The sequence below is a fragment of the Asparagus officinalis genome, chromosome 7 (genome assembly GCF_001876935.1).
Source record: "Asparagus officinalis chromosome 7, Aspof.V1, whole genome shotgun sequence".
Lineage (NCBI taxonomy): Eukaryota > Viridiplantae > Streptophyta > Magnoliopsida > Asparagales > Asparagaceae > Asparagus > Asparagus officinalis.
In genome coordinates this window covers 76,648,363-76,711,435 of record NC_033800.1, presented here as the reverse complement: position 1 = coordinate 76,711,435, position 63,073 = coordinate 76,648,363, and the positions used below count along the sequence as shown (strand labels likewise).

Below are 63,073 nucleotides of genomic sequence, written 5' to 3'. Positions count from 1 at the left end.
AAGAATACAAGCCATTAAAGTCATTCATCATTATGTTAGTTGTGGCATACCTTGAGCAAAATATATTTCTTGTACAATAATCAAGATGCATAAAGCAGTATCAATATGTTTATGATCATAGTTGCATTCCACTAAATACAAGCCACTCTTGTTATTTATTTATTTTTATTTTTTTGTCTTTTTTTTGGGTAGGAATGCGGAAATCCATCAGTGAATTTGTCCATCTCACTCCTTGAAGTCTCAAAGGCCAACTTAAGGCTGACAAAAAATTGGCCCCCAACGTAGCAAGGTGTTCATGGACTAATAATATTAATTATAGCAGCTACTTTGAAAGCAACCTTATCTTAGTAATAGCTTATAACTTTAATAAGTGCACATTTAAGAATTTCTTTAATCCTGCTCCTTATAGGGAAATGCACTTTAGGATTTGCATCAGTTATTTATATGAAAATTGCTATCAAGACTATAATATCTTACTACCCCTCGTGCTTATTCAATGAATAGGCTCATTTGATATTGTGTTAATCTTAAATCTCAAGCAAGTTGTCTACTAATACAGCATCCCAATTTTATTAAGGGTTTTCTAGGTATATACCCCTCAAATGGTAGGTATTTATAAACATGTCCCCCAAATTATTGTAATTCTAAATCTGTCCCTCAAATTGTTCCGTTTCCTCAAAAATACTCCCTCCGCCTCAACTTCTTTTAAAATTTAAGGACTTTGAGGCCTAAATTACCCCTTCAACTCCGTCTCATTTGTTTAAGAAAGGAAGTGCTGGCTACATCCGCCTCCGCACCCGCCTGCAGCACCCAGTTGCAAATTAAATGAACATCACAAGAGCTATGGTACATGAGAAACAAATATTTAAAGAAAATTGCCGCTGATCAAGGGTTTGCAATTGACCAGTGATAGTCGTGAAACTATCGAATGTAATTTACAAAAAAAAAAAAAAAAAAAAACCTTTCTGAGTGTAAAGCTTGATTACAAGGTACGTGTGAGAATGTAGGGAAAAAAAAATAATTTGAGGGGAAATTTTAGAATTATAATGTTCTGGGGACAAATTTAAAAATATCTATGATTTGACGGGCATATATTGGAAAAAAGAACTCTTTTATGCAGATAATCACAACTTGTCCTCTAAAAAGTGGATAACTACGGTGATTAAAAAAAAGGAAAAAGGTGTATAGGCGAAGTCTGAAATCATTGGACTTCCTTAAGTAATAAATAAAAAGTAGTAACTTGATATTGAAACCTAATAGTTCAAGAATAAGTAGGGATGGATTTCATAGTTCAGAAAGCACTGAAACGAAAAATATTTCAAGAGCTATATAGAGATAAATTTAATAGTTTTAGAGGTCAAGTAGGGTCTAAAGTCAATAAGTTCTAAATCTTAAAAAAAAAAATACATTTAGTAATTTATTATGATAATTTATGCATTTACCACTCCTAAACCAGCCAACGAACAAAGCCCCTTTAGATCTAAAATTTATAGCTCTCTTAAAAATATCTAATGGAGCCTGAACTGGATCATATCTAATGGAGCCTGAACTGGATCCCAATGGGATAGGATAAGCTCGTCCATCGCATTCATTTTTTTAAACTAACTTTATGCCATGAATAACAACAAAAGAGAAAGTATGGATAAGCCAGTTATAGTGTCCATTAACTGTGCAAATGGAAGGGTAGGGAGATGAATGAACCAAAAAAATAATGGAACATGTACCAATGAGATTATGATGTTACAGTGGATGACACTTGTTCGTTTGGGTGGATGGAGTAGGTATGGACAGCATTAACGCATGAGCTGACCAAAAGAAAAATCCCCAACGATCCAAAACATGGGATCAACAGAAGGGACAGGTGAGGTGTACCTTCTATTACATAATGAGTTGGTCATCATCAATGATGACCAGCTTATTATGTAATAGAAGGAGGACACCTCACATGTTCCCCCTATTGGTCTCATATTTTGGATCCCTGTAGTAAATCTCCTGAGCAAAATCAGTTCGCGATTACTGAAAAACCCCTTGCTTGAGGGGGGAAGAAACCGTACATTTCAGAGTCAATTGCATGTAGACTCCTTGTAATAATATCGTAGTTTGAAATTTCTTACTCCCGTTGTTTCATCTTGACAGATAGACCTCTTGAATAAAATAATTTTTTTTTCTCTTTTACCTCATATGGATTCTCACAGAGGTAAGTAATATTGTCAACATTTCACCTAGGGTTAATATCTGCCGAAATTTCATCCAAGGTTAAAGAGTCAAAAGTTTCACCTATATGTGCATCTGCCAATTAACCCTATATTGTATTACCAATTCTAAAATAATAAGCATACTATTTAATGAAAACAGAGTATTTTTGTAATTGCCAATGTCAAGATACCCCCATTCTATATCTAGATCAAATAAAACATACTTAATTACAAATATAATACTAGATAGAACCACCCGCAGTATCTAAGCACTCTCTTCATGGACAAACATGGATAAATTCAAATTCAGAGAGGCTCCACTTGGTTCAGTTTAAGTTGGGTTATATACTGTAGTCAATTCTAACCTAATCCAAATCAAATTAATTAAGTTGTTATAAAATACTTTGTAAAACTAATGACTTATTTCTTGAGATTAGAGAATTTAGAGAGCTAAAGAACTTATCTTTTTTACTTGTTCTTTTGCTTCATACATTACAACTATATATACATACATGATTTATTAGACTTTAGAAACAACTCCAAAAGTCAAATGGAGAGAAGTAAATGCATGAGTTTATGGACATCCATAAATAGGTTCATAACACTCCCCCTTGGATGTCCATTATACAATGGATATGCCTCGTTAAAACCTTACTGGGAAAAAACCAGTGGGGAAAAATATCCTAGTGAAGGAAAAAGAATACATAATTTCTTGTATAAATTCCCCCTGTTAAATATATCATTTTTGATCTCTTAATCGCCGCATCTCGATCTTATGCAATAGCTTCTCAAACGTTGAAGTCGATAATGCCTTAGTGAATAGATCCGCAAAATTATCACTTGAATGGATTTGTCGAACATCAATATCCCGTTCTTTTTAAAATCATGAGTGAAAAAGAACTTTGGTGAAATATGTTTTGTCCTATCTCTTTTAATGAATCCTCCTTTTAGCTGTGCTATGCATGCAACATTATCTTCATACAGTGTTATTGGAGTTTCTTTCTTGAAAGGCAAACCACATATCCCTTGAATGTGTTGAGTCATTGAGTTTAACCAAACACATTCTCGACTTGCCTCATGAATTGCTATTAATTCTGCATGATTTGAAGTAGCAGCAATAGTCTGTCTTGTAGATCACCGTGATATAGTTGTATCACCATACGTAAATAAATATCCTATTGGGATCGAGCTTTATGTGGATTGGATAAATACCATGCATTTGCATAACCAATTAGTTGTGCTCCAGATCCTTTTGAATAAAACAATCCCATTTCAATTGTTCCTCGAAGATATCGAAATATGTGCTTAACTCCGTTCCAATGTCTTGGAGTTGGATAAGAACTATACCTTGCTAACAAATTTATAGAGAATGCTATATCTAGCCGTATATCACTAGCAAGATATATTAGTGCACCAATTGCACTAGGATATGGTACTTCTGGACCGAGAAGTTCTTCGTTATCCTCTAGAGGTCGGAAATGGTCTTTATTCACATCAAGTGACCAGACAACCATTGGGGTACTCAATGGATGTGCTTTATCCATAAAAATCACTTCAGGACCCTTTGTATATAATTTGATTGATGAATAAGAATTCCATTTACTAAATGCTCGATATGCATGCCAAGACAAAACTTTTTTTTCCAAGATCTTTCATCTCAAATTCTTTCTTTAAATATTCTATTGCTTTTGGAAATTCTTTTGGAGTTACAATAATATTCAAGTCGCCAACATGTACTGCAATCTGACAAATACAGATCTAAATTCCTTTATGAAAGCATATGGGCAGATTACTTATACCATTTTTTTAGCAAATATTCACTACGACGGTTATACCACATGCATCTAGATTGCTTTAATCCTTATAAAGATCTTTGTATTTTGAATGAATAATTTTCCTAGGAATTTGAATTACATGCTTTTGGCATCTCAGATCCTTCAGGGATTTTCATACAGTTAACTTTATCAAGAAAGTCATATAAATAGGCTGTAACAACATCCATTAGACGCGTATTAAGTCTTTTATTTATTGTCAGACTAATCAGATATCGAAATGTAATTGCATCCACCACGGGAGAATATATCTCCTCATAATCGACTCTAGGTCTTTGGGAAAATCCTTGTGTGACAAGTCATTCTTTATACCTCACGACTTCATTTTTCTCATTTCTTTTTTGCACAAGTACCCATTTGTACCCAATTGGTTTTAAATCTTCAGGTGTTAGGACTATTGGTCGGAAAACCTCGCGTTTTGAAAGTGAGTCTAATTTTGTTTGAATTGCTTCTTTCCATTTTGGCCAATTATTCCTACATTGACATTCTTTGATAGATTTTGGTTCAATATCCTCGCTATCTTTCATAATATTGAGCACTAAGTTATATGCAAATGTGTTGTCAATAACTATTTCTTTTTTGTTTCATTTTACTCCAGTTGGGACATAACTTATCGAGATCTCTTCATCTTCACTAATTTTAGGTACCTGTACTTTTTCTAGAGTTTAATGATTAGTTATGTCATGGTTCTCTTCTCTAGTTTCATTTATGTATTGTTTCTCTTCTGGAGTTCTTTCTTCTTTAATGGGGTTATCTTGATTATTTGCTCATTTTCTTTTTCGAGAATTTGATCTTTAGAACCGATTGGTCTACCACGCTTCAGACGTGCTTTAGACTCATTGCTTATAAATTAATAGATTGTTCTACTGGGATATCAATCCGGATTGGAGCATTTGTAGTGACTTTGTCACTCTCTTTGGGTTAGTAAATGCGTCTCGCATTTGATTTGCTATATTTTACAAATAAATCATCTTTTGAACTTCTGGCTCACATTGTTTTGTGTAATGATCAAGATTTGATTTAATGATGGTGTATTCCATGTAATTTCTTTCGCTTATTTTCCCCTCCTAATGTTGGAAATTTTGTCTCATCAAAATGACAATCGGCAGACCGTGTCATAAAAACATCGCCGCTCATTAGTTCAATGTATCTAATTATAGAAGGGGACTCATATCCAATATATATTCCCAACCTCCTTTGAGGTCCTATCTTAGTGCGTTGTGGTGGAGCAATTGGAACATATACCGCACATCCAAAAATTCTTAGATGAGAAATATTTAGCTCCTGACCATAAGCCAGTTGCAAGGGGGAGAACTTATGATGACTTGTAGGTCTGATGCGTACAAGTGTTGCTGCATGTAAAATAGCATGTCCCCAAACCGAAATGAGAAGTTTTGTTCTCATGAGTAATGGTCTAGTAATTAATTGCAGATATTTTATCAATGATTCTGCTAGACCATTTTGTGTAAGAACATGTGCTACAGGATGTTCAATTGTTATTCCAATTGACATACAATAGTCAATAAAAGCATGCAATATAAATTCTCTAGCATTATCAAAACGAATTGTCTTAATTATATATTCTGGAAATTGTGCTCTTAATCAAATTATTTGAGCAAGCAATCTCACAAACGCCAGACTGCGAGTTGATTATAAACAAACATGTGACCATCTTGCAGATGCATCTACAATCACTTTGAATACGTTCCAGAAATACGAGAGATTCAATGCCAACTTAGTTAGTACCTTGAGAACAAGCAACACATGAAAATTCATTAGACCAAAAAATCTTTTGGTTTTTCAAAGGATGCCCATGTGAATTCTCAATTATTTTCCGCATCATTATTGATCCAAGATGCCTCAATCGGTCATGCCAAATAATAAAAGTATTTGGATCAGTGAACTTCTGGTTCACTATGACATATATTTTAACTATACTTACAAGCCAGAAGAAAATGAGGGTAGTTTTTCTGATACATATTTCTTACCCAAAACAGATATTCGACATTATTCTCATTTACTGTCTCAATATGATATCCATATCGGCGAATATCTTTAAAACTTAATAAATTTCTTTGAAACTTGCTGGAGAATAATGTGTTATCTACAATAAACTTTGTTCCTTCAAGGAATTGTAAAATAGGTCTTCTAGAGCCTTCAATTAGTTTTGTACTTCCGGATATTGTATTAACATCCACCTCTCCCATAATGGGCAAAATATTTCTTAGTTTTGTTACACCTTGAATTCCACCTTTTTCGGATATTGTATTAACATCCACCTCTCCCATTATCAAATGACCAAAATAGATTAATATTTCCACAATCATTAATAATTCAATTATGTGTTTTGTTAGACCTTGTCAAAACTCATTGAATACTTGTTTTGTCCACTTTTACCATTCTCTTCAACACTGTCTGACTTCTGATGGTAAGATTTATTATTGTGACTGGAAGAGTTGTTATTATGACCACCATGACCATGATAGTTACCTCGGCCGTTTCTATAACCATGACCACGACTTTATCCATTAGGCACATTCATTTCAAGGAATGGAATATGAATAAATAACATATCATGTACGCTTAGGTGTGTCCATCCGGATTTCCGGGCCGGGCAAAACCGGACAATAATTAATAAATCATTTACAAATTATAAGTATAAATTTATTTTGGAATTCATCGCATCACAATAGATAAGTACATCCCAACAAGGTTGGCACCTACTCACCTATATCACTATCATTTGCAACTATTTTTAAAATAATTCTTTACAAATTTTAAGCTAAGATATAAAAATTATAATTTGATGAATATTATTTATTCTTTATATCTATCTGCAAGTCCTAATTCTTCAAATTTATCTTCAATTCCAACCATCCGATCGATGTCTTGCGTTCGTTTCTCGTACCTCCACCAATCTTGTATGCACATCACCGCTTGTATAGTATACGGATCTAAGCATGTCCTGTGGTCGTCGATCAAACGTCCTGCTGTGCTGAAGGTGGATTCTGAAGCTACCGTCAAAACCTGCACTGTTAGTAAGTGACGAACCATAGTGGAAAGTATAAGATATGAAACTGATCCATATACTTTCCACCATTGCAAAATATCTAAAGCATTTTCTTGACATTTAACTAAAGAAGCAGATAAATATTCATCTATTTTAGAAACCTCCAATGATGACGATCCAAGTCCAGATCCACCAGTTAGCTCAGCTACCATTGCATACCTATCAAAACTTACACTTTTACCTCGGGATGAGCTTGAAGAAAACGAAGTTATAGACTGTTGTGTAGCTACACTATGTCTAACCGCATAATCATCATATAAGGTTTGAAAATAATTTCTAATAGCTAAATGATGAGTAGTAGAAGTAAGGGTGGATCCATCATCTAAGTCTATAATCTGATTACTATACAATGATTCTAACAAACTTCTGTAGGCGTTAAAAATTGCCTATAGGTCTCCGCACACGAATCAAGACAGAGAGAAGATGATGAACATCACTATCTGAGTCATAGGAGCTCATTTGATGATGACAAATACACGAAGTGAGTCGACGGACCATGCGAAACGATGAAACTTCAGAATGATGGAAACACGAGTTTATCGGGAACCCCACATCGCTTGCAAAAGGTGAAGTGCCTCTCATGTTTTGTCCAATTCACATATTATTCAATCATGGAATATTGTAGTTCTCCTTGTTATCTTTCCAATGCATCTTGGATCAGATCATTTGGAGGTCATATGAGCATGTTATGACCAAAATACCCGAGACACTCATTGGTGTCTCGGCCATGGCGGATGCACTCACAAGTGTCTCGGACCTTGTGGAGATGTTTTGACCATGATTAGATTCGAATCTGAAGAAACTCAAAACATAAAAGTTGTATATCTCCTTGTTATCTTTCCAATATCTTGGATCACGTCATTTGGAGGTCATATGAGGAAGTTATGATCAAAATACCCGAGATACTCATTGGTGTCTCGGCCATGGCCGAGACACTCACAAGTGTCTTGGATTTTGTGGAGCTGTTTTGACCATGATCAGATTCGAATCTAAAGAATCTTAAAAGATGAAAGTTGTAGATCTTTTCGTTATCTTTCCAACACAACTTGAATCACCTCATTCGGAGGTCGGATGAAAGAATTAGAGCGAAAATACTAAAGAGAGTACAAACTGTCTCGCACATGTGCGAGACACCCCGAACTGTCTCGCACTCGGGACGTGTGTTTGACGGTTTTCGATCAGTTTTGACGGTTCCTGAGCCTCCCTAACTGCCTTGGGGTTATCTTTAAATGTGATAAAGTGGTTATAACTGAAGATAAGAGGGTGTAGGCGTATAAAACTGCCTATAGGTCCCTTAACACAGCTCGACAACGCCGATTCGACGAACCGACCATCGGGCGACGTATGCAGACACGATTGTTAGTCCACAACGTCAAAGCCAAGCGATACGCGACGAAGCGCATTAACGAGGCTACGAAGCTAATGAACCGCACGCAAACAACGGAATAAATCCACTCGCGTGCGGAATCAAACTAACGGTTTGAAGTGTCAATGAGTCATCCAACCAAGGGCGGACTCGGACGAATCACGATCGAATCAAGATCAGTTTCGGGCTCGAACTCAAAAGTGGATTTACTGCCAAAACAGGAATCAGATCTACTGCCAAATCAGAGTCTAAGTCAACCGAAAAACGGGAACAACGACAAAACGACGGAACCCAAACACCCTGAGGGGCTCGGCCGAAACCGAACCACTTCAGGGTGGCTCGGCCCAAGCCGAGCCACCCCAGGGTGGCCGGCCACTTGTGGCCGAGCCGCCGAGCCACCCAGGGGTGGCCGGCCACTTGTGGCCGAGCCACCTCAGCACAGATCTGGGTGCCTATAAATAGGCCATGGGTTGTTCATTTTGAAAAGGTTGGATTTTTTGGAGGCGGAGCCCTGCTGGATTGAAGACTCAGATCTAAAAAAGATTCAAACTTTAGGACTTCGAGGACTTGCTCATCCAGATCTGGTGCTCGGCGATCGTCAACGCCAAATAAGGCAAGAGTTCGAGAGGAACGGATCTCAGATCTACGCAGGCATACTCCGGATCAAAGCTTGGCCTTTGATCCCGAGAATTAAAGGCTACTATTTCCTTGGCGAAATAGTACCCTCGGTTATTATTTTCTTGGTGAAATAATACCCATTGTACTGCGTAGATCCGACCGGATCTAGATCGCGCGGTGGTCCACGGATAAACCCCGGCGCAGGCGAAGAACCCACAAAGCGAGTGACCGCAAAACAGGAGCTCGCGATTTGTTCGACAAACAAGGATAAAAAGTTGTAATTTTTCTTTATTTTTCTTTGATTTTCATTGTAACCGGATCTTATAAAAAGACCGGATCTTTGTAACTCAAAAACCCAGAAGTTCTCCTCCAGGAGAAAGGTTCGTTGGTATGAAGAAGTCGAAGCTACCAACGAAGATCTCGCCCCGTTTGATGCCAAAGTCGCATCGGGTGAGATTCCTCCAATTCCCAACCAAGGCAGATCTGCTCTGACCAACCCTTCTGTCGCAGAGGGCGTTGTGACTCTCTCGAAGAGAGCCCGCCAAAGGCAACGTCAACGCCTTGCGAAACAATTCGCAAAGGCCATGGAGTCAGTTGACGGGATCCGCTACAACACGGATCTGAAGAACAAAAGAGGCAAGCAGCCTCAACAATCAATGAATGGTGGTTCCTCCAAGCCGCCAACAATGGAATGGCTCTGTGTCAAGCGGAACCGATCAACGCTGGAGGAGCGCATACGCAAACGCCGCGCACTATCAACGCAGGCACGGGCTCAAGATGAAGAAGCCCGTAGGAAGTTACAGAAAGAGGTGGCCAAGAAGCCGCCATCAACCAGCAAAGTTTGGAGGCCGAAGTCTGAAGCGGCGGTTCAGACCCAAGAGCGTCAACTGCAGCCGTCGAAAGTTCAACTTCCGGCGAATCAATCCAAACCTCCGGGAGATCCCGCAGGACTATCCCAGAAAAGGAAGTCAGTCTTGGAGCGTCTCGGTCCACTTCCCGAGGAGCAAAGCAAAGCTCCAATCCAAGGACGTTTGGGCCCACTAAGAAAACCCCGAACGAATCAACATGATGGGGGTTGCCGCAACCCTCAACATGACAAAGAAATCATAGCACCCAAGTGCACTACCTTGCGTATTGAAGTCCAGGAGCCCGTTGAGAATTCACGCCCACAAAGGCGCGTTTCGAGGCGCGTGACTCTCGAAAGTCCGAAGAAGGTAATTCGCTCTCAGAAGGAAACATTATCGTCTGGTGATGACTATGACGTTGTACCTGAGAAATCGTGCCGACACGCGATAGATTACCCAGACCTTCAAACCGATGAGTTGTACTATCGTGATGGGAGCACGAGGAAAACTAGAAAGAGGAGTCCCCGACGACCAGAAACTCAATGCCCCTGTTCCAAACTCATTCGGGCGGTATTGTCTGAGTGCAACTGCATCAAGACGGTCCCCGAAAGAGTTTCGGTTTTCGAAAGGCTCAATGCCGAAACACCAAGACCAAGGTCTAGGCGCTTTCGACAAAGAAGAAGGGTAATCGAAGATGGAGAATTTCCGAGGGTCACCACCAACATGACCAGCAGATGGACATCGGCACGGGATAATCTCGAGTCGATCTTGAAAGCGTCCCGGCGTGTAACTCGTCTGCAGTTCGGAGCCATTGCACGAGGAACTTATGGTAGGGTTCGGACAAGAACACCTTCAGAAGATGAAGAATCAGATGCCTGCTCTGCGGTCGCATCAGATAATACAGTGTCCAGCGATGGACAACCCCGCGAGTCATTCATGATAAGCGCGGAACAAGTGGCCAAGATGCTCGAAGAAGCCATGGCTAAACAGCAAGAGAGCTTCAGGTTCGAAATGCAGATGGCCATGCAGAGTATGAGAGAAATGCATGAGCAACTAATTCAAGCACTGACGAACCAGCAAGGCGAACCAAGTCGCCGTAATCAAGTTGTTCAGGAAGTTGAGCATACGGATGCGGATGAAGCTCGCAACGCCAATAACCCTCCCGTTAATGCAGGGGGTGGCAATGAGGATGCTAGTCACAACACCACGCTTCCACCTCAGAATCGTGCTGACGAAAACTCGGGTGAAAGTCTGAAAATCAAAAATCTCGAGAGCAAAATCAATACGTTGATTTCCGCTCAAGAGATAAAGAAGACTGGCATTCCTTGTCCCTACCCAAGAGAATGGGAATCAATCCCGTATCCGGAGAAGTTCAACTTAATCAACTTCACACCGTTTGATGGGAAGGGTTCGCCCACTCAGCATGTGATTTATTTCAAATCACGCCTGGGGGTAATCTCTGGCAATGAGCCTCTGATGGTGTGGTCATTCGTCGGCACTCTTCGCGGAGCCGCCTTCGATTGGTATCGCTGCCTCAAGCCAGGTAGCGTGAACAGCTGGAACGATATGGAGACCATGTTGCAATGGGAACAGCACCGTCTGACACTTGGAAGGATCTGAAGGTCCGAGGGGAGCAGGCTGAGCGATTCCTTAGAAGGAAGAAGGCCGAGAGGAACCAACCGACGGTTAATCCGCTGGACTCAAATTTCGCCTCTCGTGGTAAGGGCAAAACACCTGCAGCTACTGGTGGTGCTAATCAAGCGTCACAACAGCAATCCCGAAGGCAGCAAAAGACTTCGGGTCCGAGACTCCAAAGAGAGTATTCCTTCAAGGACGAAGACGTTCCAGCCATCTTCGAATCCCTCCTTGAAGGTAACAAGATCAAGCTACCACCTATCACAAATCAGGAGGAAGCTGACAACACTACGGACCCAAAGTACTGTGCATACCACAGGAGGGTCGTTCATCCCACCAAGGATTGCTTTGCTCTCAAGAATAGCATTCAGACCTTGGTTGAAGCTGGCGTCATAACGCTGAGGTAAGCCAATTGAGAATGGCAGACTCCGATAAGTATAAGAGTATAAACTGCTTCTCAAAACTCCAAAGAGTATACGAGTATAAACTGTTTCTCAATCCTCCGACCGGTATAAGAGGTTAAACTACTCCCTGATACTCCAATAGGTATATGAGTCTAAACTGTTTCCCCACTTTTGACGGGAAGTTCCTGGAGAATATTAAGCTAATATTCTTAAGGATAACCCGGTTAGTTAACTGATAATAATGTCCGAACCAGTTCCGCAGAGGAAACTGGGGGTGGACGATTTATGTAATGGGAAGTTCCCAAAACCACAGCAATGTAATGAATAAGAACTCCCATTCTCACCATGTCTATGCACTCAACACTCTCTCTGTTAGAGTCTGGACGTAAAGTACCCACTTGGTCAAACCTTCTTACAGTTAGGACCACAGTCAAAATCCCCTCTCGATTCCCCCAATGAACGAGAGGTCCACAAATTGAGCGATCAAACCTTCCTACAGTTAGGATTGTCTCAAAACACCCACTTGGTCAAACCTTCTTACAGTTAGGACCACAGTCAAAATCCCCTCTCGATTCCCCCAATGAACGAGAGATCCACAAATTGAGCGATCAAACCTTCCTACAGTTAGGATTGTCTCAAAACACCCACTTGGTCAAACCTTCTTATAGTTAGGACCACAGTCAAAATCCCCTCTCGATTCCTCCAATGAACGAGAGGTCCACTTTCAAATCGAGTGATCAAACCTTCCTACAGTTAGGGTCATCTCAAACTCCTGCTTGGTCAAACCTTCCTACAGTAAAGACCAAAACCACAATTCATTCTCGATAAACGAGGAATTCATCTTTAGTTCGGTAATCAAACCTTCCAACAGTTAGGATTATCTGAATCTTTTCGATTCTCGGAGTGGGGATCTCACTCTTAGTTTCACCTTTCCGGATTCGGGGGGTGGAGATCCCACCTCGAGTCTCCTTTCCAGCTGAAGATAGAATATAAAATTCTTCTTCTTCAGTGTCGGGAGATAGAATATAAAATTCTTCCTCTCCCATTTCGGGTTCGTCTTTGCCCCAAGAGAAGACACCAACCTTTTCCAAAAAATTTGTCAATGCCTCACAGGTACTAGGAAGTTTATCCCGAATCCTAAGCAGGGATAAGTCTGCGCCTAACACGCGCTGCCGGTTTAGTCTTTTTCCGTAGAAAAAGACACCAGAGTTCAATTCTGGGGTATTCTATCCTGAAACCTAAGCAAGGATAAGTCTGCGCTTAACCCGCGCTGCCGGTTAGTTCTTAACCGTAAAAAAGAACACCCGTTCACATATTCAACATTGTGGCAGGTTGTTATTAATAACACCAAAATCCATGCCTTACACGCATGGGGAATTTCATCCTGAATCCTAAGAAAGGATATGCCGACGCCTAACACGCGTCGCCGGTTTAGTCTTTCCCCGTAGAAAAAGACACCAGAGTTCGATTCTGGGGTATCTCATCCCGAAGCCTAAGTAGGGATAAGTCAACGTCTAATACACGTTGCCGGGTAGCCTATTCCCGTAACAATGGCGGGCAGCCTATTCCCATAACAATGGCGAAGTCTACGTATTCGAAGTCGTAGCATCAAGTCTAAGGGAGTTCATTCCTTTAGCACAACGTTACATGCGGAACGGATTTAGACAATTCGCATGCTAGCCCGATTCAAACGGTAGTCGGTAAAGGCTAATCAAACCCGTTGAAGGCTGGGGGTTAGCCAAAAACCCCAAAGTCGACGCCTAACACGCGTCGCCGGGTAGTCTATTCCCGTGAGAAAGACGAAGTCTACGTATTCAATATCGTAGCACTAAAAGGGTTAACTCTTTTAGCTTAACGTCACATGCGGAACGGACTTGAACAATCCGCATGCTAGCCCGACTCAAACGGTAGTCGGTAAAGGCTAATCAAACCCGTTGAAGGCTGGGGGTTAGCCAAAAACCCCAAAGTCGACGCCTAACACGCGTCGCCGGGTAGTCTATTCCCGTGAGAAAGACGAAGTCTACGTATTCAATATCGTAGCACTAAAAGGGTTAACTCTTTTAGCTTAACGTCACATGCGGAACGGACTTGAACAATCCGCATGCTAGCCCGACTCAAACGGTAGTCGGTAAAGGCTCATCAAACCCGTTGAGGGCTGCAGTCAACGCGTTGCAATCAAGCAGTCAACGTACGACGTTCAAAACCCTAAGGTTAACGCCGGACAACGCGTAACCCTAGGTCAACGCCAGTCAACGCGTTGCGACCAAACAGTCAACGTACGACATTCGAAACCCTAGGGTCAACGCCGGTCAATGCGTAACCCTAGGGTCAACGCCGATCAATGCGTTGCAATGAAAGAATCATTACTCCGAAAAGTATACGAGTATAAACTGCTTCTTAATACTCCGAAAAGTATACGAGTATAAACTGCTTCTTAATACTCCGAAAAGTATACGAGTATAAACTGCTTCTTTTTATAAATATTCTTAAGGATAACTCAACAACACTACGCCGGACAACGCGTCGCAAATAAAGACTCAACGTCAACATTCGAGAGTCAGTTCTATGTTGAACCAACAAACATGAGCTAAAGATCATAAAATCAAGAATCGACTTCAAGTTCAAAATTCCGACAACGGTCAGACAATAAATGCAGCACCGGAATCCTTACAGACATTCGACAAAGCACCGAACAGCCTGGGGGACTGAAGGAATCAAGAACAGAAGCCATTCCAAGGTCCCGTTACACCGACTGAAGGTTGGGACAATCATATCCAAAGTATTCCAGACTCTTCTATAAAAGAACGAGGCTGAAATACTTTGGAGGGGGTATCTGTAGGCATATAAAATTGCTTATAGGTCCCTTAGCACAGCTCGGCACAAACCGACGAACCATCGGGCGCGCCGAAGCCAAGCGATACGCGACGAAGTGCATTAACGAGGCTACGAAGCTAATGAACCGCACACAAACAACGGAATAAATCCACTCGCGTGCGGAATCAAACTAACGGTTTGAAGAGTCAACGAGTCATCCAACCAAGGGCGGACTCGGACGAATCACGATCGAATCAAGATCAGTTTCGGGCTCGAACTCAGAAGTGGATTTACTGCCAAATCAGGAATCCGACTTACTGCCAAATCAGATCAACGAATCAGAGTCTAAATCAACCAAATCACGGACAGAACCGAAAGACGAAAACACGACGGAACCCAACACCAAGGGGGGGTGGCCGAGCCACCTCAGCCCAGATCTGTGCCTAGGCACAGATCTGGGTGCCTATAAATAGGAGAGGTGGTTCATTTGTTCAAAGGTTGGATTTTTTGGAGGTGAAGTCCCGCTGGATTGAAGACTCAGATCTAAAAAAGATTCAAACTTTAGGACTTCGAGGACTTGCTCATCCAGATCTGGTGCTCGGCGATCGTCAACGCCAAATAAGGCAAGAGTTCGAGAGGAACGGATCTCAGATCTATGCAGGCATACTCCAGATCAAAGCTTGGCCTTTCATCCCGAGAATTAAAGGCTACTATTTCCTTGGCGAAATAGTACCCTCAGCTATTATTTCCTTGGTGAAATAATACCCGTCGTACTGCGTAGATCCGACCGGATCTAGATCGCGCGGTGATTCACGGATAAACCCCGACGCAGGCGAAGAACCCACAAAACGAGTGACCGCAAAACAGGAGCTCGCGATTTGTTCGACAAACAAGGATAAAAAGTTGTAATTTTTCTTTATTTTTCTTTGATTTTCATTGTAACCGGATCTTATAAAAAGACCGGATCTTTGTAACTCAAAAAGTTGTTATTTAAAGATAGCAATGGAATCAATAATGAAGAAAGACACTATTTTTCCCGCGAACAGAGGGAATCAACCGTTCCTATCCAAACACAAGGCTTCTGAAGCCTATAAATACAGCCCCAGTGCCTTCATTTTTTGAGATCTGGAATTCTCGAGCGTTGGCAAAGCCCTGCCGAATTGAGGAGTGAAGAGCCACGAATTTCAGAGAGGAGGAGGAGACTTTAGCGGATTCTTCGTCATAAAGAAGAGGAGTTCGTCAGATCTGCAGTCCGGTTCGTCCATTAAGATTACCCCGTTGCGGTAATCTTAAGAAGAGCAATTATCTCGCTGTTGTCGAGATAAGCGCTACGGTTTCTTGATTGCTTCGGAACTCAACGAAGTTCTGCCCAATTTTTTAGCAATCAGAGGAGTTCTTCAGATCTGCAGCCCGGTTCGTCCCTTAAGATTACCCCGTTACGGTAATCTTAAGAAGAGCAATTATCTCGCTGTTGCCGAGATAAGCGCTACGGTTTCTTGGTTCCTTCACAAATCAACGAAGCTCTGCCTAACTTTTCAGCAATCAGATCTGGTCGACGGTGGTCCACGGATATCAACATCCCCGTCACAGGCCAAGATCCCACGCAAGCAGCGGGCGATAAACACACGTTGCGTTTGTTTGAAGAGAGTTGTATTTGTTTTATATTATTTTTTCATTGTGTAAGAAAGTCTTATAAAAAGACTAATTTTACTTTGAATCTGTAATCGATAAACGTGTAATAGATTCGACAATGAAGAAATTAACTTTTACCGCAAACAAGCTGGCGACCACAGTGGGAGCCAACAGCCTCGCTGCCAAGGCTGTCGTGCCGCAGCCGACGATCAAGATCCCGGTGTTCGAAGAGGTCGAATATGGATTCGACCAGCAGAAATTCAACGAATATATTTCCTCCTCCTCCTCCAGATCTCCTTCTTACAGACGCAGGAAAACCGCTGCCGTGAAGAACGTGACTTCAGATCCAAAAACCAAGGCTGATGATCTGAACCCGAATGCAGTGGAAGATTCCTCTTCGGCTTCCAAAGAAACCAGATCCAACGTTCGTGACAACTCCTTGAAAGTTAAGGAGTTGCCCGTTGAAAGTGCATCAGTGCTGACGAAGAGAGCTCGTCAAAGGCGCCGTCAACATCTCGTGCGTCAATTTGCCAAGGCTTTGGAGCCTGTTGACGGGATCTGCTATGATGCGGATCTGAAACTCAGAAGGCGCAAAGTGTTCTAGCAACCAGCTTTGGGAACCTCCTCCCAACCACCTACTAATGAATAGGTTCGTGTCAAACGAACTCGTTCAACTCTTGAGGAGCGTATCCATAAGCGCCGTACACTGTTAGCGCAGACGAGGATCCTTGTACGGAATGTATAGGAGTTACAAAAAGGAAAGGTGGTAAAAAAGCCACAAAGATTTAAGCAAGTTTGGATGCCAAAGGCCAAATCAGCGCCTAAGGCAAAAGCATCTGAAGCTGCTCTCCGGCCTTTGTCAACTCCAGATCCCGCTCCTATTGCTCCCACACCTCCGGTAAAGCCCTATGACAGCGTGGATCTCTCCAAATCTAGAATACCATTGAAGGATCGTATTGGCTCTCTACCTGAGGATCGAGGCAAAGCACCTACTAAGGAACGCTTGAGACTGTTGAAGGAGCTTCGAGCAAACATCCGAACTGGGGGTCGTACGCGACCTCCTAACAAATTAATTTCTACAATGGCCCGCTTGGCGATGCGTGCAGAAAACCAGGAGCCCGTTAAGGTTTCACCCTCACAAAGGTGTGATTCCAAGCGTGTGACTCCTGTAGACGCCAACAAGGCAATGTTTACTCAGAGGAAAACGCGTCAGACAGAAGAATGTGTTATACCTAAGAATTTATGTAAACAGCCGATAGGTTGCTCTGACCGCAACGTTGATGAGTTGTACTATCGGGCTGGGGGTACGAATAAATCTCGAAAGAGAAGTACCCGGGAAGCGGACTCTCACTGTCTGTGTATCAAAATTATCAGGGCAGTATTATCAGCGTGTAGCTACCCCAAGACTGCTCCATAGAGGGTCTCGATATTTAAGAGGATCTCCACTGAAGCATCAAAGCCCAAATCAAGGCGTTTTCACAAAAGACGATCGGTTGTTCGAGATGACGAACTCCCAACAGTTACTATCAACGTGGTCGATAAGGGGAAGTCTCCGATTAGTTCAAATAGCTCCAACCCTAATTTTTCTTCAGAAAGAGAAGTTAGTTCAGGAATAACCCAACGAATATCTCAGCTTCAGATAGAAGCCGTTGGACATAATGATTACCAGGGAGTCCGTGAAGGAATCCGTTCCGATGACGAACTCTCAGGAAGCCGTTGGACATAATGATTACCAGGGAGTCCGTGAAGGAATCCGTTCCGATGACGAACTCTCAGATTCTTATTCCGCAATCGCCTCTGATCCGTGAAGGAATCCGTTCCGATGACGAACTCTCAGATTCTTATTCCGCAATCGCCTCTGACGATACAACCTCTAGCATAGGACAAGCTCGGAAAGTGTTCATGATCAACACCGAGCAAATAGCCAAAACCATTGAGGATGCTCTAGCCAAGCAGAAAGAAGCATTCAAAAACGAAATGGAAATGGCTATGCAGGAGATGAGACAAATGTACGACCAACAAATCCGAGCTTTGTCGAATCAGCTAGGTAAGTCTAGCCGTCGCAGCACTGCTAACCAAGCAGGTAGCGATTCAGATGTGGATGAACACAACGCTGGGGGTGGTCCCCACTAAAAATAACGACGCTGGGGGTGGACCCACCAATGATGATAACAGTGGGGGTGGCCACATTATTCCTCTCGAAAATTGTCCAAAACAGCATCTAGATGAGGACGAAAAGATGAAGGACCTTGAGAGCAAAATTAACGCTTTAATGTCTGCTCAAGAGGTAAAGAAGACCGGCATTCCGTGTCCTTACCCGAAAGAGTGGGATTCGATCCCATATCCGACGAAGTTCAACCTGATCAACTTCACGCCGTTCGACGGGAAGGGCTCGCCCACTCAGCATCTAATCTACTTCAAGTCCCACTTGGGCATGATTTCTGGCAACGAGCCCTTGATGGTGCGGTCATTCGTTGGCACCCTTCACGGGCCTGCCTTCGATTGGTACCACTATCTCAAGCCCGGAAACATCAACAGCTGGGAGGACCTGGAGAGCATGTTCCTCGCTCATTTCTTTGATGATGACGCCGAAGTGTCGATCAGGACACTCTTCGATGAGAAACAAAAAGACGGAGAGTCGGTGGATACCTTCATCAAACGCTTCCGCAATCAGGCAATGAACTGCAAGGATCTCGTCACGGAGGAATTTGTCTTGCAAACCTGTCATAACAACTTGTCCATTAACATCTTGGACGTTATGGGAGTAGAGCCGCTTAATATCTGAAAAGAGTTGAAGGTGCGCGGAGAGCAGGCCGAACGCTTTCTCAGAAGGAGGAAGGTCGAAAGAAGCCAACCGATGGCTAACCATCTGAACCCGAGTCTCATTTCCTATGATGAAGGGAATGCACCTACAATAGTTGTTGATGTTAATCAGACGTCACAACAGCAACCCCGAAGACAGCAGAAGACTTCGGATTCGAGGCTCCAAAAAGAGTACTCATTCAAGGATGAAGATGTTCCAGCCATCTTCGAGACCCTTCTTAAAAACAACAAGATCAAGCTGCCACCCATCATAAATCAGGAGGAAGCTGACAATATTACGGATCTGAAGTACTGCGCGCTGCGCGTACCACAGGAGGATCCTTCATCCCACCAAGACTTGCTTTACTTTAAAGAATAGCATCCAAACCTTGGTTGAAGCCGGCGTCATAACTCTAGGATAAGCCAAATGAGAATGGCAACACTCCAATAAGTATACGAGTATAAACTGCTCCTTCCTAGACTCCGACAAGTATAAGAGTATAAACTGCTTCTCAATCCTTCGACCGGTATAAGAGGTTAAACTACTTCCTGATACTCCAATAAGTATATGAGTCTAAACTGTTTTCTGCCGTTAAAGGGAAGTTCCTGGAGAATTTTATACGTAATATTCTTAAGGATAACCTGATCATGCAACCGAATGCAATGATAAACCCAGTTTCGCGAAGAAGCTGAGGGTGGATGATTCATGTAACGGGAAGTTCCCGGAAGAATACTATATATAATTTTCTTAGGGATAACCCGATCATTACAAACAAAGTGATAAACACTAAACCCCCACTGTGATTTTTCGAACACTTTTTTGCTGAGACGAGATTCGATCACTTCGTTAGATCAATCTTCCCTCACAAAACTCCTATTGGTGTTTGACGACTCATAGTCTTCCACCACAAAATCCCCTACTGATCAGACTAATTAACGGTGGGACCACCAAAAAATCCTTTCGGTTGAATCCACTCAAACTTCCAATGCGTCTGTGCACTCAACATTCCTATTGTTAAGTCCGGACATAGTACTTGGAATTTTAATATCCTAATCATTGATGATTGTTAAACCTCTCCGTGTTAAGTTTTGTCACTTAACATCAGGAACCCCCTCTGAGTGATTTGTACAAGTCAACACTCCTACTGTGATTTATACTCCCACTCTCACTGTCTACCTGGTCAAACCTTCCTACAGTTAGGACCACAACCAAAATCCCCTCTCGATTCCTCTAATGAACGAGAGGCCCACAAATCGAGTGATCAAACCTTCCTACAGTTAGGATCGTCTCAAACCTCTCATTTGGTCAAACCTTCCTACAGTTAGGGCCAGAATCATAATTCACCCTCGATAAATGAGAAACTCACTTTTAGTTCGATAATCAAACCTTCTGACAGCTAGGATTATCTGATTCATTTTGATTCTCGGAGTGGAGATCCCACTCTTAGTTTCACTTTTCAGATTCTCGAGGTGGAGATCCCACTTCGAGTTTTCTTTTTTGTGACTGGAGATAGAATATAAAATTCTTCCTCTTCAGTTTTGAGAGATAGAATATAAAATTCTTCCTCTTTCATTTTGGGTTCGTCTTTACCCTGAGAAAAGACACAATTCTCAACTTCAAATCCGTATATTCCACGCGCGGGGAATTTTATTCTGAATCCTAAGAAAGGATAAGTTAGCGCCTAACACGCGTTGCCGGTTAGTCCTTAACTGTAAAAAGGACAAAAGCCCACATATTCAATATTATGGCAGGTTGTTATTCATAACGCCAAAATCCGCGCCTTACACGCGCGGGGAATTTTATCCCGAATCCTAAAATCCGCGCCTTACACGCGCGGGGAATTTTATCCCGAATCCTAAGAAGGGATAAGTCAACGCCTAATATGCGTTGCCGGTTAGTCCTTAACCGTAAAAAGGACAAAAGCCCACATATTCAATATTGTGACAGGTTTTATTAATAACGCTAAAATCCGTGCTTCACAAGCACGGGGAATTTTATCCCGAAGCCTAAGCAGGGATAAGTCAACGCCTAATACGCGTTGCCGGTTTAGTCTTTTACCGATTGAAGAAGACACCAGAATCCGAGTCTGGGAATTTTTATCCTGAATCCTAAGTAAGGATAAGTCAGCACCTAACACGCGTTGTTGGGTTGCCTATTCCCGTAACAATGGTGAAGTCTACGTATTCGAAGTCGTAGCATCAAGTCTAATGGAGTTCATTCCTTTAGCACAACGTCACATTCGGAACGGATTTCAACAATCCGCTTGCTAGCCCGACTCAAACGGTAGTCGGTAAAGGCATATCAAATCCGTTGATGGCTGAGAATTTGCCAAAAATCCTAAGTCTACGTCTGATACACGTCGCTGTTTAGTCTTTTCACAGGAGAAAAACGAAGTCTACGTACTCAATATTGTAGCACTAAAAGGGTTAACTCTTTTAGGTTAACGTCATATGTGGAACGGACTTAAACAATCCGCATGCTAGCCCGACTCAAACGGTAGTTGGTAAAGGCTCATCAAACCCGTTGATGGCTAAGAATTTGCCAAAAATTCTATAAATGCGAGTCATTGACGCATCAGCTTCATTAGTTGATCTTGTGACTTGAGCATCCGACAACTTCAGGATAAGATCCATACATGCAGATGAATCAGCTTTCATGGTTGGTCCTGCAGCTCCGACATTTGGGATCGCCGTGCTCCAATACCTTAAGAGCTTAAACTGTGTATGCTCCAGCAAACGTACAAGTATAAACTATGTTAACGTCGGGCGATCCGAAACCCTAGGTCAACGCCGGTCAACGCGCAACCCTAGGTCAACGCCAATCAACGCGTTGTAATGAAAAGTCAACGTCAAGCGATCCAAAATCCTAGGTCAACGCCGGTCAACGCGTAACCCTAGGTCAACGTTAGTCAACGCGTTGTGACAAAAAGTCAACGGTAGACGATCCGAAACCCTAGGTCAATGTGTAACCCTAGGTCAACGCCAGTCAACACGTTGCAATAAAAGTCAACGCGAGTCAATATATCATGATGGAGATAGTCAGTTCAAAGTCAACTTGACGATACGAGCCAAAATCAACTCAACAGTTTTGATTCAAGATTTCGACGACGGCCAGACGATAAACGCAGTGCCGGGAGAACTTTGGCTATTCGTCAAAATATCGAATAGATCGAAAATCAAAGGAGTCAAGAATCAAAGCTAATTACAGGTCCTTTTACATCGACTGAAGGTTGGATCGATCACATCCAAAGTATTTTAGGCTCGTCTATAAAAGAAACGAGACTGAAACACTTTGGAGGGGGTATCTGTAGGCGTCAAAAATTGCCTATAGGTCTCCGCACACGGCTCAAGACAGAGAGAAGATGATGAACATTACTATCCGAGTCATAGGAGCTCATTTGATGATGACAAATACACGAAGTGAGTCGACGGACCATGCGAAACGATGAAACTTCAGAATGATGGAAACACGAGTTTATCGGGACACGAAGTGAGTCGACGGACCATGCGAAACGATGAAACTTCAGAATGATGGAAACACGAGTTTATCGGGAACCCCACATCGCTTGCAAAAGGTGAAGTGCCTCTCATGTTTTGTCCAATTCACATATTATTCAATCATGGAATATTGTAGTTCTCCTCGTTATCTTTCTAATGCATCTTGGATCAGATCATTTGGAGGTCATATGAGGAAGTTATGACCAAAATACCCGAGACACTCATTGGTGTCTCGACCATAGCGGATGCACTCACAAGTGTCTCGGACCTAGTAGAGATGTTTTGACCATGATTAGATTCGAATCTGAAGAAACTTAAAACATAAAAGTTGTATATCTCCTCGTTATCTTTCCAATATCTTGGATCAGGTCATTTGGAGGTCATATGAGGAAGTTATGATCAAAATACACGAGACACTCATTGGTGTCTCGGCCATGGCCGAGACACTCACAAGTGTCTCGGACTTTGTGGAGCTATTTTGGTGTCTCGGCCATGGCCGAGACACTCACAAGTGTCTCGGACTTTGTGGAGCTATTTTGACCATGATCAGATTAGAATCTGAAGAATCTTAAAAGATGAAAGTTGTATATCTTTTCGTTATCTTTCCAACACAACTTGAATCACCTCATTCTGAGGTCGGATGAAAGAATTAGAGCGAAAATACTGAAGAGGGTACAAACTGTCTCGCACATGTGCGAGACACCCCGAACTGTCTCGCACTCGGGACGTGTGTTTGACGGTTTTCGATCAGTTTTGACGGTTCCTGAGCCTCCCTAACTGCCTTGGGGGTTATCGTTAAATGTGATAAAGTGGTTATAACTGAAGATAAGAGGGAATCAACCGTTCCTATCCAAACACAAGGCTTCTGAAGCCTATAAATACAGCCCCAGTGCCTTCATTTTTTGAGATCTGGAATTCTCGAGCGTTGGCAAAGCCCTGCCGAATTGAGGAGTGAAGAGCCACGAATTTCTCGTCATAAAGAAGAGGAGTTCGTCAGATCTGCAGTCCGGTTCGTCCCTTAAGATTACCCCGTTGCGGTAATCTTAAGAAGAGCAATTATCTCACTGTTGTCGAGATAAGCGCTACGGTTTCTTGATTGCTTCACGAATCAATGAAGCTCTGCCCAATTTTTTTAGCAATCAGAGGAGCTCGTCAGATCTGCAGCCCGGTTCGTCCCTTAAGATTACCCCGTTGCGGTAATCTTAAGAAGAGCAATTATCTCGCTGTTGTCGAGATAAGCGCTACGGTTTCTTGATTCCTTCACAAATCAACGAAGCTCTGCCTAATTTTTCAGCAATCAGATCTGATCAACGGTGGTCCACGGATATCAACATCCCCGTCACAGGCCAAGATCCCACGCAAGCAGCGGGCGATAAACACCCGTTGCGTTTGTTTGAAGAGAGTTATATTTGTTTTATATTATTTTTTCATTGTGTAAGAAAGTCTTATAAAAAGACTAATTTTACTTTGAATCTGTAATCGATAAACGTGTAATAGATTCGACAATGAAGAAATCAACTTTCACCGCAAACAACTTCGAATGCCAATATCCTTCAAGCATAGATCAATAAGAACCCCCAAACCAAAAATATGAGGAATAGGCCTAAAGTACTTATTAAATTTGCTCTCCATTTGAAAAATCATAGGTCCAAAAATATCATCCATACGATATTTCCCAAAATTTTTTTGAATATTTAAAATTACTTATAATTGTTCATTCATCTTCAGTTATTCCATAAGTGCTACCAGAACTAGAACTAGAAGCAAAATAATTTATAAAATCAGTTATAATGTCTTTATATTCTATTGCTACACTTAACATTGTATATGTGGAATTCTACCTATGGTCAACATCTTTTGGAATTAGTCTGGACTTTATATTTTTTCTTTTACAAAATTGTTTCCATCTTTTAAGTCTTTGTTCAGAAGCATTATGTATATAAGCAACTGTTCTAACCTTTTCTATCATGGGTTTAATTTTAGTAAATGCACTTTGAACAATTAAATTTAAAATATGACAGATACACCTAATATGGAAAAGATCACCATGACATGGCAATGACAGAGTTGATCTGATAAAATCAACAGCTACATTGTTATTACTTGCATTATCTAGTGAAAGAGAAAATATTCTTTCTAAAATTTCTAATTTCATAAATTCTTCAATTATTAAATTTGCAACATTAATACCCGTATGTGACTCTTCTATTTACAATAAAAAAACAACTATTTTAAACATTTGCTAATTTTCATCAATCTAGTGTGCTGTGATACATAAATATCCAGTTTGTGTTCTAGATGTCCAAATATCAAAAGTTAAAGAAAATTTACAGTTTAAATTTTTAAAATAAGAAATTATTTTTCTTTGTTCCTCCTGATAATATTTTAAAATATCACGTTGACAGGTTTGACGAGAAATTTTTTTAAATACAGGATAAAAATCATCTCTAAAGATATCTTTAAATTCATCATCTTCTACTAATTTAAAAGGAAGGTTTTTAAGAATGATAAACCTGATTACGCATTTCCTAGCTCTGACAACGTCATAGTTCCAACTACCGAGACTACCAGAAGAGAAGGATTGAGAAATCATAGATTGTCGGATATCACCTTGAGGAGTCTGGCCTTTGTTGTGTTTATCTAAATAGCTTTTGAGGTGGTTGGTGCCGCTCTTATGATGAGCTTGAAAAATCTTGCCGTACAACGCACACTTAGCCTTCTGGGTGAGGATCCTACCGTGTTCATCCTTGGTGACGTTGATCTTCTCGTAAAAATTCTACATATCGGATCTTGACATTTTAGGAGCTCTTAGTGCAGATTTGTCGCCACCGGATTCAGGATTAACATCGGTAGGAGTAGACCCGGTAGGAGGACTCATTTCAAGATCGGGAGATAGATTTTGCTCTTCATAATCAGATCCGAAAGCCATTTGATGAAGGGATTAGAAAGTATAAGAGAATATAAGATTGTATAAGAGAATATAAGAGTATAAGAGAGTATAAGAGAGAAGTAGATGAGTTTTGGTGTGAAGAAAACAAATAAAAACCCCCCTCTATTTATAGAACTAACCCCCTAAACAAATGACAAAAATAACCTCACAAAATAGCCGTTTTTTGACCGTTTTTGGGGACAAAACGGTCAAAATGCCGTTTTTGGCCATTATCGCCGGGCCGGCCCGGCCCGGTCATTTTTGGCCACAACGGTCACGAGACGGGCCGCGGCTGCGCCCAGTCGACCGTTTTCGGCCACAACAGGTCACGGATAGTGACCGTTGCTGGCCTGGGCTGGATCGCGGTCGGCCCGGCCGCGGTCCGCGGCCTATTTTTGGCAATCTGTCACGCGTAGGTGACACGTTGCACCCATTTGGGCCGCTCCGGGCCCTGGGCTGCCCGGCATGGATTTTTTCCCGCGCCGGCAGTGTTCCGGGCCGGGCCGGGCGTCGCTGAGGCAGCCCGTACCTAGGCCCGGAACCCGGTCAGGCCCGGATTTTCGGGCCGGGCCGGGGCCAACGGGCTTTTTGGACAAGCCTATGTACGCTTAATATTTGTAATGTCTATCTAAGCTTCATCAATTGCAATAATTCATTTGACTTAATCAAATTATAAATATTATTAGTAGTAAACTATAATACTTATTTCTTAGAAGAAAATAATAAGCATTTAATTAAACAAACTCATCTTACTTCTTAAGATGTCCAAATCAATATGAAAGCATATATTACAAATTGTTGAAAATTCCCTACATATAAGGTGGAATTCAAAATGAATTCTATGACTATGGAAATAAATATCCTTGTTAAACAAGGTCTAACATGTTGGAGTTGTAACTTAAAACTTGGGTTTGTAGAGGAAAAAAGGAAACTTTAGTCCTACATTGGAAAAGAGATGGGAAGATAGGCTCTTTATAAGCCTTCCTTTTCTCTTCTATGCCTAGAAGAAAATAAAGGTTATGCTTCACACCACACACGCGCGCGCCGGCCGCGCCGAGCTCGGGGTCGGGTCGGGTGGCGCGCGCACACGACCTGCGGACACGAATGCAGCTCCGGATTGAGGAGCTCTTAACTTGCTATATTTTGTTTTTTGCTAATTAGAATAATTAAAACAAAATTAATATGATACATATTAAAAACGTGATTAATGTTTTGTAACATTTAGCATTAAACTGCGGATTAATATTTTATAACGGCTAACATTAAACTGCGGATTAATATTTTGAAACGGCTATCATTAACATGATTAATATTTTGAAACGGCTAGCGGGATTTGTGGGCTAATGGTCGCAGTTTACAACCTATATAAAGCCGTGTATCTGCGAGGGTTAATACAGTGTGAAAAACACAAAATCTCCTATTCCTTCTCCGCTCTGTTTTTCTTCTTACACTTGCTTGCTATTACAACTTGCTGGTTCCCTGAAAGTCTAGAAGAGTTCGCAAAGCCTTCTTGAAGCTCGTGCCGACGAGAAGGAGGTCGCCTGACCGAGGGTCGTTGTATCTCCAGGAACTTTTGCCGCGTAGCCCTGTACGAGAGGGGGCAATTAGATTCTTGGGACAGTGCTTGCACGCCTCGACCATCAGGCCGTATTTCTAACTTTTCTTTACTTTCATTTGAATTTCATTTCTGAGCTACTACAGTTATCTGTTTTTCAATCAGCTATTTAAAACTTAATTCGTGTTAATCTTTGTCTAAACAGCCTATTATTCCTAACAATCCAAGAATCTAATTAGTGCTGTTTAGAATAGTATCATGATTAGCATTCTGATTTTCATGTTAATGATGTCTGCAATACTGAAAAACGAAATGTTACACTGCATGATAATTCTGTTGAATGAATGCTTTATATATTTCTGTTGCATTATAATAACAAAACTATTCATTCATCATCAGATTATGGCTACAAGTGAAATTATGTCTGCTAAACCAGAGAAGTTTGATGGGAACAATTTCCGTCGTTGGCAAAACCAAATGAGATTTTGGTTAACAACTCTACATCTAATAACAGCCATAGAACTATATAACCCATCTTCATCTAGACCAGTTACTAGGCAATCTTCCTCATCTTCCTCCACAGATTCCATTCCTGTCCCAAGAACACCTCAAGAAATAGAGTATCATTGTCTACCCAGAATCTGATACGAGTTGCCGTGCGAGCACTCTTGATCGCGGAATTATCAAGAGTGGGTAAAGAAGAAAACAACTGAAGAACACAAGAGTTATAATTAGGGCGAAGGAAAATACCTTCTCTAGATTATGAGAATCAATTAGATTTACAAAATCTCTCTCTCACAATCTCTCTAGATCAAAGAACAACCTCCCTGATCTCTTTTCTGATTACAATCTGAGTTCTCCACCCTAGAAAAGTCGTGTTTATATTTATACTAAATAGAAATCTCAACTGGAGCAGGAAACAGACCCAGACCCAGAACCGCTACACGGTCGACCGCAGTGCCCAAGGCGGTCGACCGGACAGAACGACGAAAACTGGAAAAATCGATTACAGTGTTTCCGGTCGACCGCAGCGCCATCATCGGTCGACCGCTGTTTTCCGATCGACTGCAGAGCCTTCATCAGTCGACCGCTCTCAGTCCCGAGACATAGTCTGGGCCTGTGCACTAAGCGGTCGACCGCCCAGAGTCCAGCTGCAAATCCTGCAGTTTTGAGGAATCCTTCGATTTCGTCACCTCCAATGGCCTCGTCCACGACTCCTCTACTCTATTCTCAAGATACCATGAGAATCATCTATCCTCAAGCTCCCATGAGGATCGCTAAGCTCCCGAAGAGAAGATACACTCGTATCATGGGTCCCCCCTTTAGGAACTTGAAGTCCCATTCAAGTTAGAACTTCAGCTGAGGGAACTCGCGAGCCCCTCCTTCTCTGTTGAACCACTTAGCCTTGCTAGGAACCTGACCTTGACGCCCAATGAGAAACGACTCCTTTGTCCCCGCCTCGTCTTGGTCGTCTTCCGTTCCAAAATACAATCTTCTTTCAGTGACTCCTCTCTATCAAACCACAAGTCTTCAACATGCGGTAAGATCATCTTGTCATCACCTTCATCATCCAATAATGGTAAACGAAAAGCGTTGTCGCCAATCTGATCGATAATCCGAAATGGACCATAACGAATAGGCTTCAACTTCTTCCCTTCTCCTTTGAGCCTCTCCTTACTCAATTTTAGCCATACCATATCGCCTTTGCCAAAATTACAAGGAACCCGATGTTGGTCATGCTTCGCCTTGTACTTAGCTTGTGATTTCTTCAATTGAGCTTCAACTGTGGCATGGATATTTGCAATCTTCTCGAGAAATCGTTGAGCACGTTGTCTTTCACTCCCCTCTTTGCCGTCCACCGTGGCTTCACCTGAAAACACAAGATCGAACGGGCTCGGCGGTAAAAATCCATAACAAGTCTCAAATGGTGACTTTCCGGAAGATCCATGAATTGCCCGATTAAAAGCGAACTACAAATATGGTAAACTCTCATCCCAAGTCTTAGGATTCCTTGAATTATACCCCTACAACATATGTACCATAGTCCGGTTGACTACCTCCGTTTGTCCGTCTGTTTGTGGATGAAAGGCCGTGCTCTTCTTCAATTTAGTGTCCATCAAACTCCACAAAGAATCCTAAAAATGCCCGAGAAACCGGCTATCCCGATCCAAAATAATCGAGCCCGGCAACCCAAAGTGCTTCCACACATGCTCAAAGAACAATTGTGCTGCACCCGCTCCCGTCACGGTCTTCTTACAAGGAATCAATATCACCATCTTGCTGAACCAGTCCACCACAACGTACAAATAGTCATGCCCGCGCTTCGTAGTTGGCAACCCTCCTAGAAAATCCATAGAAATGCTCTCCCACGGCCTAGAAGGAACCGGTAATGGTAGGTACAATCCCCTCTTTCTGTTAGAAGGCTTCGAAATACAACATAACTTACACCCTCCAACATACTTGGTCACATCATCAAGCATCCGTGGCCAAAACACATGTCGCCGTAGATTGAGAAGCGTTTTCTGAATGCCAAAATGCCCTTGCACACGCGAGGTATGTGCTTCCCGAATCCATTGCAACCTATCACCATCTTCCGGAATACATAGTGATGTCCTACGATACAACAAGCCATCTTCTCTAAGTGCATACTCCCCCCTTCGACCAGCCTTCGCCTGCTCAAACACACTACCGAAGTCCCCACTGGATGCATACAGCTGTACATACTCCAAAGGAACCAAGGGCTGAATACGCGTCGCCACCAATAAAGACCTTATCGGCGGACGAGATAACATATCGGCCAACTTGTTCGTTGCCCCCTTCTTGTATCTAATAATGATGTTGAAAGTCATCAAATAAGACATCCACTTCATGTGTCGTGCCTACTGTAGCTTTGTCTGGGCATGTAAGAACTCCAGCGGCTTGTGATCCGAATGCACAACCACCTCCTTTCCTAACAAGTACACCCTCCAATGCTTAATTGCTTGATATAGTACATAGAACTCCTTGTCGTAGGTTGGGTAGTTCGCAATAGCACCCAAAAACTTCTCAGAATGGTATTCTACCGGTTTCCCATCCTGGATCAACACCGTGCCCATCGCATAATTAGACGCGTCGGTCTCTACCTCGAAAGTCCGCTACAAATTCGGCAATGCCAACACCGGTGCCTCCGAGATCTTCCTTTTTAGCAACTGAAAAGCCTCCTCATGCGTCCTTCCCCACTCAAACTGAACTTTAGCCTTTGTGAGGCCATGTAACGGTGCCGCATAAGTTAAAAAATGTCGAATGAACTTGCGAAAATACTGGCAAGCCCCCATGAAGCTCCTCACCTCAGTGACTGTCTTCGGTGTCGGCCACTTTGTGATCACCTCCACCTTGCCTGGATCTATCCTCCGCTGGCCCTTCCCTACGATGAAGCCGAGATACACCAACTCGTCCTTCCCGAACTCACACTTCTTCCCGTTGAGCTTCAGCTGTCCGTCCTGCAACACTTCAAATACCTTCTCAACATGAACGAGATGCTCCTCCCAAGTCCTGCTGTACACCAAGATATCATCAAGGTAAACTATCACAAAATCCTCTATAAAGGGTCGCAACAAATCATTCATAAGCCTCATAAAGGTAGCCGGAGCATTGCACAATCCAAAGGGCATCACCAACCACTCGAACAGGCCTTGCTTGGTCTTGAACGCAGTCTTCCAAGTGTCTTCCTCCCGAATCCTCACCTGATGGTAACCAGACTTCAAATCCAGCTTCGTGAAAAACCTCGCTCCCTCCAACTGGTCCATAAGATCATTGATCCGCGGTAATGGGTAGCGATTCTTGATGGTTATCTTGTTGAGTGCCCGGTAATCCACGCACATGCGCCAGCCTCCATCCTTTTTGGGCACCAACAACACTGGTGACCCGCAAGGCGAACAACTTGGTACAATCACTCCTGTCTCCAAGAGCTCCTGAACCTGCCTCTTGATCTCCTCGGACTCCAGTACTGACGTGCGGTATAGGCCTATGTTAGGCAAGGAACTCTCCCCGGTCAACATAATCTCATGCTCTACACCTCGACGTGGTGGGAGTCCCGTGATCTCCGAAAACAAGTCCACATACTTGACCTTTAACCTGTCAAGATCTTCCTCATGGAGCTTGCTCAAGGTGGACAAGCACATCCTACTCAGCTGCTCTTCATACGGCCGAATGAACAATAAAACGAACTTCCTGCCCGCATTCACCAACCTCTTAGCCTGAGTCACCGTCACCAAGCTCGTCTCCTGTGGAAGAGATGCTGAACGAAAAATGAATTGCTCACCATCCTTGTTGAACGTGTACTTTTGGGCTCGCCGATCATATACTGCGTATCTATCCCACAAATAAGGATTGCCCAAAATAACTTGCCAAACATCCAACGGAATCACGTCGCATGTGACCTCGTCAATATACGACTCATGGAGTGCAAATCTGAATGAACACTGGTTCACCACACTCAATCCCGCCTCCTTCTGAATCCACCCTAATGGATAGGGCTTCGGATGCTTCACCGTCTTCAATCCCAGCTTCTGTACTAATACCTCAGATATCAGATTTTTTTGACTCCCTGGATCTACAATAGCATCCACTAAACTGGTCTTGACCTGCAATTTCAGAACAAAGAGCTGCTCCCTCGGGTCGTCATCTTCTTTGGTGGCCTGCTTCCCCGCCATAAGGTTGAGACTGCTATTGGGTTCGGTCATCCCGGGAACCTCATTCGGACCATGTGCTATCACGTACGCCTTCTTCTCCTCCTTCTTCTTCAATCCTTTTGGCTTCAGATGAGGATACTTATCCCAGCAACGATCAGCCACATGCCCTGTCTACTTGCAGTGATTGCATGTCAATCCCGAGTCACCCTTCTTCTTCTCATCCTTAGACTGAGAGCCACCCGTCTTGCTCCCCGATGGTTTGGAATCCCCTTTTGTCTCATTGCCCTTCCTCTGCCTGCCCTCAATGGCAATGGCCTTCACGCTCGTCTCTGCGATTGTCTTTACTGAAAACAGCTTCATCTCCTTCCGGATGTAATCATCCAGACCCACCATGTACTTCATGAAGATGGGGTACTCTGATGTTGCGATGTTTAGGACCATCGTCTGTTGTTGGAACTCCGTCGTGTACTCTTGAACGGTCTGATTAAATTTTTGGCGCAAGCCATACCACTTGTACCAATGCTCCTCAAGGAACCCCACTGGATAAAACTGTTTCCGAAGTAGCTCCTTGAACTTGTTCCACGACGCCGCTTTCTTCTCCTGTTTGCAATAGGATTTCCACCACGTCAACGTGTGCCCTGAAAGCTTCAATGTCGCGAACACTATTTTCTCCTTGGACGAATATCCGTAGAGAGTGAAGTACATCTCCATACGCTCGATCCAATCATCAAGCTTCTCCACATTGATACTCCCATCATAAACAGGAATCTCAACCTTGAAGTCAATCTTCAGATTCTGGTAATGATTCTTACCCCCTTGATGTCCAACAGTCTTGACAATCTTAGTCTCCCCCTCTGAATCAGCTTTCTCGCTCTCCTCATCGGATTCGAAGAGTCCCTTCTTACCCTTCGAAGAAGATTCCTCTTTTTTGTCTCCTCCGTTGATGAGACCCACGAGTTGGGTAAGAGTCGTCCCGATCGTCTCAATCTGCTTCTCCATGGCATCAAGTCTTGCTGAATTATCTGATTCAGTCATCTTCTCCTTCCTTAATTTCTGGACCCCCTCCGAGGAATTAAGGATCTCGCCAAGCTTCTTGTACTGTGAGCGAGTAAGGACCATACACAGTTCTCCCTTTCACAGGATCTAGCGGTCTCTGATACCAACTTGATACGAGTTGCCGTGTGAGCACTCTTGATCGCGGAATTATCAAGAGTTGGTAAAGAAGAAAACAACTGAAGAACACAAGAGTTATAATTAGGGTGAAGGAAAATACCTTCTCTAGATTATGAGAATCAATTAGATTTGCAAAATCCCTCTCTCACAATCTCTCTAGATCAAAGAACAACCTCCCTGATCTCTTTTCTGATTACAATCTGAGTTCTCCACCCTAGAAAAGTCGTGTTTCTATTTATACTAAATAGAAATCCCAACTGGAGCAGGAAACAGACCCAAGCCCAGAACCGCTACGCGGTCGACCGCAGTGCCCAAGGCGGTCGACCGGACAGAACGACGAAAACTGGAAAAATCGATTACAGTGTTTCCGGTTGACCGCAGCACCATCATCGGTCGACCGCTATTTTCCGACCGACCGCAGAGCCTTCATCGGTCGACCGCTCTCAGTCCCGAGACATAGTCTGGGCCTGTGCACTAAGCGGTCGACCGCCGTGACCAAGCCGATCGACCGGCCAGAGTCCAGCTGCAAATCCTACAGTTCTGACGAATCCTTCGACTTTATCGCCTCCAATGGCCTCGTCCACGACTCCTCTACTCTATTCTCAAGATGCCATGAGAATCATCTATCCTCAAGCTTCCATGAGGATCGCTAAGCTCCCGAAGAGAAGATACACCCGTATCAGAATCTTAGGAGCTTTATCTGATAGGTTATATGATATATATTATATTATCACTAATGCTAAAGTTCTGTGGGAAACCCTAGAGAAAAAGTATGGTTTAGATGATATGAGAATTAAAAGATTTAAAGCTTCTGATTTTAACAAATTTAAAATGGTAGATTCTAAACCAATGAATGAGCAAATTCATGAATTTGAACATATAGTTCACCAATTAAAAGTGAATGGATCTATCTTAGATGAAACGTTTCAGATAGCCTGTCTTATAGACAAACTTCCCGAGTCCTGGTCAGATTTTGCCAAAAACCTTAACCATACCCAAGGAGATCTTACACTAGAACAAGTGTTGAATTCCATTAGAATTGAAGAGCAACATAGACTCAGGGAGAAAAATGTGACAAAGTCCGAACCCAAAGAACCTAAAGTAAACAATGTTGAATCCAAACCCTTTCCCCAACACAAGAAACGTCCCTTCCACCAAAATCAAAATAAAACATTTAAGAAGAAATCCTTTCATCAAAATAAGAACCCTGTCCACTTTTAAAAGAAGGAAGGAGATGAACGTCGAGCCTGTTTCGTTTGTGGACAAACCAACCACCTTGCTAAGGACTGCTTTTACAAGAAGACAGAACCACCCAAGCCTAGGAAGGGAGGACATCCACCTAATAAGTCACAAGTAAACATGGTGACCTCCAGTCCAGGTGAGACTGCTTTCAGGTCTGTTCTCTTCACTCCTGAAGTAAACATGACCTTTCAAAGCAAATGATTGGTGGATTGACACTGGAGCTAATATTCACGTTTGCTCTAATCAATCTTTGTTTTCCACCTATCAGGTCTCAAGTAGAGAAACTGTGACAATGGAAAATAATAATGTGGCTCCTATATCTGGAATAGGTCGGATCAACCTAAAGCTGACTTCGGATAAGACTTTGATCCTGCAGGATGTCCATCATGTACCAGACATTAGGAAAAATTTAATTAGCGGATCTTTATTAGTGCAACAAGGCTACAAACTTGTTTTTGAATCAAATAAAGTTGTAATAACTAAGGGTTTGAACTTCATTGGAAAAGGTTTCTTATGTGATGGTCTTTTTAAATTGAATGTTAAGAATTCTACTCTTGCATCTCCAATAGCTTTGAATATTGAACCTTCCATCACTTGGCATCAAAGATTAGGACATGTGAATTATAATTCAATTAAAAGATTGATGCATCTCAATATAATTCCAAAGCTTAATATAAAAGATGATGAAAAATGTGAAATATGTGTAGAAGCCAAACTTCCTAAGAAACCATTTAAAACTATTGATAGAATTCTGGAGATATTAGAACTCATCCATAGTGATGTTTGTGATTCAGGAAGAACAACTAGAGGGGGTAACAAATATTTTGTAACTTTTATAGACGATTGCTCTAAATATTGTTACCTCTACTTAATTAAGACCAAAGATGAAGTCATAAACAAATTCAAAATATATAAAGCAGAAGTTGAAAATCAGTTGGATAGGAAAATTAAAATACTAAGATCAGATAGAGGTGGTGAGTACACTTCTAGTGAATTAAAACAATTCTGTGAAGAGAATGGAATTATTCATGAAATAACTGCTCCATATACACCTCAATCTAATGGAGTAGCTGAGAGAAAGAATAGAACACTAATGGACATGGTAAACTCAATGTTAATTAATTCTGGTGTGCCAGAAAATTTATGGGGAGAAGCTCTCATGACTGCATGTCATATACTAAATAGAATTCCATTCAAGAAATCTGATAAAACCCCTTACACAATTTGGAAGAATAGAAACCCTAATTTAGATCACCTAAAAGTGTGGGGGTGCTTAGCAAAAGTCAAAATACCTGAGAATAAAAGAAAGAAGATTGGCCCTAAAACTGTAGATGGAATTTTTATTGGCTATGCTTCTGATAGTAATGCAAATAGATTTTTAATAATCAACTCTGACATTAATGAGATAGCCAACAACACCATAATTGAAGCTAGGGATGCACATTACTTTGAAAATATTTTTCCTTACAAGACCAGAATAAACAACACAGGCCCTAGCTCTAATAATTCAGATCCTAGTTCTAATCAAGGTGAAACTAGTTCTAAACAAATTAGACCACTAGAAAGTCCAGAGGAGCCTAGGAGAAGTAAAAGAACTAGAATAGAAAAGGTCCATGAAGATTTCTATGCATTACTTGTAGAAGATTCTCCAGTTACATTTGAAGATGCAATGAAATCAGTAGATGCTCCATTTTGGAAGGAAGCTATAAATAATGAGATACAATCTATAGTTCAAAATCATACTTGGGAACTAACTGATCTTCCTTCAGGCTGTAAAACTATAGGATGTAAATGGGTATTTAAGAAGAAACTCAGACCAGATGGAACAATAGATAAATATAAGGCCAGATTAGTAGCTAAAGAATATAAAGCCAGATTAGTAGCTAAAGGATATACCCAAAAGTCTGGTATTGATTATTTTGATGTCTATTCTCCAGTAGCTAGGATTACTACCATTAGAGTCCTCATAGCTCTAGCATCTATTCACAAATTAATAATACATCAAATGGATGTTAAAACTGCATTCTTAAATGGAGATTTAGATGAAGAAATCTATATGGATCAACCTGATGGATTTATAGCTTTTGGACAAGAAAAGAAAGTATGCAAGCTTATTAGATCACTATATGGTCTCAAACAAGCTCCAAAACAATGGCATATGAAATTTGATGAAATTATACTATCTTATGGATTTGTAATTAATCAAACAGATGAGTGTGTATATCATAAAATAGATAAAAACAACAAAATTGTGATATTATGCCTATATGTTGATGACATTCTTATTTTTGGTTCTGACATACAAATCATAAATGATATCAAACACTTTTTATCATAAAATTTTGACATGAAAGATTTAGGTCAAGCTGATTTAATTCTTAACACTAAAATCTTGAAGAATGAGAATGGATATGTGCTATCACAATCACATTATATAGAGAAAATTCTCAAGAATTTTTATGATCCAAATTGTAAACTTGTTTCTACTCCATTTGATCCTAATGTATATCTAAAGAAAAATACAGGTTATCCTCAATTACAAAGAGAATATGCACAAATAATTGGATCATTAGGATTCCTAACAAACTACACCAGACCTGACATTGCTTATGTAGTAAATAGACTTAGTAGATATACATCAAATCCTGTTAAGAGTCACTGGGATGCTTTAGAAAGAATTTTGAGATACCTAAAAGGAACAATAAATTATGGTTTACACTATAAAGGTTATCCATCTGTACTAGAAGGTTATTCAGATGCAAATTGGATTAGCGACTCAATAGATGTAAAATCCACCACAGGATTTGTGTTCCTTTTAGGAGGAGGAGCTGTGTCCTGGAAATCTACTAAACAAACTGTAATGGCTAGAAGTACAATGGAATCAGAAATGATAGCTCTTGATACTACTAGTATAGAAGCTGAATGGTTGAAAGATTTACTAACTGAAATTCCACTAATGCAAAAACCATTACCAGCTATTTCTATTCATTGTGATTGCAGGTCAGCGATTGACAAATGCCATCAAGAGAATGCAAATGTGAAGATGAATCGACACTTGAAAGTGCGACATAAATCCTTGAGATATAAGATGAAAAACCATATAATAGCCTTAGATTTTGTAAGATCAGAGAAAAATCTTGCAGATCACTTAACTAAAGGCTTATCTAGGGCAGTGGTCCTATAATCATCGAGGGGGATGGGGTTAAGCCCATAAGAAAAATCACTACAGTGGCAACCCAACCTCGCGGAGGTTCAATGGGTAGAAACAAACTAAATGAGTGATTAATTGTGAGGAGCACTGAATTTATTTGCTCCCATCCCTAGGGTGATCAGTGCTCATAAAAGGCAAGTGATAGGTTGAGTCTAACTCTTAATGAATCCAAAACCTATGAGGCAGGATGCTTACTTGCTCGTATCCTTATTAGGATTCACCTATATGTGTGTAGTTGTGAGGCCGCAACTATGGGATTAGGGCTGCTCCCTAGTAACACACATGAAAGATACCTGCGCAAGGCCGATAATAGCGCAACCCGTTTAGAATTCTTCAAAACTGTACTATGTGTGATTTCTGTAGAAATCTGATAAATGGGACTGGTTCAAGGCGAAGTCCACCAAGCTCTCACGGATCTATACAATTGTCACTAAATAAAGGTTCAAACCGAAAGGTACCTCCACCTATTACATAGTATAAGGAAAACCAGCAATCTTATTTATTTGTTTTTATTCTACTTTTATTTCTGAATTATTTTAAGTTTTAAGTTATGTTTGTTTTTATTCTACTTTTATTTCTGAATTATTTTAAGTTTTAAGTTATGTGGGGGATTGTTGGAGTTGTAACTTAAAACTCGTTTTAAGTTATGTGGGGGATTGTTGGAGTTGTAACTTAAAACTTGGGTTTGTAGAGGAAAAGAGAAAACTTTAGTCCCACATTGGAAAAGAGATAGGAAGATAGGCTCTTTATAAGCCTTCCCTTTCTCTTCTATGCCTAGAAGAAAATAAAGGTTATGCTCCACACCACACACGCGCGCGCCGGCCGGGCCGGGCTCGGGGTCGGGTCGAGTGGCGCGCGCACACGACCTGCGGACACGAATGCAGCTCCGGATTGAGGGGCTCTTAACTTGCTATATTTTGTTTTTTGCTAATTAGAATAATTAAAACAAAATTAATATGATACATATTAAAAACGTGATTAATGTTTTGTAACGTTTAGCATTAAACTGCGGATTAATATTTTATAACGGCTAACATTAAACTGCGGATTAATATTTTGAAACGGCTATCATTAACATGATTAATATTTTGAAACGGCTAGCGGGATTTGTGGGCTAATGGTCGCAGTTTACAGCCTATATAAAGCCGTGTATCTGCGATGGTTAATACAGTGTGAAAAACACAAAATCTCCTATTCCTTCTCTGCTCTGTTCTTCTTCTTACACTTGCTTGCTATTACAACTTGCTGGTTCCCTGAAAATCTAGAAGAGTTCGCAAAGCCTTCTTGAAGCTCGTGCCGACGAGAAGGAGGTCGCCTGACCGAGGGTCGTTGTATCTCCAGGAACTTTTGCCGCGTAGCGCTATACGAGAGGGGGTAATTAGATTCTTGGGACAGTGCTTGCACGCCTCGACCATCAGGCCGTATTTCTAACTTTTCTTTACTTTCATTTGAATTTCATTTCTGAGCTACTACAGTTATCTGTTTTTCAATCAGCTATTTAAAACTTAATTCGTGTTAATCTTTGTCTAAACAGCCTATTATTCCTAACATAACAAAACACATAATATTAATATATTAAAACATAATGATGGTAATAGAAGATATTGATAAAAGTATAAACAATTAAGAATAAAACTAAATATATACTATTTTGTGAGATACGAATCCTTAAAGATTTTCCAATCCGTGCATGTATATGTCATGCTTTCTACATCAAAATAGAATATGTGGAAAATAATGATCGAATTCAAATAAAGATACAAACGGTAAAATATGGACTGGTTACGAATTAGGATAAATAATATTTAAACATGTAGATAATGGATTTTCTTTAACAAAAATCGTATGCACATAAATTGAAGTCACATTACATAATAAGAGGATGTTAGCATAATAAAGTTCATTGTGTAAATACATGTCTGTGTGAACGCGGAAGTGAGTGGGAGTGGGGACCACCCACGTGAAACCGAGTGAACACCGTAGTTTTCTTTTTTTTGTTTGCGGATGCGATGGGGCCCACGTTGATGTACTAGAGATGAGAAATAAAGCCCACGACCCGATTTTTGTCAGCTATATAACCTTGTACTCGTAACCTAGGTCGGAGTGCAGGAGGGCGTGCAAAGGAGAACTTTTTCGGCTTGGTGTCTTTTGCGGCTACAGTGCAAGGGGAATTGTTTTCGGCTAAGAAAAGCAGAGGCTTTTTTTTTAGGGATTTGTGTACCTCTTTTGTAGAGAGATATTTGTGAGGGATTTGAGAGTTTGTGTGAGGGTTTAAATTGTGAGTGATTGTAAACCCTAGTTGTATCTCTCCCTCTAATAGTAGATCTCCCCCTCCTTGCCCCGTGGACGTAGGCAGTTTGCCGAACCACGTAAAAAATTGATTGTTTGAGTTTGTGGCCATTGTAATAGTTTTAGGATCCCTCGACGCGCAGTCCTAGAGCTGACGAGAGGAAGAGCAAATATCCCACTTTGATGGGATATTAGGCTTTCAGATTCTTGTTCCCTTTGAGAAACAAGAATTCTTATCGATCTTTCTCTCTTATTGTGCACCAGAAACTCTGCCGAAATTTCCGCTGCGCACAACAAGTGGTATCAGAGCCCAGATTCCAGATCTAGGGTTTGGTTGAAGGAGTAGATCAATTTGGAGGCCCGTTTAGGACTTCGTTGGTGATAAAGGTGGGATCTTTTGGTAAAGACTCTATCTTTCAGTTTTGGATCTATTCTTTGTTCGTTGGTGCGTAAGATGTCGGGGAAAGAAGGTGCTTCGGGTGTCGAGGGCGGTGCTTCTGGCGCGAAGACCATTCAAAGTCTGAATATCCATTCTATGAAGATAGATGTGGAGAAATTTAATGGCACAAACAACTTTGGATTATGGAGATGCGAGGTTTTGGATGCGCTGAACGCGCAGAATTTGGAGGATACCTTGGAGTTAGATGGCAAGCCAGATGAGATTAAAGAGAAGGTTTGGAAGAAGATGAATCGAACGGCGTGTGGTGTGATTAGGTCTTGTTTGACTCAAGATCTAAAATATGATGTGATGAATGAGACTTCTGCGAAGAAGATTTGGGAGATTCTCGAAAGCAAGTATTTGACCAAGAGTGTGGAAAATCGCTTGCATTTGAAGAGGAGACTTTATCGTTTCCAGTTGAAGAAGGGAACCTCCATTAGAGATCACATGAACCACTACACAAAGCTTCTTGCGGATTTGGCGAATGTGGATGTCAAGATTGAAGATGAGGACAAGGCGTTGCTGTTGTTGAGTTCCTTGCCCGACGAGGAATATGAGACCTTCGTTCTTACTCTGATTAATGGGAAGGCATCACTTTCGTATAGTGAGGTCACTGCTGCACTTGTGAATTATCAGCTTCGAAAGAAGGATAAGGAGGCTTCAGTTGAGCCGGTAGCAGAGGCGTTGGTCGCAAGAGGGAAGAATCCAAACCGGAAGAATTGGAAGTCACAGTCTAGAGTAGGGCATCCTACAATTGGAAAAGATCAGTGTGCTTGGTGCAAGGAGACTGGTCATTGGAAGAAAGACTGCCCAAAGCTCGACGAATGGATGAAGAATAAGCAGAAGGGAAAAGGGAAGCAACCATCATCAGAAGCAAACATCGTATCGGATGGTAATAATTCTGACTCTTCTATTTATTCGCTTTCTATCAGTCCTACAGATAGCTATTCGGAGGAATCTGAATGGATGTTGGATAGTGGTGCGACCTATCATGTGTGCCCTAGAAGGGAATGGTTCTCCAGTTTTGAGAAGCTGGTGGATAGTGGTGTGGTGTACATGGCTGATAACCGTGCATGCCAGATCCTTGGGATAGGAAGAATTCGCATAAAGATGTTTGACGGGACTGTTAGAGAGTTAAACGATGTGAGATATGTTCCTTCTTTGAGGAAGAACTTGATCTCGATTGGAGCTTTGGTTGGAGAGGGTCTGAAGGTTCGTGTTGAGGACATGGTTCTCGAGATTGCGAGAGACTCTCGTATTTTGATGAAGGGCGTCAGGAGAAATAACCTGTATTACTTGACTGGAGGTATAGTGGCAGGTGGAGAGCTGACGACTTCTGTTGATTCGACTAGACTGCGGCATTTGGGGCTTGGCCATTCCAGTATTGATTCCTCGCATAGATTGAAAGAGGGTGCAAAGACCTGCAGTTTGAAGTCCAGTGAACATGTTGATGTGAGCAAGAAGACCGAGGTGAAGTGTGGCACCTCTATTCACCGTGCTAAGGGTCGTTCTGGAGGAGTTCACGTGGATGTTTGGGGGCCTTCCAAGGGGGCATCATTGGGAGGTAATAGGCGTTTGGTTTCCTTTGTTGGTGGCTGTTCTAGGCGTGTTTGGGTTGCAACCAAATCCCCTTTGGAGAAAGTCCTAGTAGTTTCCAACAGATTGAAGAAGTAGTTTGGATATGACCATTGGTTCACCTCAGGTGGAGGTGTTTGAGGCCATTGGAGGTGCTATCAGCCGCAGAGTTGATGATATTGGAGAAGGGTTGCGAACTCTTCTAGTGAATTGAGGTCGTTCGCGGCCATTTGGGTGAACTACGTTCGGCTTGATTCCTTGGGCAAGAGGATACGTAGGCAGTCCTTATGATGCAGCCGGTTTGGATTTTTGATGGGGGTGAGATCGATTTGGTGAGTTGATACTGACATTTGGAGAGTGTTTGCATTCTCATTTGGGTTCTCGACTTGTTATGGATTGATTCTGTTGTCGTGAATTGTTTCACGGTGTACTGGACACAACAAGTGAGGCATTTGGTTTGGTTGGTGTCGGCTCAGTTTTGGAAAAACTTCGCCGAGGTGGAGAATTGTTGATAGAGACATGTGGAAGGCTAAGGCGGTGGTTTCAAAGCAGCATGTGATTTCTATGCGTGTGGGGACCACTCATCAAAGAACTCGTTTTTTTTTGGTTTTTCGTTTCCACATGAGCCCACCCGAACCTTGACATGACCCGACTTCCAGCTGCTATAAAAGGGTCACCTAGGGTTTCGTGAAGAGGTGGTTCAAAAGGTGAGGGGTGCTGCAGACAGAGAGCAAGGCTACGGGAACTTTGCGGCTGCAGGTGCGAAGGAGAGTTGTGCAGGAGGGCGTGCAAAGGAGAACTTTTTCGGCTTGGTGTCTTTTGCGGCTACAGTGCAAGGGGAATTGTTTTCGGCTAAGAAAAGCAGAGGCTTTTTTTTTAGGGATTTGTGTACCTCTTTTGTAGAGAGATATTTGTGAGGGATTTGAGAGTTTGTGTGAGGGTTTAAATTGTGAGTGATTGTAAACCCTAGTTGTATCTCTCCCTCTAATAGTAGATCTCCCCCTCCTTGCCCCGTGGACGTAGGCAGTTTGCCGAACCACGTAAAAAATTGATTGTTTGAGTTTGTGGCCATTGTAATAGTTTTAGGATCCCTCGACGCGCAGTCCTAGAGCTGACGAGAGGAAGAGCAAATATCCCACTTTGATGGGATATTAGGCTTTCAGATTCTTGTTCCCTTTGAGAAACAAGAATTCTTATCGATCTTTCTCTCTTATTGTGCACCAGAAACTCTGCCGAAATTTCCGCTGCGCACAACAGTCTGTATATACATATAAAGCATAGTAAAGAAAATGTACCTTCAACAAGATGGTAAAGCTCAGAAAAGTACTATCGCACTGCTAACGTGTTGTGAAATACTTTGTAGAACTAACAATTTATTCCTTGAGATTAGAAAATTTAGAGAGCTAGAGAACTTTTCTTTTCACTTGCTCTTTTGCTTCATGCATTACCACTATATATACATCTATGAGTTACAAGACTTTAGAAATAATTCTAAAAGTCAAATGAGAAGAAGTAAATTCATGAGTTTATGGACATCCATAAATAGGTTCATAACACAAGTTGATTTTTATCAAATTAAATTCTAAAACTCAAACTCAACCCTACTCGATGACCATATTTCTTAGTCTAAATTATTGAACTAAGAAAAGAAGTTAGAACAAAGTACAAGTTGTCCAAAGCCAGTGAACTTAAACAGTCAAAAGGTAGACAAAGCCAATTTACGCGTACAGCTAGGTTTCTTCATCTACGTCTTCGCTTGAGAGAATTAAAGAAAAACAATGTGAGCATTCATTTAGTGTGGACAGTGGACTCAAGTCTTCAAAATTTTCTTCAAAATATGCTTTTAAATATCCTTTGCAGCCCAGAAGCTTTTAAATAAAGTTCAAGCACAAAGCTTCAAAAAATTCTTCCAAGATTAGAGTTCCCACACTTTTCAAATCCTTTGGGCGGCCTACGCAGAGAAAGTACACGAGATAAATTGCTTGTCTCCTCTGGAAAATTTATTTATCTCTGTCTCCTGCTTAGAAAATGCACGTATAATACTACAATTATTATACTAGACCCAAGGGCTTGACGTTATCATCCACATAAATCATTCAGATTTTACTGTCCGCATCTTGCAACATTAGATTTGAAGGTACACGGCAACCGGCACATTTCTTATACCAATGATCACTAGCTCAACCAAATCCCAATCCAAAGATATACGCCCTCAGTAGTCAAGAGGGTGGGCGGCTATAGACTGGACTAAGATTGGTTCATCCTTAATCGAAATAGGAACAATGCAGTATTTTTTAGGATCTCTTTATAACATATTGACATCGCATAACATCCTTTGAACAAAATATAGATAACTGAGAAATGACTTCATTTTGAAATCAAGAGGTCAAAGTGATGATAAAAAGTTTATGGGTAGTACAAAGGATGTATCTCCAATCAATCCTTGAAGATAAATCCCCTTAGAGTTTCTAATAGGACACAACTAGAAACAAGTGTTGACTCCTTGATATATAAAACGAGGAGAATTTGTACACGGCTTTATTATTAAATCTTCAACAGACCAGAAGTGAGAGATCTACGCAGTACACAAACCACTGACAGCACATACACCTATTCTGCCGACACGGCCTATTTCTTATTCCCCAGTGCCCGTATGCAAACATCAAATACAACACGGACACTCATTTTTATAGTATTTACTCAACAAATGCACTAAAACTGTCTCCAACAGAAATCATGATGCTCATGCTTCTAGCCTAAAACATGTACATATTGTTGATAATAGTGTATTGTAGTGGGTTTTAGTCCCACATTGCTTGGGAGAACAAACCTCACACTCCTCTACTTGTATAAATATATGTGCACACTCAATATTCAATTCAAGGGAAATTTACCCAAGATTCTCTCTCTCTCTTACTTTAACATGGTATCAGAGCTAGGGCTATTTCCCTTTCAATAAAATTTTTAACGCTTTTGCGTTCTTTTGCCAAATCTTGGCCTTATTGCTTTGCAGCCGTTTAATGTTTTATTTTTTTTTATTTTTATTTTTAATTATTTGGCGTTCATCTGCCAGATATTTTGGCCTTGTCGTTTTGCGGCCTCTTAACGCGTTTCGCGTTCTCGTTTAACCTTCGGGTTCTATTTTAAACCTTCGGGTTTCATTCTAACCTTCGGGTTCTATTTTAAACCTTCGGGTTTCATTCTAACCTTCGGGTTCTATTTTAAACCTTCGGGTTTCATTCTAACCTTCGGGTTCTATTTTAACGGCATTGTCGTTTCAAGACCGTCTCTCGGTCTCAAATTAACGGCATCGTCGTTTCAAGCCGTCTCTCGGCCTCAAACGAACGACATTAGTAACAGCATCTCGACATCTTAACGTCTCAAGATTGCTGTTATGGCTCCTTCAGAGAAGATTCCCAAACCACCTTTGCCCCTCAATGATCAAAGTGACTGGGCAGGGTGGTCCACCATTGTCACCAATGCCTTGCGTGGCGCTGGTTTGCTTGATCATCTCACCAGTACGGGACCAGTTCCACCGTCCATCAGCACTGTTGCTTCATCCAGTACTATTGCCTCTGGCAGTGGTGATGTCGATCTTCAGACTGCTCGTGCTCTCTATGTCAAGGAGAGTTCAGAGTGGCAATTGCAGGAATTTCGTGTTATGGATTATCTCACTCGCTGTGTTGGCTCTGGTCTCACTGTCGAGATTGGCTCGCTTCCCTCTGCTCAGGCCATGTGGACTCGTCTCACTGAGCGTTTCACTGAGTGCTCGGGTGCACGGGAGGCATATCTTCTGCAACGCATTTCTCTACAACGCAAAGGTAGTTCATCTCTGCAGTCCCATTTTGGACAAATGCAAGCTTTTTGGACAGAGTTACGCTCCATGCTTCCTCAAGAGGTTTCTTAAAACTCTCAAATCGCGATCCTTTGGAGAGAATACGATCAACCATAGAATTCAAAAAGGAGATGAAGCCGTCGAGATCAGAGCAAATGCCGGCTTTATCCGGATCCTCGTCTGCTAACAAAGCTCGGATGCGATCTGATAATGATGATGAAGGAACTGCGATGAAGGCAAATAGGTCAGTACAGGACATATATATACATACAAAACAACAAACTAAGACATACCAAGTTCGATGGAAGAACCTTCAGCATGACTTAGTTCACCCGAGGATGGTAACCTGATTTCCGGAACAACCAAGGTTGATTCAGGAATGGTAGCTGTTGATGCACCCGCTACATCAGAGGCTTTTTCAATTAAAGCTTCAGAAGACGGCGGGTCCAAGCTAAGAGGCTCTTTAAGAGTTGATTCTACAAACGAAGGAGTTACAATGAGCATAATGAGATGTTAACCCAAAATTTGAAACAAAATTATGGGTAAAATGTACCAGCAATAGGCATAACATCAGCCGACGTACCAACGCCTTCAGTTGGTCTCGCTTTTGTTGCGACCGGACTAATCTGGGGAGTGACAGTGACTTCTATCATCATAGGGTCCATAGGAGTAGAAGGTTGAGGCTCAAGAACTGATGATTGCAAATCAACCTCAGTTCCTGCCCATGGCACGAGTTCGCTACCCTCTGGCCGATCAGACGTTCCAGTAATTATAGTAGTATCAGCTCCAGCAGTTGGTCCTATAATTCAGACACTTATATGATTAATCAAGTCAAAATATATACGTATATATATATGTGGAGTTCACAGAACCAAAGTCTTACTCTCAGAAGGACCGGCTTCCGTTGAACCAATTCCAACATCTGAGCCGATAGTTGCATCAGAGGCTTTCTCTAACAGAGAATCAAGGATTTGTTGATGGTCGTCCTCTGAGATATTAAAGTCGAAATTATTAAAATCATCGACTTTGGTGGCATGGGTAGCTTCTCCTTCAATAGGCTCGTGCATCGGGATGTCTAAAGAACATGAGGAACCATAAATAACATGTAAATTTAGACGAATCTGCCCAAGACAAAGATCGATTTTACCTTCATTGGTCGGGGCTGATTCGAGAGCTCCACTACTGGTACCTGCTTCTTTTAATTTGACTAAAAGGAGAGAAAGCGCACAGGTCATTAGAGGAGGCACACGGTCCGACTCATTCATTTCTCGGATTTCTCTTCCGAGAGGAGAAAGATCAGTACCTGTGTCCGCAGCTGATGGATCAACGTCAGGAGTGGGTGGAACATCAGCCGATCCTTCCTTCAGAGCATCATGCATTTGTTGGACGAAGCTTGTTTCCTCAATTTCCATACCTCCGGGAGAAGCAGCATCAGCTGGCAATTCTCCTTCCTCTCGACTCCCTGCAGAAGTTGAACATGAAATAAGTTTGAACGTCAAAAAGTGTAAAAGCTATAAAAACAAATCGTTACCTTGCTCATCAGAAGAAGCACTACGACCAGACGCCTCTTCTACAGCAGGAAGATGAACGCGCGGTTTAGAAACAGCTTTCTTCTGTTTCTTCAGAGGGCGTGCACCAGAACCTTCATGACGATGTTTGGTGCGTAACTCAGCTCGGGGAGAAACTTGAGTTTGAGCTTGAGTAGAAGTTCGAGATATTTGCCGACGAATGAGAGGCACCATATCCTCTTCATCCTCTTCGTCGCAACTAAGAACTTCTACCGTCATCCGGTTAGGATGTTCCATGACGACTCTTTCCTTACGTTTCTTTGGAGCAGCTTGTGGTTGGGTCGGAGCGACAGAAGGCCTTACAAGTCCTCTATCAAAGAATGAATCGGGAAGGCCAGATACTTCCTCAGAACTTGATTCATTCTCGTCTTCCCCTTCTGAAGTTTCGGTTGCTTCACTATCAAACTCCTCTTCACTATCAACTGGGAGAGCCGGTTCCTTTCCTTTCCTTGATGATTCAGCAGCCTCTTTTCCTCGAGGCGACATCACAGCTTCACGAGGCGGTTCTGTTGCTTGTCGTGGAGCTATTTCCTCCTCTGAGTCTGATATCCTCCTACGTCGAGTGGCAATATTGGTGGCTATCAGCCATTTGCAAAAGAGGAAAGTCATCCGTAGAGGCGGCGTCTCTAAGGGGAGATCAAATTCAACATTGGTGCAGCCGGCAATGCTCCAAAACCAAGCTCTCGCCCCGTCGATAAGTCCACCTCGAAAGCTGAGGTGACGATTCGGGTTGCCGATGTATATCTGATCATACCCGAACTGACGGGCGAATCGACATGGAAGATAGGGTTCGATGTGGCAAACATCCCTTATCCTGAACAACAGATATCCGGGACGAATGTTCATCAACCATCTGAAGCACCCGACATCCAAGATAGTGCGATTCTGCCTCGGGTCTTCAGCATCTACTAAAGTAGTATTGTAGGTACCGGAGAACTGAGGGAAGCAGGGGAAAAATTCCCAACACTTGTGAATTTTAAACTGCCTCGTTATGTCGGGTTCTCGATGCCTGATCCATTTGCAATTCTCGAGATTCTGCAACAGAGGGATGCTAGAATTTGCCGTCTCAGGAGCTTCCATTAAATCTGGTCGATGAAGTACTAACCAGGTCATCAGATAAGTATAAGGTAGCTCCAGCTTCGGAACGGACAGACTGGCAGAGGGTTTCTTTTTCTCCTGAGTAAACACGGAGATTAATTGCCGTAATCCACTATGAATATCGGCCACCATAGCGGGAAGCAAAGATAATTTACGACCTGTACACATCTCTTTAACCATAAAGCTAGAAAACCCGCCAGCAGAGCAGTAGAGCTAATCGGAACACCAGCTTGCCACAGATAAGAGCGGAATTTAGTGCCGTGTAAAAATCCATCTTCTGAGCGCGAGGTATAAGATTGCGCGTTGGTTTTCCCTAACAGGCGATTGATTTCATCAGTACTCAAAGGAGACAATCCGCACACATCTGCTGAACGATCATCCAAATTCTTGAAGAGATAATCGGCGAATTGTTTCAAGCTGACCTAAGGAAATTTCTTTCTAGCTTTGGGCTCCATATCGGCCATGGCTATATGATAATGGCAAGTCAATTCCCATAAAGTATCATGAGTCACAGTTGAGCTATCTAGTGCCATCCAGATTGCTAATAATCCAGTATTTCATGAAAGGACCAAACATATTGAGATCGACGCTCATTTTGTCCGTCACCAAGTTATCAAGGACAAGACAATTCTACTTCCTCATGTTTCATCCGCTGACGAGCTTGCAGATTTCTTCACAAAGGCCTTACCTGTTCATCGGTTCCAGTTTCTTGTACGCAAACTCACTTTGTTTGATCCAACATGAGTTTGAAGGGGGCTGTTGATAATAGTGTATTGTAGTGGGTTTTAGTCCCACATTGCTTGGGAGAACAAACCTCACACTCCTCTACTTGTATAAATATATGTGCACACTCAATATTCAATTCAAGGGAAATTTACCCAAGATTCTCTCTCTCTCTTACTTTAACACATATAAAGCACACACAGCACCTGAAACAAGAGAATCAGACACTCTCCTCTCTAATCTCCACAATGCAAATCCTAGCCTTCACCTTCCTCTTCTTCAACATAATCCCTCTCTCAACCTCTTGCGTCCCTGATGAAATCGGCGCCCTGAGAGATCTCAAGCTGGGCCTTGAAGACCCCAGCCAGCGGCTGGCCTCTTGGACCGGAGATGACTGCTGTTCATGGGCTGGCGTGGGCTGTGACAATCGAACCGGGCATGTCATTAGGCTTGACCTGCACACCCGTACGTCAAATTATAGCATGAAACTCAATGGTGCATTCAGTTCATCGACGATTTTTCTGGAACACTTACAGTACTTGGATGTCAGTGGAAATGACTTCAAGGGTTCTTCAGTTCCTTCGTTTATTGATTCCTTTAAGGAGTTGAGCTATTTGGACCTCTCGAATGCAGGATTCTATGGTACTGTGCCTCCTCAAATTGGAAACATTTCAGGTTTGCGACATATCGATATCTCTGGAAATTATTTCTCTGATGATGATAACGGCAATGCTGGGTTGTTCCAAGCATTGAGCAGGCTCAGTTCATTAGAGTTCTTGAATCTTGTTTATTGTGGTCTCAGTATAATTCCTCAGTCTCTTTCATCTGATAATGTTTTCAGATCCTTGTCATTCTTTGATCTCTCTATTAACAGATTCAACTCCTCAATCCCCAACTGGGTTTTCAATATCACTAGCCTTCAACACCTTGATCTCTCTGGTAATTTTTTCCAAGGCCCTATACCTTCATCAGTCGGAACTTTAAATTCCCTCAATTTTCTTGGTATTTCTGGTATCTATAACATTGTTTCAATACCCAGTGAATTGGGAAATTTGTGCAACTTGAAGATCTTGGACCTTTCCTACTCACCTCTGAGGACTGAGTTCATCAAATTGGAGAGGATTTTCTCAGGATGTATCCGAAACAGTTTGGAGTACTTAGATTTCCCTCGCTCAGAACTCTCTGGTATATTGCCAGAATGGATTGGAGAAATCAAGAATCTGAAATCACTTCAGTTGTTCGGTAACTCAATTTATGGTTCGGTACCTGATTCTATTGGCAGGCTATCTCATTTAGAGACATTGCACATCGGAAGCAATTTATTGAATGGAACTATCACCAAAAGTCTTGGGCAATTATCTAATCTTATGTCGCTAGATCTTTCTGAAAATTCTTTACATGGGGTCCTTTCTGAAGTGCACTTCGGTAATCTGACACGGTTAGATTTTCTGGATTTGTCTTCGAATTCGTTGATTATTGAAATTGATTCAGACTGGATTCCGCCTTTTCAACTTGAATACTTATCTCTGGGTCATTGCAAGATTGGTCCTAGCTTTCCTTTGTGGCTGAGTAACCAAAACAATCTTACTTACTTAGATTTGTCTCAAATCGACATTTCTGATACTATGCCAGATTGGTTCTGGAGCTTAACTTCGAAGCTCAACTATCTGGATCTTTCGAACAATCAAATCATTGGAAAACTGCCAGACTCTTTGGTGCTCGGTGATGGCGATTATGTGCAAGTTTTTCTAAATTCAAATAAATTCTATGGTGGTGTTCCACGAGTTCCTCCAAATGTTGCAAGGTTGAGCTTATCAAACAATTCCCTTTCGGGGCAAATTCCTGATAGCATTTCTGACGAAAAGTCTATACTGGAGTTCACATCATTCTCCAATAATAAATTGATCGGTACAATACCCTCATCAATTTGCAAGCTGCGGAAATTGCACTATCTCGATGTTTCAAGCAATCATCTCTCAGGCGAGCTCCCTAATTGCTGGAACCGATCATCAGAATATTTACAAGGTTTAGATTTCTCAAACAACAACTTCACCGGTAAATTTCCTCACTCAATTTGCTTATTGCCATCGCTTATAACGTTACATTTAAGCAACAATGAACTCACTGGAGAGCTCCATTCCTCATTGAAGAGTTGCATCAACTTGGTAACTCTTGATCTCAGTTTCAATCGATTCAATGGAGAGATACCAACCTGGTTAGCAGAAAGCCTCAACAATCTAAAGATACTCGGTTTACGGTCTAATTTGCTCGGTGGCAATATACCTCCTCAGTTATCTAAACTCGCCTACCTTCAGATTCTCGATCTAGCACGCAACAATCTATCAGGCTCTATACCACGAAGCTTTGGCAACTTCAGTACCATGAAGAATGCCGAAAGCTCACTGGCTCCCGTCTTAACTAGCTTCATCAATTTCAATGATCATATGCAATTGAGCATCAATGGAATGGACCTTCAATACGAAGGCTCGCTGTCTCTGTTAAAGACCATAGATCTGTCTGATAACAACTTGTCAGGAAAAATCCCTGCAGAGTTAGCAGACTTAGTTGGATTGCAGAGCCTGAACTTATCGAAAAACCATCTAACTGGAAGAATCATTGAAGATATAGGAAACTTACGGCAATTAAGGTCTCTCGATTTGTCGAGAAATGAGCTGTCTGGTGAAATTCCTCCAAGTTTGGGTGAGCTAACATTTTTGAGTCAATTGAACCTGTCATATAACGAATTATCGGGGAGAATTCCATCTGGTAAACAGCTCCGGGCCCTCCCTTATCCTTCAATATATGTGGGCAACAGAAACCTCTGTGGATTTCCTTTGCCAGAATGTGGAAGTGGTGATTAAACTCTATCTCCAACGAGCTTGATTGGTGAAGATGAAGTAGATGAAATTGAGTGGATTATTTCAGGTTTTGCTCCAGGTTTTGGAGTGTGTATTTCAGTAGTCTGTTGGGTGTTAATTTTTCACAAGAAAAGGAGAGATGCATGTTTTAATATGTTAGATAGTGTATGTAATAGCCTTCCATTTGTAACATCCAGACAATCTCATGACAATAAAAACTCAATTGAATTGATTTTGTGGTTGTGCACACTTCTTTATTAATGTGAAACTCATTTCACTTTCTGTGCATATTTTTTGAGTTATCGCTGAACTGTTAAACCTTTTGATGATAATTTGATGGTGCTTAAATCAAATGTTAAATTTTTTGAGTTATCGCTGAACTGTTAAACCTTTTGATGATAATTTGATGGTGCTTAAATCAAATGTTAATGCATCTTTTATTTAACTGTTAAACCTTTTGATGATAATTTGATGGTGCTTAAATCAAATGTTAATGCATCTTTTATTTATCTGCATGACAAGAATTACAGGGTTGAAAATATATAATGTTATAAAAGCAGATTGATTTTAGGTATAAAGTATGTCTCTAAGCAGATGAACTAGTAAAGACAAGAAGAAAACTTCAACAATGATAGATTCATGTAGAAGTATTCAAATTTGAAAGATAAAATGGAGGAATATAGTAACGCTGATTCATAATGAAATAACATATAGCTGAATATGCACACAATTAAGCCTATGTCTTCTTATAATTAAACATGGGTCTTTTCTAAAGTAGGAGATACATTTAATACTAGTTTCCATCAGTAACACAATGTCATATATGTTTTAACAAAATAACAATCTCGACTTTATATTTCGAGATGAGATTCTTGCGCACCAACTGCACTTTGTAAGAACCATAATCAAATCAAAATGAGCATATATATATTTTAACAAAATAAACAATCTAGATTTTATATTTCAAGCTGAGATGCTTGCGCACTAACTGCGTTTTGCAAGAACCATAATAAAATCAAAATGGGCATATATTCCACAACGTTCAATAAGAATGAAACTATCTGAAGCCTGTCTATGAATGACATACATGGATAAGTAACTAAGAAACATATATTAAAAAATTATATAACGTTTATCACAGCAAGACAATTTAAGATTTAAACATATAAACACTACATAGAATTATTTTTGGCACACAACAAACCTATGAATATTTATGTTTCATTTAGTAATATATAATCTCCAGTTACAGAAACAATAATGAAAAACTGGATATAATAGTAAGAGTTATCATTTGAAGCGCCGATCTAACACGAAGCCCTCTGGGGTTGATGTCTATATCAAACTTGTCCATTTTCTCTTTTATTTTCTTCAAATCCAAATAAAAGGATACGTCATAGCAAAGCCGTTCACATTGCTGATAAAACTTCAAATTGCAAGTGTCATCATTAATTACAGTCAAATTTACTCAGCTTCATCAAACTTAGTGAAAAACCTAATTCCAGAATTTGCATTATTCCCCTTATTTCAAAGTTTAAATAATTGCTACAATAAATCTTCACATTTTTCATGGGCATTTCATCGAACACATTAGGAGCATAATGATGGCGTGATACTAATTCATGATGTATTCACTAACTAATCTTTTTTTCACTAAGTTAATGCTCTTTATGATGTTATATTCAGAGACAAATTTCTTGCATTTTTATCTGCATGAAGCATTTCCTACAGGAAAAAAGGGAAACAGAAGGGAAAGAAAACTAACATATTTAAAATTACCTTGCCTATTAGCGTGAATCTCCTCTTGATCTTGAGGGTTAAATTCATCAACTGACTGGTAGATGAGCCCTTCGGAAATATCAAGCAAACCCAAGCATTAATTTTTTTAAATTTATTTCCTACCAAAAAGGCTATTTTTTTGTTGGTCCTTAAACAAAATCAGATATTTGTATTTGGACAAAATAATCAACTCATACTTTATGAGTTAACTCTCAACTTCCTCCTTAAAATATTATTTACCTATTTCATCTTTACACTATTTTTTTGTTAAATGTGGTCATTAACTCTCAACTTCCTCTTAAAATATTGTTTACCTATATATTTCATCTTTACACTATTTTTTTGTTAAATGTGGTCATTGTATGAACACACAATTAAATATTTAACAGATAAATAACGTGAGAGGTTTCTTTACATTTCTTCATGGGTTTTTATCAATCGGTCTTTTATTTTTCCCAATCAAAAGAAACTTTTAGCTAATTTTTCTCCATATTTTTTTCACTCTTTATTCCTTTTTTAAATTGAAAAATTATTTTTTAAATTACATAAAATACATGAAATGCAAAACAAATATTATTATACAATTAATCTCTTGAATATTTGATTGTGAACTCACAAAAAGACCACATTGAACACATACACATAGTTTTAAAAAATAGATAAATTAATGATAACACATGCTACTTGCAGTTCAAACCTTGGCAATCAAATAAACAACCTTGTTGCCTTCTCTATAAGTGAAGGAAAACCAGCGTAAAGGAAAATGACAAGCCTCCAATTGAATAGCCTTGCTAAGGTTACCAAAGGCAGATAAGCAATCTTTATCACTATTTAACTCATCGATAACCACATTGAAATTTTTAGTAGTACAATATTTCCAATTGAGCCATTTTTTTCCTTTCACTTGTGACAGTATAGTAGTAATATCAAGTATTTAATGTTAATTGGGTATATGAAACATAGCCAAATTGGTATATTTAACTGTGGAAAAAATAGCCACAGTGATATTAAATTTAATATTAATATCATAATGTGGCACGCGAAAGAAGAATAAAATATTGGAGAAAGAATCTTACTGGAAATGCGAATTTGATAATTTAGCCATAAATAACATAGTCTTAATTATCATCACTTTCTCTGAAAGCGTATCTTATAAGGTTTTTTTGGGTATTTTATTAGATTTTTATTGGGACTGATAAGAAATATTGTAGTAGGACCATTTTATATACCATTTGAAACATTCAAGTATCTAATATTAGAATACATTTAATTTGTTTAAATCACAAAATTAGAAAGTTTAGTCTTAACAATGGCTCCTTCACATTAATATCAAATATTAAAATGAACAAAACTTGTTGAAAGTACATAAACTCTCGCGACTCCTAAAATTGGGTCAGGACGGAACTTGACCCAGTTTTAGGGGGGAGGAGGGTATCCAATTAAATTGATTTAAAATAGAACTGAACCAAGTTAGCACTGCTTTTGGATGATTGCCACACACCCTAAGATCTTATTTATATTTATCTCATTGGGGCAGGTTCGAAGTGACATTGGGTCGCACGCTCAGCTGAATCGCACGTGTGAACAAACAAACAAGTGAAACAACATAGGCACCTACTTTGACTGAAGTTTTTCCCTCCTAAGACTACTAGTTTGCGGTCCGTGCAAAGTACGGTATTTTTGCTACAGTAATCCCACTTTTTAATATGGCATGATTTGAATTTTTGAAAGTACTACAGTATCCCGCTCTGCTACAGTATCTTTTAAATACTACAGTATACTCGTGTGCTACAGTAGTATTTTAACTAATTATTAGCTACAGTAATAATGCTACAGTGAATGTTGCTGTAGCATTTACTGTAGCATTAACAGTGAATCTCTGATCCTCCTATTTGTATAAAGGAATAGATTAGTGGGCACCCCGTGCAAAGCACAACCCCTATTTTTTTAAGCACTGTATTTTGAATTTGATTCTCTCTAAACTTTGATACATTTGATTTAATTATTGTATGATTAAAATTAGAAATCATATCCACTCCTTCATACTTAAAGAAAGATTGAAGTTTTAATACATTTTATTTAGAAATCATATCTACTCCTCTATACTTAAAGAAGGATCCAAGTTTTTAATACATTTGATTTACTTTACTGTTTATTATACAGTAAATTATTGTTTATAATATAGTAAATTACTGTAGCATAAATAATAACTTCAGGTGTAGATTCGATTACTATTTACGCAAAAGTAAATTACTGTAGCATGACCATTAACTTCGAGTACATAGGACCAGATTTGATTTAATGCTACAGTATTTTACTATACAATTATTGTAGCATGAATAGTATTCTTTAGATTCTCCTTTAAGTATAGAGGAGTAGATACAATAAGATAATATAGAATGAATAGTAGCTTTAAGTATAGATGCTCAGATCTCATTTACTGTTTGCACTACAGTAAATTACTATAGCATAAACAGTAATTTCGAGTGTGGAGGGCTAGATCTGGTTTACTGTTCGCGCTATAGTAATTCACTGTAGCATTTACTATTGCATGAACAGTGATTATTTATATCCTTCTATAAGTATAGAAAAATAGATTGTGGCAGCTTAAGACACGTACTCGTCATCGAGGTCGTTTTGCCTTTGGCTGCGACTTTGTTTAGATACATAGTCACATGACTGAAACGTGATTCTCATGTGATGTGCCCCCTTCCTATTGCATAATGAGTTGGCCATGAGTTGGCATGGCCAACTAATTATGCAATAGGGAGGGGACACTTCACCTGTCCCCTCCATTGGTCCCATATTTTGGGTCCTTAAATTATTTTCCTATATATATAGGGAAAAATGTGTCGGGGCCCTAAAAACAGAAATTTCATATGCTGCAGCCCCTCCTACTTTCCCCCATGTGGTTCAGCCCCTTGAAGTGTGATATTTTTTGTTGTAGCCTCTTTTTAGTAATTATTACATGCTAGCTAAGCTTAAATCCCCAAAATATCATTATCCTCTCCCCTCAATCCCTCAGACTCAGCACTCATATCCTCTCTCTCTCATCTCCTCTCTCTCTCTCTCCTATCTCTCTCAAAAACCAAGGGCTTTCTCAAGCTCGTCGCCCTGGCCCTCGCCCTCCTCGTCGTCGCCGCGTCGCCTCCCCTCCTCTCCTCCGCCCGCCTTCCTCGCCATAGCTCGCCGCTGCTCCCCGCCTCACCCTCGACTACGCCGAAGTCCGCCGCTGCCGCTCTCCGCCTCACCCTCGAGTTCACCGCCGCCTCCTCCCCGCCCGACCTTCGAGTTCAGCCTTCCCCCCACCCTTGAGTTCAGCCTTAAGTTCAGCCTTCAATGCTCCACTTTGAATTCACCACCTCGATCTCATCTATTCACTTCTCTTAAATAATTTGGAAGAAAAAACATCCACTGTAATTTATCTACCACATTAAGAAGCTCAGTCCGTCCCTTTCCTGCTTTAACTGTAGCTAAATCCTTCTCATGTCAACCATGTTGAAGAAGCCAAGAAATATGATCTTCAGCATCTCTAGAGAGAACAAATATGTTAAGATTTTTATCAAACCAAATATGTAGTTCTACAAGTTCCCTAGTCTGTGGACTATAATACAGTTAGAACTAACACGCCAAAGGGGGATCTAAATCTTCATCTTTTAATTAAATTCACGCTCATTTTCGTGAAATTCTCATTCTTGAACGCATTGGCTACTAATGTATAAAAAACATGAGAATTTCTGAAGCGATCAAGGATGTGGAAGTGAACGAGAAGGCGTTAAATCTAGAACTAACACGCGGTGTGTTAGAACTAACACGCCGTGGGTTAGAACTAACATGCCGCGTGTTAGAACTATAGCGAAAACAACATTGTAACATACCTAAAAAACATCAGAACTAACATCATAGCTCACAGAACTAACATCAGAGGTCACAGAACTAACATCATAGCTTACAGAACTAAAATCATTTTACACAGTGTAGTTCGAATCTGGAAAAACTCAAAAAAAAAATCAAAGTTGTAGGTCTCTTCAACAGATTTTCAACGCATCTCAAATCACCTCATTCCCGAGATCGGGTGGAGAAGTTACAGAGAAAACAACATTGTAAACATACCTAGGAAAACATCGGAACTAACATTAGAGCTCACAGAACTAACATCAGAGCTCATTGAACTAACATCATAGCTAGTAGAACTAAAATCATTTTACACATAGATGTAGTTCGAATCTGGAAAAACTCAAAACATCAAAGTTATAGGTCTCTTCAACATCTTTCCAACGCATCTCAAATCACATCATTCCAAGATCATATGAGCAAGTTATAACCAAAATACAGATCATATGAATAATTTAAATCCGTAATTTGAATATATCATGATAAATGATAATAACTATGTGATATGGTTATAAATAACATTTATCGATGTTTGACGCGCGCGCCTGAATCTAGAAAAACTCAAAAGACCAAAGTTATAGGTCTCTTCAACAGCTTTCCAACGTATCTCAAATCACCTCATTCCGAGATCGGACGGAGAAGTTACAGTGAAAACAACATTGTAAACATACCTAGGAAAACATCAGAACTAACATCAGAGCTCACAACACTAACATCAGAGCTCATTGAACTAACATCATAGCTAACAGAACTAAATCATTTTACACACAGATGTAGTTCGAATCTAGAAAAACTCAAAACATCAAAGTTGTAGGTCTCTTCAACATCTTTCCAACGCATCTTAAATCACCTCATTCTAGGATCATATAAGCAAGTTATAACCAAAATACAGATCATAAGAATAATTTGAATCTGTAATTTGAATATATCATGATAAATGATAATAAATATGTGAGGTAAATTTGAATATATCATGATAAATGATAATAACTATGTTATATGGTTTTAAATAACATGGAAAAGTTATAGTAAAAATAACATTGTAAACATACATAGAAAAACATCAGAACTAACATCAGAGCTCACAGAACTAATATGGGAGCTCACAGAACTAACATCATAGCTCACAGAACTAAAATTATTTTACACATAGATGTAGTTGAAATATGTAAAAACTCAAAGGACCAAAGTTGTAGGTCTCTTTAATAGCTTTCCAACGCATCTCAAATCACCTCATTTCGAGGTCGAATGAGAAAGTTATAACCAAAATACAGATCATATGAATAATTTAAATATGTAATTTGAATATATAATGATAAATGATAATAAATATGTGAGGTAAATTTGAATATATCATGATAAATGATAATAACTATGTGATATGATTATAAATAACATTTATTGATGTTTGAGTATTCTAGGAATTGATTTGGGATCAATTTAATATATATATGTGTCTGAATCTGGAAAAACTCAAAAGACCAAAGTTGTAGGTCTCTTCAACAGCTTTCCAACACATCTCAAATCACCTCATTCTGAGACGGAGAAATTACATCGAAAATGACATTATAAACATACCTAGAAAAATATCAGAACTAATATCAGAGCTCATAGAACTAACATGGGAGCTCACAGAACTAGCATCATAGCTCACAGAACTAAAATTATTTTACACACATATGTAGTTCGAATCTAAAAAACTCAAAAGAACAAAGTTGTAGGTCTCTTCAACAGCTTTCCAACGCATCTCAAATCACCTCATTTCGAGGTCAGATGAGAAAGTTATAACCAAAATACAGATCATATGAATAATTTGAATCCGTAATTTGAATATATCATGATAAATGATAATAAATATGTGAGGTAAATTTGAATATATCATGATAAATGATAATAGCGATGCGATATGGTTATAAATAACATTTATCGATGTTTGAGTATGCTAGAAATTGATTTGGGATCAATTTCATATATATATATTTGCTTGAATCTGGAAAAACTCAAATGACCAAAGTTCTAAGTCTCTTCAACAGCTTTCCAATGCATCTCAAATCACCTCATTCCGAGATCGGACCGAGAAATTACAACGAAAACAACATTGTAAACATGCCTGATAATCACATTTTGTTACAATTTCCTCATTATCTATTTTTAATGGATAAATATACCACTAATAATTGTTTTTATCTTTAATTGCAGGTTAATGAAGAATAAAGCCCAAAAATCTAATCTCTCAACAAAAGCTCATGAATTAAATGAAGAACACAAGCAAGAGCTAAAAATCCCAAGCCCAGAATAAAGCCGAGTAGCTTGTAGAAGCCAGAGAAAATAAAAAAAATCAAATATGAAAACAAAATATATTCAAGATGGTTGGCCGCAAAGAAACGACGATATCTCTCAATCCGAAGGCGGAATTTAATATATAATATATGAAAATCGCCTATGTCGACGAGACGAAGCCATCTGTAGAGGCAGATTTTTTATTGGACATGGATTCCAGCATCGATGCTGGCATCGCTACCGGCATCGATGCCAGCATCGATGGATACGAATCAGTTACAGATCAATGACTGATTTTTTATGATTTTGGATAAGGATTCCATCCAAGGGTTCTCATTCATTAATGTTTACTATAAATAGGGGTAGAGAGTAAGGGGTTAGGGGTGTGAAGATTTTTATAACTCCATTTGGAGAGGAGGGCCACTCTTAATTGAGAAGGCCTTCCAAATTTAAAACTTTTGTTACAATTAATAAAATAATTTTTTACCACTTTAAATATTTTTTCTCTTTGTTGGATGATGAAGATAGAGATGAAGAATTATTTGGAGATTTGCATTTCTTTTATTTTTCTCTTTTATTTCTTTTTTATTGCTTATTAGTTTAGATTTATTTCTATGCTTGTAGTTAGATTTTATTTTCTTGTTAAATAGCCAAGAGGCTAGAACCCTCTTGCCTTAGATTTATTTCATGCTTATAGGTTAGATTTTTTTTGTATTTAATTCTTACAATTTATTTTATAGTTTAGATTTTAATTTCTTGCACTATTCATCTTAAGGCTAGAACCCTCTTGGGTTTAGTTTTTCTTTTTGTTTATTTTTATTTTTTTTATTCGCCTTTAGGCTAGAACCCTCTAGGGAATCACCATTTTCTAAGAAGTGAGTTTAATTTTAGATTATCCATATCTTTAATTGAATCCACCATCTTTAATTTCTTGAATTTTCTTTTTATTCTTAATTCTCCTTTTTGATTCTTGATTTTATTCTTGTTTTCTTCTGAAAATCATTCATTCTTTGTCACATCCACTTTCAATTACATTTCGTGTCGATTTACACACTATCACTTCCACTCTCTCTATCTCTCCACAACCATATTCACTCATCACTCTTAATTGTCACGCACAAAACATAAGAACCAAATCTAATTTTCTCCTACAAACACCTTCCTCGTGGGATCGATAACTCTTTACACTATAACATGATTAGTTGTGCACTTGTAACTTTTGGTATAAGTTTATGCCGCATCAATACCTAGGAAAACATCAGAACTAACATCAGAACTCATAGAACTAACATGGAAGCTCACAGAACTAACATCATAGCTCACAGAACTAACATCAGAGCTCACATAACTAACAAATGAGCTCACAGAACTAACATCATAGTTCAAAGAACTAAAATTAATTTACATACAGATGTATTTCGAATCTAAAAAAACTCAAAAGACCAAAGTTGTAGGTCTCTTCAACAGCTTTTCAACGCATCTCAAATTATCTCATTCCGAGATCGGATGAGAAAGTTATAACCAAAAAATACAGATCATATGAATAATTTGAATCCATAATTTGAATATATCATGATAAATGATAACAAATATGTGAGGTAAATTTGAATATATCATGATAAATGATAATAACTATGTGATATGGTTATAAATAACATTTATCGATGTTTGAGTATGCTAGAAATTGATTTGGGATCAATTTAATATATATATGTGCCAGAATCTGGAAAAACTCAAAAGACCAAAGTTGTAGGTCTCTTCAACAGCTTTCCAACGCATCTCAAATCACCTCATTTCGAGATCGGATAGAGAAATTACAGTGAAAATAATATTGTAAACATACCTAGGAAACATCAGAATTAATATCAGAGCTCACAGAACTAACATGGGAGCTCACAGAACTAACATCATAGCTCACAGAACTAAAATTATTTTACACACAGATATAGTTCAAATCTGAAAAAACTATTGTATGTCTCTTCAATAGCTTTTCAACGCATCTCAAATTATCTCATTCCGAGATCATATGAGAAAGTTATAACCAAAATACAGATCATATGAATAATTTGAATCCGTAATTTGAATATATCATGATAAATGATAATAAATATGTGAGGTAAATTTAAATATCATGATAAATGATAATAACTATGTGATATGGTTATAAATAATATTTATCGATGTTTGAGTATGCTAGGAATTAATTTGAGATCAATTTAATATATATATGTGTCTGAATCTGGAAAAACTCAAAAGATCAAAGTTGTAGGTTTCTTCAACAGCTTTCCAACGCATCTCAAATCACCTCATTCTGAGATCAGACAAAAAAATTATAGCTAAAACAACATTATAAACATATCTAGGAAAACATCAGAACTAACATGGGACCTCACAGAACTAACATGGGACCTCACAGAACTAATATCATAGCTAACAGAACTAAAATTATTTTACACACAGATGTAGTTCGAATCTGAAAAAACTCACAAAACAAAAGTTGTAGGTTTCTTCAACAGCTTTTCAATGCATCTCAAATCACCTCATTCCGAGGTCGGATGAGTAAGTTATAACCAAAATACAGATCATATGAATAATTATAGAGGTTCTAATAGGTATCAAAAACTACAACTGTTTGATTCAATTATAGAGGTTCTTTTACTCCTTAGACAAGGGTATGAGCACAAAAACAAACAAACGCAATAATCTCCCTTATCATCAATAGTTGACTTTCCCTTCCTCCATAAAAAAACAATTAACCATTCAAAACAAAGCTGAAGAAGCCTTCAACTCCTCTAACATCTTCTTCAGTGCTGGTTGATTCAATGCCACATTTTCAAATTCAATGTTCGAGTATTTATTGTACACTGCTCTCAATTTACTCTCAGGCGTAGTTGAGTGAGACTTAAGAAAAATTTGAGAGAAATCCCTTCATAATGCAGCAAAATTGTATTAAGAAAAATTTGCAGGATATAATTTGGACTTATACAAGTTGTTAAGAAAAATTTGTAGGACATAATTTGGACTCATAGAGTACTGTATCAGACCCAACTCAGCAAAAAATATAACATCCTCGATCATAGAGTACTGTATCAGACCCAACACGGCGTGTTAGTTCTAACACGTGGCGTGTTAGTTCTAACACGTGGCGTGTTAGCTCTAACATGCGGCATGTTAGTTCTAACACACCGCGTGTTAGTTCTAACACATTGCGTGTTAGTTCTAGTTTTAACGCCTTCTCGCTCAC

The 63,073-nt window shown here is 40.2% G+C and overlaps 2 protein-coding genes across 2 annotated transcripts; one reads left to right on the top strand and one right to left on the bottom strand.

Annotated features, from left to right (window-relative positions):
• LOC109847392 lies at nucleotides 3,371-47,109 on the bottom strand. The gene is made up of 4 exons (XM_020416625.1): nucleotides 46,183-47,109; nucleotides 45,923-46,105; nucleotides 45,673-45,854; nucleotides 3,371-3,757 (listed from the first exon to the last, which is right to left on the bottom strand). The coding sequence occupies exons 1-4, from the start codon at nucleotides 46,292-46,294 to the stop codon at nucleotides 3,371-3,373; spliced, it is 864 nt and encodes a 287-aa protein (XP_020272214.1). The 5' UTR covers nucleotides 46,295-47,109.
• On the top strand, nucleotides 44,367-52,108 carry LOC109849921 (leucine-rich repeat receptor protein kinase MSP1-like). The gene is made up of 2 exons (XM_020419801.1): nucleotides 44,367-44,563; nucleotides 49,205-52,108. The coding sequence occupies exon 2, from the start codon at nucleotides 49,267-49,269 to the stop codon at nucleotides 51,877-51,879; it is 2,613 nt and encodes an 870-aa protein (XP_020275390.1). The 5' UTR covers nucleotides 44,367-44,563; nucleotides 49,205-49,266; the 3' UTR covers nucleotides 51,880-52,108.

Bases quoted from the DNA above. Each gene is read 5' to 3' on its own strand.
- LOC109847392 (XM_020416625.1), bottom strand. From the start codon at position 46,294: ATGGACCCTATGATGATAGAAGTCACTGTCACTCCCCAGATTAGTCCG. The intron at 45,855-45,922 runs GTATGTCTTAGT...CCTTCATCGCAG, and splicing joins AGGTTCTTCCATCGAACTTG to TTCCTTCATCATCATTATCA. The intron at 3,758-45,672 runs GTAACTCTGTCC...TTATATACAAAG, and splicing joins CTCTTGAGGAAGCATGGAGC to GGTCCTGAAGTGATTTTTAT.
- LOC109849921 (XM_020419801.1), top strand. From the start codon at position 49,267: ATGCAAATCCTAGCCTTCACCTTCCTCTTCTTCAACATAATCCCTCTC.